The following is a 72,089-nucleotide window of genomic DNA, read 5'->3' on the forward strand; positions in this document are numbered from 1 at the left end:
TGTCTCATGAGCTGAAAAAAACTCGACATTTTTTTGGAATATCAATTCCATCTTTAACCTTGTCCTTGCACAACATTTCACAACCTAAACTGTGTGAAAAAACGGGTCCTATTTTTGGCTTTTTTCAACCTTTTGCAACTATACCACTCTAGAATTCATTTTTGTGAGGTCTATAATGCTAGACAACTATCTTTAGTAGGCCTCAACATGTCCTGATGCTTCTAGGGAGAAATAAATATTAAAGTTGTAAGTTATGACCAAATTACAAAAATTATCAAATCCTATTTTTTAGCCAATTTTAGCCCTTCTATGATTTTTTTGGTGGATTTCATGACATCCAAATGCATTTTTGATTTTCTATGTCGCATATTGTAACATAAAGCTAATATTCCTTGAGTTTTGGGGCACCTAATCCCCTATTTTTCATAGTATACAACGATGGTTGATTTTTTCAATTATAGAAGAAAATGAAACATTCTAGTATATCAAGTATAGCTTTTTCAATATTGTTAGTTTCTTGTGACAAATACATGCATTTTGTAGGTAGTAACCATATCTAGTCATAAGGATCAAATTTGGCTAGATATTGAATAGTTTCTATGGGATTCTACAACTCATAATGTTGAACCAGGTTTTTTCATGTTTGCTGTATTTAGCACTTCATCTTTGTCCCCAAGATTCCCCTTGGTAAGAGATGTATTATTCTTTTGACATGCTCCATGGCTCCTTATGAACATAAAGGACAATAGGGAACTAAGAAAACATGCATATATTATTTGTATTGAGCGTGGCTATAGAAACTTTGATGATAGGTTTCCAGAATGGTAAAAATTAAACTTTTTTGTACCTATTTATTTTGGCAAAACAAAAAATAGTGAGTGAGAAGCAATCATATGTTCTGATCACCAACCCATTGAAGTTAACTAGGGAATTTATCTCAAGTCCTACAAAAATCCCTAATCTTATTTTTATGCAACAAAACGTAAGAAATTACTGTTCTCATGAAAATGCACTGGTCCATCAACTTTGGAGGCTTGGTGTGACCAAAAGATGAGAAATTTTACAAGTTTCTTATTTTTTCCATGTGTAGTAGGCCTTGAACTATAACCTCATGAAAGGATTTTACAAAATGAGTGGATCTACTATGGTTTTGGAGGTTTTTTTAAAACCCTGAAAGGACACTTTTATGTCTTGTTAGGTTACCAACCTAGTGTTAATAGTCTAACAGAAAGAACTTTCTATGTGTGAGGGTGATGTACTTCTCATCTTTGTTCTTTATGTTGGTCATTTGTTGATCATTGAACCGAATGAGACACATATTGTTGAATGTAATGTTCATTTGAATGCTACTTTCAAGATAAAAGATTTGGGGTTGTTGCAACATTACTTGGGCATATAGTGTAATTATTAACACTAGGTTGGTAATGGGACACTTTTATGTTCTCTTAAGTGACCATTTTGCTTGAATTAGTTGAACAGATTGAAAATGAATCTCTAGGTGCTATATATTCACAAATTTTCCTTATGAGCTGAAAAGAAAATGAATCTCTAGGTGCTATATATTCACAAATTATCCTTATGAGCTGAAAAGAACTTGGCATTGTTTTTTTATTGATCTCACCATTAACCTTACTCTTGAACTATATTTGTGAACCTGAACTAAGTGAAAAAAGCGGGTCCTGTTTTGGCCTTTTTGAAATGTTTTGCAACTATACCACTATAAAATTCATATTTGTGAGGTTTAGGTTGCTAGAGGATTATCCTTAGTAGTTCTCAACAGTTTTTTTTAATGCTTCTAGGAAGAATTAAGTGTTAGAGTTGAAATTAAATACCAAGTCACAAGAATTGTCTAATCCTATTTTTGGGCAATTTAGCACTTTTTTGATTTTATTTATGGCTTTCTTGATATCCAAATGCAATTTTGATTGCATTTGGATATCAAGAATTTTGATTGCATTTTGATTGCAATTTTTATTTATGGCTTTCTTGATATCCAAATGCAATTTTGATTGCGTAAGTGGAATATGTAGCTTATAGATAATTTTCCTTGAGTTTGGGAGAACCTAATACCATATATAGCATAGTATACGATGATGGTTGAGGTTTTCAATTGTAGAAGAATACGAGACATTCTAGTGTAGTAAGTATAGCTTTCTCAATTATTGCTAGTTTCTTAAGCGAATTGTGTGCACTTTGTGAGTAGTAACCATATCTAATCATAAACTTCAAATTTGGCTAGATATTGAGTAGTTTCTATGTGATTCTAGAGGTCATAATGCAAAACTCAAATTTTTCACGTTTGTTGTATTTAGCACTTCATCATTCTCCCCAAGGTTCCATTTGGTAAGAGATCTATTATTCTTTTGACATGATCCATGGCTCCTTTCGAGTCCAAACTCCCAAAGGGAACTATAAAAACATGTATATAGTATTTTTATTGAGTGTTACTATAGAAACTTTGATGATAGGTCCGCAGAATGGCAAAAATAGAACTTTATTTGCCAAAAAAAAATTAGTGAGGCAAAAGAAACCATATGTTTTGATCATGAACCCATTGAAGTTATCGGGGAATTTTATGTCATGTCATTTTATGTTATGGCATTGGTAGGCCGCCAAGAGGAGTTTTTGCTACTTGAGTGGCACTTTATATCTTTGGGTTTTTTATCCCAAGAGGGAATCATTGCCGGAAGATTTACATGCTTTTTTGGACTAGGATTGGGCCAGTTGTTATGACACACGAGTGTCCATGAGTGGTTTTTATTCCATGCTTGGAAGTTCATGCATATCATGGTTGACCAAGAAGCAACCTACTGTAGTCACTTTGAGTTGTGAGATTGAGTACACGACAGTCTTCAAAGCTATGGTTGACTGTGTATGGCTCAGATGCTTTATGGCTGATTTTGGTGTTGGACAGGACACTGCCAACATCATCTACACTGATAGGTAGAGCACATGGGCAGTTGCAAGGAACCCCCTTTTTCATGCTTGCACAAAGCACATTTAGGTGCATTACCAGTATGTCATGGAGAGACTCTCAATCGAGGAAATCAGCTTAGTCTATGTGCCAACATAGGACAACCCTACAAATCTATTCACAAAGGCATTACCAGTGTGTGAGCATTCTTAGGGCCTCCATGGAATTTTTTCCCTCACAAGGATCCCCCCCCACCCCCCCCGTGCATTTAATATAGGTCCATCACCCTAGGGCTAACTTATCTCTCCATTGTGCAGTAAGCAATACTACTCTATGTTCTACACCTTGATGTTGCGGGAGCGAATCACACCACCTATAAAGTGCGTGCAACACAACCTAGATCAAAATAATTTCAATCAAGGACACAGATGACACGATAGATGCACGGAGGAAATATCTTTAGTTTGCCAGATTGAGACCATCCCACGTATACAACACTCTTGAAGGCTAACTAAACCACAATCTAGAATCTCACTGGTCTCAACTACATCTGTTACCATATACATGTGGTAGTGATGTGTGATGAACACACTAGGACCGTCGGGGCATTTTTTCCCTCTTTAGGAGGTTTTTTCCCCCGTGCATTGTATATATGCCCATCACTCTAGGGCTATCCATCTTTCCATTGCACACTAAGTAACACACTCTCTATTGTGTGCCTTGAGCTTCCTTCGTCTTCTCCAAGCTGTGTGTGTTTCTCTGCAACCCTAATTCCAACAATTGGTATCAAAGCAGGTCACGTCCTCCCGGGCTTAGTCGCCAACTGCTCCAGCACACGCCTACTCACTTTCTCCGATTTGAGTGAGCTTCGGCGAGCGTTCGCAGGTCGACAAAAATTTTGGGAGAGCTCGAACAGCTCGGTCTGCTCAGAATTTTGATTTGGGCTCATTTCGGCCTCCATTTCCACTACAGGCAGTACTGCACAGGCTATTTCGTCATTTTGTGTAGAATTTCTGTTAGTGTCGTTTTCTGCATAACAGGTGCCTTATAGTCTTCTACGGTTTGTGCTATATAGCACAGGTTGTTCCCACTCCGTTTCTCCTATTTTCGAGCGGTGCAACATTTACCATGGATGACAACAACAACACAGATGTGTTCAAGATGTTTGCTGCTGAGGACAGGTTGGATGGGGACAACTACCCTATGTGGGCTTATATGATGCAACATGTTCTTGTGTCAAACGGTGTCTGGAACATTGTGCAGGGCATTGATGTACGTCCTGGTTCTGAGGATGTAGGCGATGTTGAGGATGTTGCAGGTCTTGCTGCAAGGATTACAGCTGTTAGAGTTGTTTTGCCTACGGTAGAACAAGCTCGTTGGGATGTTAAGGATGCAAAGGCTCATGCATTGATTGCGTTGTCTGTGAAGCTCACCATTGTTCCTCACATCCGTTCAGCAAAATCTGCAAAACAGGCTTGGGATATTCTAGCAGGTCTTTATGCAAGCCGCAATGAGGCTAAAAATGCTTTGTTGCGTAAAGAGCTAGAGTCGAAGATTTTGCATGAGGAAGATGATATGGACACTTTCCTTGCTAGTGTCAAGGATATCAATGAGCAGCTTATTTCTACAGGTGAAGTCATTTTAGACAGTTCCCTTGTGCAGACTGTTCTTGATGCCTTACCAGATTCCTACCAGACTTTTGCTAGTACTTGGAGACTTATGACCCAAGGAAATCCTGATGCATGCACATTGCTGTTGCAAGAGTCACTTTCCAGAAAAAACAGGACTAGGGAGCGTGCAGTTGAACAGGCTTTTATTGCTTCTCAAAGAAAGGGTGGTAACAGTAATGCAGCCACTTCTTATGGTTCTGCTGCTGCGAGTGGCAAAAATTATGTTCCTAATGCTTCTACTGGCAGCACTTCGTTTGGCAATTCTGGTGATAAGGGAAAAAAGAAGATGCGTTGCCATTATTCTAAAGCCAATGATCACTTGATCAAGTCGTGTCCTAAGTTGAAGGCCAAAAAGGCTAAGAAGAAAGAGGGTGGTTCCACTGCAAATGGTGGTTCCACTACAAATGCAGCCATTGTTGAGTCTTCTGTGAAAGGAGACTGTAATGCTGATGTTGATGCAGAATGGGCTTTTAGTGCAGAGTGCACTTACAATCCTGCTATCCATGATGCATGGTTGTCAGTTCCTGCAGATTCACATGTGTGGTATTTTGACAGTGGTGCTACAAAGCACATTACCTCACATCGTGAATTGTTTACCTCTCTCGAGTCAGTCCCTCATGGGAATTCAGTCACTTGTGAAAACAATGCCTCTTATCCAGTTCAAGGAGTTAGAAAGATTGTGCTCACTGCTGCTAATGGTAGTTCCTTCACACTTGTTGATGCACTTTATGTACCTGGGATCAAGAAGAATCTCTTGTCTGTATCCGCACTTGCTAGACTTGGACTTGTAGTCAAATTTGTGGATGACAGATGTACAGTTCATGATCTCAGTTTTGGTGATGAAATTGTTGCATCTGGCCTTTTGTGTTGTGGGCTATATAAGCTCACTTTGTATGACAAGTGTGGACAAAATCTTGCAAATGCTGTTGCAGATTCAAGGGCTATTTCAGATCCAAAACTTTGGCATGCACGTTTTGGTCATCTGAATTTTTCCAGTTTGCTACGTTTGCAGAAATCTGATATGGTTGCTTCTTTGCCGCCTCTTGAAGCACCTGTCAAACATGTTTGTGAAGGCTGTATTTTGGGTAAGATACAGAGTTCTAAATTTCCAAAGGATGGTTCAGTTCGGGGCACATGCAGGTTGCAGCTTGTGCATAGCGATGTTTGTAGGCCCATGCAAACTCCGTCCTTGGGCAATTACCTGTACTTCATGACTTTCATTGATGATTACTCTAGGCATGCATGGGTATTTCCGCTTAAAGCGAAGTCCGAAGTTTTTATGTGCTTCAAAAAAATTCTAGCTATGGCTAAAAATGTCTCAAAATGTACTATGGGCACCCTCCATTCCGATCGAGGGGGGGAGTATATGTCTCATGAATTTAATGCATTTCTGGCTAGTCGTGGGATAAAACACCAATGTACAGTGCCTTATACACCTCAGTAAAATGGTGTTGCTGCGAGGAAAAATAGGTCACTGACAGAAATGGCACGATGTATGGTCAAAAGTCAAGCTTTGTCGCATTGTTTTTGGCTTGGCCATTATGTGTGCCACTTATGTACTTAACAGGTGTCCTACGAAATCTTTGCAGTCTATTACTCCGTATGAAGCATGGCATGATAGAAAACCTTCTATTGAGCACATGCGTGTTTTTGGCTGTTTGGCATATGCTTTGGTGCCACAAGTGCAACGCAAAAAATTGGATGATAAGGCTGTCAAATGTTTTTTTCTTGGTTATAGTGCTGAAAGCAAAGGTTACAGGTTGTATCATCCGCAAACAAAAGGTATTCTGCTTTCTCGGGATGTAGTGTTTGTGGAAGATTTTGTTCAGCCCTTGCTGTCATGTGCTAGAGATAGTAATGTAAGCTCACAGGACATTTATGACACTTTGTTGCCTCTTTTCAGTGGTGGAAATACGAATGTAAGTTCCAATGAGGAAAATGTACAGCCTATGGGGGTTTCTGAAAATGTTTTAGATCAGTCTATTACTGATGCAGATGTACATGATGTACTTGATGAGGAAAGGGCTGCAAATGAGCACGCTAGAGGTATGCCAAAATGGCTGGTGCACACTTTGCGTGACAGTAAATTGGATGCACCTTTGTCTAGTCGTACTCATTCAAGCTCTCACCGTGCATCTTATGCATCAGATTGTTATGCTTTGGCTGTGTCTAGCTTACATGATTTTGAGGAACCTCTATCTTTTGATGAAGCACAAAATTCAAAAAATTGGATGGCTGCCATGCAATCAAAATATGATGCACTTATAAAAAATGACACATGGACTTTATGTGATTTGCATCCTGGCAAAAAGGCCATTGGTACAAAGCGGGTTTACAAGTTGAAACGCAAGCCGGATGGTGAGATCGATCGCCATAAGGCTCGACTTGTTGCAAAAGGTTATGCACAGCAAAAAGGCATAGACTATGAACTTTTGCTCCCACTTGTCGTATGACTACTGTGCATTTTCTATGTGCATTGGCAGCTCATTTTGGTTGGGATGTACATCAATCAGACATTGTTACTGCTTTCTTGAATGGTGACATATTTCAGTAAGTTTATGTAACGCAGCCTCGCGGTTTTGTCATAAAAGGACAAGAGGACAAAGTGTGCAAATGTAACAAGGCTTTGTATGGGTTGAAGCAACCTCCTCGTGCTTGGTATGAGAAAGCTGACACTCATTTGGTCAAACAAGGCTTTCGTAGCAGTCCAACAGTAAGCACATTGTATGTAAAGCGTGAGCATGATGTACTTCTCATTGTGGTTCTTTATGTTGATGATTTGCTGATCACTGGACCAAATGAGAGACATATTGCTGAATTTAAGGCTGATTTGAATGCTACTTTCAAGATGAAAGATTTGGGGCTGTTGCATCATTATTTGGGTATACAGTTTAAGCAGTGTGATGGTGGTATTGCCTTGTGTCAGAAAAGTTACATAGAGACATTGCTATGTAAGTTTGGACTTGAGGATTGCAAACCTATTGCCACTCCCATGGAAACGGGTTTGAAGTTGAGTCTACATGATGCTGGTGATTCTACTGATGTCACTCTTTACCAAACTGCTGTTGGCTGCCTCATTTATGTATGCAACACGAGGCCGGATATTCAGTTTGCAGTCTCACAAGTCAGCAGATTTATGCATAGCCCAGGGTCTAAGCATTGGCAGGCTCTCAAGAGGATGTTCCGCTACCTTAGTGGCACTTACATCTTGGCTTGTTTTATACCAAGGGGGGATCATTGCCGCCAGACTTACATGCTTTTTCGGACTCAGATTGGGCTGGTTGTTTTGACACGCGAGTGTCCACAAGTGGTTTTTGTTTCATCCTTGGTAGTTCATGTATATCATGGTTGATCAAGAAGCAGCCTACTGTGGCCACTTCGAGTTGTGAGGCTGACTACAGGGTAGTCTTCACAGCTACGGTTGAGTGTGTATGGCTCAGACGCCTTATGGCTGATTTGGGTGTTGAATAGGACACTGCGAACACTATCTACACTGACAGTTAGAGCGCATTGGCAGTTGCGAGGAACCCTTTTTCATGCTCGCACAAAGCACATTGAGGTGCATTACCACTATGTCAGGAAGAGGCTCTCAGCAGGAGAGATCAGCTTGGCTTATGTGCCAACACAGGACAACCTTGCAGATCTTTTCACAAAGGCATTGTCTCGTGAGAAGTTTGAAGCTTTCCGCCAAGCTTTCGGCTTACTCCCCTAGTGGATTGATCCTGTCCTCAGGGTATGGCACTTCCCTTTACTCATGTGCCAGCTCTTGTTCACCGCATCACTCCAGGGGGGATTTTTTACCATATACATGTGGTAGTGATGTGTGTGAACACACTAGGACCACTGGGGCATTTTTTCCCTCTTTAGGAGGTTTTTTCCCCCGTGCATTGTATATACACCCATCACTCTAGGGCTATCCATCTTTCCATTGCACACTAAGTAACACACTCTCTATTGTGTGCCTTGAGCTTCCTTCGTCTTCTCCAAGCTGTGTGTGTTTCTCTGCAACCCTAATTCCAACAACACCACTCAACCCACGTATACACAAACAGAAGGAAACCCACTAAATCATACCAAAATTGTACGAAACTTAAGAAACACCATCCCCTCACTAGGGTACACCTCTCCCAAAGCCTCTACACTAAAAACCCTCACTCTAGACCCATCTGCAGAAAACGCGTACTAAGACAGAGCCAAATTTTGGAAGTGCCCGAAACTGAAATCTATGTTATCTATGTGTAGCTTATGTTGTCACGATTCTAATGACTACTTACAAGCAAAAAACACATTTGATACACTTACGACCATGAATAGCTTGAAGATACATCAGCACACGTGCTCCGTTTTTGCGAGGAATGCTTGGCGACGATGCGTAGCTCTTGCCAATTGAGCCTAGCACAATGGTGTTGTTGGTTCTCTAGTGTGTTTAGCGAGTGGGGAGTAGCACCAGGATGAAGCTCATGCTGTCTCTATCTTCCTCTCTCACACACAGTTGACGACAGCTTAAATTATGATAAAAGTTTTTCCTTTACAAAATGACCTAGGTACCTTATATACTAAGGCTACCATAGGTTAAACCTAAAATAGAGTTTAAGGGGTCAAATGGCTTTGTATTTACAATCTGGAAGCGCTATTTCACGCCAGCTTCTGCAACTAGACTAGCTACTTATTACAAATGATGTTTCTAACCATAATTCACATCGTTTCATAACTCTCAAAAAATAAGGCTTTGTTGAGTTATGTCGTGTTGTTGACCCATGGGTCAACACTCCCCCCTTCAAATTCATGTCGTCCCTGACATGACTTAGTTGTCAATGTCGGTGCGGTCTTTATTGTCATGTTGTTGATGTAAAGAAAGTATAGGTTGTAGCCTTTGCACGAGATCATCCTGTTCGTCCAATCCGATGTATATAGTCTTCACATGATTCAGGAAAAACATAATTGATGAGAAACAACTGTCAATTTTGTTTCTTTCTCATTTTCAGAAACAATTTTTAGAATTGAGTGATTGGATTTTAGATCTTGTGAGCCAATGATAGCTTTGTAAGGATTCTGTAGAATTTTTTTGGCTAAACCTTCAACTTCTTTAGGCCAAGCTGCACTCCAATGCAAAGTATGTCTGTCAAGCAGAATCTTGGAGATAATTTTTTCTGGCTTGAGGTGCAAAACCCATGTGTAGCATTCTATTTGCCTCATTAAGGACAATCTTTTGAGATCCTGTGGGTACTTCTGTGTTTGCTCTTCTTCCTTGGTGACTCCTTTGTTCCTACATCAAGGTGACCCAAGTCATATTTGCCACTGTTAGCTTTTGTGTGCTATGTAAACCATTATATTTCTTCTACTTGATACATGATTCAATCAAAGCCTGACAATCCCCAGTTAGTTCCCCAAGTAAGTAATTTGCATCAAAGGGGCTCATCTGACATCATTTGTGATAGATGACCGTTGATGAGCTATCATTGTCCATTTGTCCCCAAAATTCATATACATGATATACAAGGTATGTAGATGGCTATCATGGTTTGAGAAAATTAAATCTCTGGCTAGGGGTTTGACCCTTTTTTTTTTCTTTTTTTAAACCCTTAGCTTGTGTTCTCTATGCATAGCCTTTTGATAAAGCTTGGCTTGATTTGGACTTGTATTTGGTACTTTTTGAATTTCAGTCTCAGAATTGATTGATCGGCATCTGTGACACCATCTGTCAACCAATCACATATAGAACCAATGATGATAACCCGGCTTGATCCGTGGTTTCCCCTGCAGATATTTGCCCCTTTTGTTCTTGTCAATATTCTTAGTCCCTTTTGTTTGTGAGGCTTCATTAACTCACATACAAGATATAAGATTTACAATATAAAGATCTACTTCTTGTATACGGCCTTGTAGTCGCATGAAGTGTCTGATAGGCAACTTTACACTTAATGGGTTCTTTCATGTAGTCTCATCACCTATTTCCTTTGTCCTTGTAGTCCATCCCGGATTTTTATGACGATTCTCAGTCATTTTTGGCCTCATGTTGTTGTGGAAGGTTGATCAGCATTCTTTCTTATCTCTGTCATTCTAGCCTTGTGGAGATTACTTTTGAGGCATACCTTGTGAAGTTTCGTCATTTTCCTATACCTGCTTCTCTTTGTACTGCTCAATATCTCTTCAATCTGTTTGTCACCTCGATTAATGGATTTTTTCCTTTTTTTCTTTTTTCTTTTTTGTTTTCTGTGGAAAATTTGCAAACATAACGAAAGAAAACCAAAAATCAACTCAACCAAAAAAGAAAAATCATTCTAATAGTATTCTAAACGCTATGTACATTGTACACATGTCCTAGGGGCTCATATATGGCTTTTGTCCCCGTACTTCTCTTGTAACGCTATTATGAGGGCTTATGCTGTGAATTTTGTCAATAAATTATCACAATCAAACGCAAAAATTCAATAAAACTCACAAAACATTGCCCTCTATTATTCATAATATTAGGCTTACATTTAGAATGCATCCCCCCTCCTATTTGGAGTCCTCCTTGACGACAGTGTAGCGCCAAGGGTATGTGTTGTGCTTGGGAAATCAAACAATGTGCCTATGCATGCTTTGTAATGTAGCCCTATTATGCATACACAATCAATGCATGCAAAAGATTTATGTTGTGCAAGATGTGGGTATAAGCAATTTGCTTATTGGCATTTTTGTGGAGAGGCTTTCTATTCTAAGCAATGTGATGTTCTTTGAAACTCTTATGTCGTTTTCTTGATTGAATGTTTTAGAGATTTTTTGAAGGCTCGCTTATCTATTGGATGCTTCGTTGGGATCCATTTTAGCCTTGTGGTTGGTTGTTGTGTTTGTCATTGTTCGTCAGTGGTGGGTTCTGGCTTGAAGTGAGCTCTCTTCTAACTATACTGTAATCGTAGGAAGAATTGAAAGAATTCAATCAACAGTGCCGTGAAAGTAGGTTTATTGGTATCCTTTGGGACCCACTTCTTTGTGATTACTGGTTGTTTTGTTGATGATGCTCTTTTGGGAACCCATACTTGTCCTTGCTTTGTTTGTGTTTGAAGAGACTTCCTTTGGATCCACCTTGTCTTTGTGTGAGTCAGTAGCGGTTTTTGCTTCAGCTCTTGTACGCTTGGTTAGGGACAAGATTCATGTGTCGGGAGTTGATACTTCAATTGTATTGGAATCCAAATAAATTCTTGACCTTGGGAATTAAGACTTTAATTGTTTTCAAATCCAAATAAATTCCTGACCTCTTTGTGCTCGAATCAACTTCTTTGGAACCCAAATTTGAGTTGCAAAAGCTTGTGACTTTGTAACTTTTGTAGATGTTCTTGCAAGATTTGATTGTTTTCCTTTTGGTGTTGGATCTTTTGATTTTTTATCAGAGATCTTGGTCTTCTTGATCCATACCTGTTTTTGGTTGAGCTGACTCTTTGGTATCTAGATTTGTTGAACTTTTTCGTTTTGACTTGTTGTTCTTTTCTTTTGGCCTTCTTTGGTTGTTACGAAATCTGCTAGTGATGGTGATGACCTAAGTTTCTAGTAAGGAATGTCATAAGAATCATCACTATTGCTACTATCCTCAACAAGGTTTCATTCTAGCATTTTCCCTTTATGGTTTAGCTTGTTATGGAAAGTTGCTATTGGTTTGCTCTTGGATTGTTGTTTTTGGGATGACTTTGGTATCCACTTGATTACAGCATTGGTAGCTCGTTAACATGCCTGCATTCTTCTTGACTGAGTCTTTTCTTCAAGTATGGGATCCACGTATGAGGGTGCTTGTTGCAGTTGAGTTTCCATCAAAGATTTTGGAATCCATTTTTGATGCACTTTATTTTTGTAGCAATGACATTGGTTCCTAGGTTTTTGATCTGGACAATCATAAATTCGTGCATTTGTTAAAGTTTTGTTTATGTCACATGCTGTGTCGTTCGAATTTCCATTGTCTGCATCTTCTTGAAGCTCCAAGTGTTCTATAGACTCATAGAACTCGTCTTCTTCTTTGTCTTCATTTTCTTGGATCACACTCATTGCAAAATAAGGAACAACATCATAGGCATCTTTATCACAAAGCTTTGTTGTTGGACCGTCTCAAATAGCGAACACATCCAGAGTAGCCAAGATGTCTTCCCATTCAAGTGGCTCTAAAGCTTCCTCAAGAAAGGGTTCTGGGATGTAATCTGTATCTTCAACTGCCCTTTCTAGGATGCATTCCTCTCACTTTAAGCTTCTGCATTGTGAAGCTCCATGTATCCACAGTTCTTTAGGCTTACCCAACCATGTTGGAAGTTCTGATCCTGTTATAGTAGTGGCCTTGTCGTGGTTTGCATATGTCTGAGGTAGATATGGTCATAACCCCAATCTTGGACCATTTTTAGTTGTCTCATGAATGGTCTTCCTAGAATAATATCATAGTTATTCTTCTTGACAAAGTCAACACTAGCAAAGGTTTCCTCACATTCAATTCCATAAGAAGTAACAATTGCTTTTTCTAGAAGTCATATGGGCCTTTCCATGTGCTCATCTGCAAGATGCAGTTTCATCCTAGTAGCCCTCATTGTTGGTTTTCCCCATTTTCTCCAGATCTCTTTCATGGTGTTGGCAACACCAGCTCCACTGTCAAGGATCTCCATGGTTTTTACACCTTGGAATTTCACAGGAAGAGTGGTTTTCCCATCTTTTCCCTCATAGTACTCACGTACCTTGTTTAATGGCACTGGGACCTGAGACATTTCTAACTCTTTGATCCCTTCCTCGATTTAAGGCATTGGTGTTTTAACACCAAATTTCTCTAGGCACTTCCTTTAGTAGCCCACATGTTTGGTCGTATTCTGAGAAACTCAGCTAACGTTATCATACAATCAACTGTGGTTTACTCAATTGCTTATCTCACTTGATTCATTGGCGTTTCTGACTTGTTTCCACAATACCTCAAGACCATCTATTTCTTTACAGCTGTCAGGTATAGGTAGGTTAATTCCCTCGGAAGAGTTATCTGTGGTATTCAACATTATCCTTGGTTCTAATGATGGGTGCTTGAGCTTTGTTCCGTGATCGTGACTGGAACCTGACTCTATTTGTTCCTGGCTTGGTGGGATCACTAGTGTAGGTGGGACAAGGATCACACCCTCAAGTTTTCCAACTGGTGGTTCTAGTAAATCTTGGGTTGTTTGAATCATTTTCTGACACATTTCAAGCCTGCCCTTTCTCTTGGGTTTGTTTGTTTTTGAGCCGCACTTCATAGGCTTTTAGGAGGGCGTCTAATGGCTCATTAACCTTTTCTACCAATACTGATCCTCCCAAATTGGCACTTCTCGATTTCTCTTTTGTTTATGGTTCTTCTGGAGGTTGAGACATCTATGTAAGAGAAGGTGAAACACTCTCCTCATGTTGTCTTATCTTCTCTTTGGCTTGGGTAAGCTCCTTAGCTAGGGATTTCTGCTCTCGTTCCCTATGTGCTTTTATCGTAGCCTTTCTAGCTTTCCAACTATTTTGTTTGCACTTGGTTTTTTGACTAGGTGCATTGGTCTTTGGTTCACCCGTCTCTAGACTCACCTCAGTTTCTGTTTTCTTTGTCTTTTGGTTCTCATTAGCTTCCTTTTGAGCTTGCGCTCTCGTAAATACTTGAACTGGTATGACATTTTTATTTTCCAAGCTACTGGGTAGCTGAATGATTCCTAAGACATTTGTTGTGATCTTGATGACTCGGTTTGGGTTTTTTGGATAGCTGGGGATCAAGTGAGTGATGCCCCTGTCAAGACAATAGGAATTTACTTGAGTGATCTATGTCTGCGGACTTGTTTGACCAACTGGTTGAGGAGCTTCTTCTTGCAACTCCTCTTGGCTATAAACAGGCTCTGACCTAGCTAAACCTCTATTCACAATGAACCGCAATTTCCTTTCGTCCATCTCATACCTTCTTTCTTCAAGTCGAAATGCAGGAGGTAAAGGTTGTACCGGCCTCACCATTCCATGTGTTTCTCTCATCTTGTGTCGCTTTGAAGGGCAGTACATTCTTTGGTTGTTATAATACATTGTAGCTGGTACTAGCTCTTGTTTATTAGATGCTTCCAACATTGGCATGTATCTCATGTCTATAGGCAATCTAGCACCTAGCAGTAGAGGTTGTTGTCCTACTAAAGGCTGTGGCCTTGAAACTCCTACTAGACCTGACACATTCTCCATAGTGTATCTAAAAGGAGGAAGTGCTACTCGAATAGGTTGTACATATCTCTCCCTAGCATATTCCATTCCATAGTAACACTCTTCTTTTGTATGGTTTTTCCATTTTCTCTCAATTTCGCACCACTTAAGCTCCCTCGGGTCAGCATTTACAACTCTCACCATTTTGTCGATAAAATTTTCTTGATCGATAGGTGCCATTGGTTTTGCAATGGACTTACTTATTCGTGAATCACTGTGATGAGAGGACGTGTCATCCTCTTGACTATTACAATTCTTTTCTTTATATTCCTCACAATTATCCACCAGATAAAGAGCTTCTTTGATCAATTCATTAAGCGTCTTGATCCTTATCATATGCAGACCCTTCTGAAGACCTGCATGTCTCATTCCCTAGATAAATATCAGCATGTGTAGGAAGTTCCACTCCCGGAGAGAACTTGACATATCTCTAGAGCCGTAATGCTGCTTTGCATACCAATTCACTCTCTTTTTTCTTGAATCTATGGATTTTGCGAGACTGTATTGTGAGCTATGCCTTTCTGCGAGAATTCTTCGATGAATTCCTCAAAGAGATTGTCTAGAGTCTCAAAATCACATCTTTCCACTAAGTTGAACCATGTAGCCGCGTCATCTTCCAGAGTCAGTCCAAATCCCGCAAACTGTGTTGCACAATCTGAAACTTCCTCTACTCTAATTACTATTCTGAAAGCCGCTACGCGATCTCTTGGATCTTTAAGAAGTCATTGCCTACATTTGATCTTGAGAAGTTTAATATATGCACTAGCTGGATTGGGACCCTTAAAATCAATATTCCAGCGCCATAGACTCTCCCAATCCTTCTTTCGCTTCAAGACTTCTACTATGCCTAGGTTCTTCTTTCAAGGGATTAGTCATTCTGTTGGAGATTCATCCTTGAGAAGGCATGTATGTCATCTCTGAGATCGATCTCTCTCTAGAAGGGAATCCAGGTGGCTCCCCTTTTGGAATTTTCGTGTTTGGTGGAGATATCTGTGGTCCTTCATTGACCAAATGTCCACCCATTTCTAATGCAGTCCATGGATTTTTTCTTTCTACAGCTCTATATTATCGTCCATACTTGTCATTAACTATAGAGTTCCATTGATAATCGACTCCGTATGTATAGACATATAAGATCTTGTAATTTGTCAGCTCTCTTGGGTATGGCTAAAGATTGACCTCACTACCGGGAATGTATCTATACAATCCTTCACTCTCATGATCTGCTATCCAAACTCTCTCAACAAGCTTGGTCTTTATCAACTGCAAGTTTGGAAGATCCATTATAGCTGGATGCTTCTCTATCGCTGGGATTTCGAAGCTTGTATAAGCTGAGATTGACTCTAAAGAGAACATGATCTCTGGGCTTAACAACTCTAGTTTGATGTAAGAAGGCTTATTCCAAATTGTTCAAGTGCTTTGGTTAGGGAAAAGTCAAAACTATGTCCAAAACCGTGATTCTTTTCTCACAATCCTCTCAAATTGTCGGTTTTAGACACCCCTAACTTGCGGATGAATTTTGAGTCCTTAAACGATGTTTTTTTGGACGTTGAACAACAACAAATGATCCAAAGGTCTTTCATTGTTGCTCAAGGGGGTTGTTACCATATACATGTGGTAGTGATATGTGTGAACACACTAGGACCGCTGGGGCATTTTTTCCCTCTTTAGGAGGTTTTTTCCCCCGTGAAGTAATACACTCTCTACTGCGTGCCTTGAGCTTCTTTTGTCTTCTCCAAGCTATGTGGTTTTTCTGCAACCCTAATTCCAACAATTGGTATCAGAGTAGGTTGCGTCCTCTTGGGCTTAGTCACCAGCAGCTCCAACACACGCCTGCTCATTTTCTCCAATTTCAGTGAGCTTTGGTGAGTGTTCACAGGCCTGCTCAGATTTCTGATTCCGGCTCATTTTGGCCTTCGTTTCCACTACAGACAATACTGCACAGGCTATTTTGTCATTTTGTGCAGAATTTTTGTCAATGCCTTTTTCTGCATAAGAGGTGCCTTACAGTCTTCTACGGTTTGTGCTATATAGCATGTGTTGTTCCCGCTTAATTTCTCCTCTTTTCGGGCATTTTTCACATCAGGTGCAACATTTACCATGGCTGACAACAAGAAAAATGTGTTCAAGATGTTTGCTGTTGAGGAAAGATTGGATGGGGACAATTACCCTATGTGGGCTTACATGATGCAACATGTTCTTGTGTCAAAGGGCGTTTGGAATATTGTGCAGGACATTGATGTACGTCCTGGTTTTGAGGATGTAGGCGATGTTTGAGCATGTGGCAGGTCCTGCTGCAGGGATTGCTGCTATCATATTTGTTTTGCCTACGGCAGAACAATATCATTGGGATGTAAAGGATACGCAGGCTCATGCATTGATTGCGTCATCTTTGAAGCACACCATTGTTCCTCACATTCATTCAACAAAATCTCCAAAATAGACTTGGGATATTTTGGCTGTCTTTATGCAAGTCGCAATGAGGCTAAAATTGCTTTGCTGCGTAAAGAGATGGAATGGAAGATTATGCATGAGGAAGATGATATGGACACTTTCCTTGTGTCAAGGATATCAATGAGCAACTTATTTCTGTAGGTGAAGTCATTTCAGAGAGTTCCCTTGTCCAAACTGTTCTTGATGCCTTCCCAGATTCTTACCAGACTTTTGCTAGTACTTGGAGACTTATGACCCAAGGAAATCCTGAAGTTGTCAAGTTTGATGCCTTATGCACATTGTTGTTGCAAGAGTCACTTTCCAAAAAAAACAGGACTAGACAGCGTGCAGTTGAACAGGGTTTTATTGCTTCTCAAAGAAAGGGTGGTAACATCAATGCTGCCACTTCTTATGGTTTTGCTGCGAGTGACAAAACTTTTGTTCCCAATTCTTCTACTGGTAGCACTTCCTCTAGCAATTCTAGTGCTAAGGGTAAAACGAAGATGCCTTGCCATTATTATAAAGCTAATGATCACTTGATGAAGTAGTGTCCTACATTGAAGGCCAAAGAGGCTAAGAAAAAAGAGGGTGGTTCCACTGCAAATGTTGGTTCCACTACGAATGCAGCCATTGTTGAGTCTTTTGTGAAAGGAGACTGTGAAGCTCATGTTGATGCAGAATGGGCTTTTAGTGTAGAGTGCACTTACAATCCTGCTGTCCAAGATGTATGCATGTCAGTTGCTGCAGATTACATGTGGTATTTCGACAGTGGTGCTACAAAGAACATTACCTCACATCGTGAATTGTTTACCTCTCTTGAGTCTGTCCCTCATGGGAATTCAGTCACTTGTACCAACAATGCCTCTTATCCGGTTCAAGGAGTTGGAAAGATTGTGCTTACTACTGCAAATGGTATTTCTTTCACACTTGTTGATGCACTTTATGTCCCTGGGATCAAGAAGAACCTTTTGTCTCTATTTGCACTTGCTAGACTTGGACTTGTAGTCAAATTTGTGGATGACAGATGTACAATTCATGATCTCAGTTTTGGTGATGAAATTGTTGCATTTGGGCTTTTGTGCCGTGGGCTATATAAGATCACTTTTTATGACAAGTGTGGACAAAATTTTGCAAATGCAGTTGATGATTCAAGGGCTATTTTAGATGCAAAACTTTGGCATGCACATTTTGGTCATATGAATTTTGTCGGTTTGCTGCGTGTTGTAGAAATCTTATATGGTTGCTTCTTTGATGCCTCTTGAAGCACCTGTCAAACATGTTTGTGAAGGCTGTATTTTGGGTAAGATGGAGCATTTGAAGTTTCCAAAGGATGTTTCAGTGAGGGCCACATGCAGGTTGCAACTTGTGCATAGTGATGTTTGTGGGGCCATGCAAACTCCGTCCTTGGGAAATTACCTTTACTTTGTGACTTTCATTGATGATTACTCCAGGCATGCATGGGTATTTCCGCTTGAAGCGAAGTCAGAAGTTTTTATGTGCTTCAAACAATTTCTAGCTATGGCTAAAAATGTCTCGAAATGTACTATGAGCACCCTCCGTTCCGATCGAGGGGGGGAGTATATGTCTCATGAATTTAATGCATTTCTGGCTAGTCGTGGGATAAAACACCAATGTACAATGCCTTATAAACCTCAGCAAAATGGTGTTGCTGAGAGGAAAAATAGGCCACTTACGGATATGGCACGATGTATGGTCAAAAGTTAAGCTTTGCCACATTCTTTTTGGCTTGAGGCCATCATGTGTGCCACTTATGTAGTAAACAGGTGTCCTACAAAAGCTTTGTAGTCTATTACTCCATATGAAGCATGGCATGATAGAAAGCCTTCTGTTGAGCACATGCGTGTTTTTGGTTGTTTGCATATGCTTTGGTGCCACAAACACAATGCAAAAATTTGGATGATACGGCTGTCAAATGTATTTTTTGTTGGTTATAGAGCTGAAAGCAAGGTTACAGGTTGTATCATCCACAAACAAAGCGTAGTTTGGTTTCACCGGATGTAGTGTTTGTGGAAGATTCTATTCAGCCCTTGCTGTCATGTACTAGAGATAGTAATGTAAGCTCAGAGGACATTTATGACACTTTGTTGCCTCTTTTGTGTTGAGATGTCGAGCTCTACATCTTGAGCTAGCATCCACTACGGGTCTTGGCCGCTTACGGCATTTACTCACTGGCGCGTTAGGTGACCGACACGGAGGATCTCTGCCAGTGATTCTACAGCTGGACTACACTTATAGTGCCAGCCTAGTACGCTTCTAGCGAGTTCACACTTAGTGACCGCATGTACATATGTGCTACTTTTCAGCTTTAGCACTTAGTCATTTTGTACTCTCTTTTCTGTGAGAAGAAGAAGAAGCTTTCCATCTCTGTAAGGTGTGTGCTTGTCTTGTGTAGCTCTCTTGCATCCTCATTCTTTACATGGTATCAGAGCCTGGTGCAGGCAAGAGAGGCTAAGAGAGCAAGAGCATCACAATCCCTTCGTTCGCAATCCACGACAAGTTTTTGAACAAGTCTCCGAAGTGCAGTACACAGATATTTACTGTACAAGTACAGTGGTTGTATGTACGCTTAATTGTGGACACTCGTTGAGTGTAGAAAGCGTTACAGGTACCACGATAGCAGGTTCAACAGATTTGCAGGTTTTTGCAGATTGCAGCTATTTTGTCTTAGTGCTTCAAGATGTCTGACGGTTTTAGTCAGATTGCACTGAGAAGCTTGAGAAAAATAACTACCCTGTATGGAAGTTCAGAATAACAAATTTCCTAAAAGGAAAAGGTTATTGGAACTATGTAGAAGGAGACAATGAAAAGGAACCAGAGATTCCCGAGGCAAATGCTACAGCAGAACAAAGGAAAGCTTTGAGGGACTGGCAACAAGGCCAGAGCAAAGTGATGTATTGTCTTTCTATGAGAATCACAGATGGCATGATGGGCTATCTACAGGATGTTGAAACCCCCGCCATTGCATGGAAAAACTTAGGCAGAGTGTTCGAGGTAAACACCAAGGCCGGGAAGCTTCAACTAAAGTCGGAGCTAAATCAGGTTAAGAGGAACAACCTCTCCATCTGATTATGCTTTGAAGATTAAGAGTATCATTGAGGCTCTTGGATCTATTAAAGTCTCAGTGGAAGACAATGGCATTGTCCGTGCATGCTTGGATGGTCTAGGAGATGAGTATGTACATTTCAGGTCTTCCATGAATACAAGAGATGACATCCCCGTGTTCCAAGATTTGATTTCTATGGTTATTCTTGAGGAGAAGAACCTTGGTCTTGACACATCTTCTTCTCGTGGAAGAAATAGGTCTGAATAGGCCTTCTATTCTAACTCCAACAGAGGTAGAGGTAGAGGTCATGGTCGAGGCCCAAGTGGTTGCAGGGGCCAATTTCAAGAAGGTCAATCAAATCAAAACAATACAGGTGGCAGGGGAAACAAGTCTCAAGGCACGGGAAGTCAAAGAGGTCGTGGTGCAGGATCAAGCAGGCAGCAACATACTACATATAGCAGAGAATGTTGGACTTGTGGTGAAAGAGGTCACATGTCATGTGACTGTCCAAAGGGAAAAGCAAGTGGAAAGAGAGAACAGGGCAACTATGCATCTACTAGCAGAGATGCAGATGACAGCAAAAACGAGCGCATGTTTGTTATGCAGCATGTAATGAATACAATGACTACAGAGAATTCCACCCAAGATGATGTTTGGTATGTGGATTCAGGTGCCTCTAATCACATGACGTCTCGTGGAGAGTGGTTTAGAGATATGCGCAAACCAGATGTGTCAGGCTATGTGCAGACAGGAGATGACACATCTCACCCCATTGCTCATGTAGGGGACATACCTCTAAATACAAAGAGTGGGAAATCAAAGTACTTAGCAGATGTACTTCATGTCCCAAACATTACAAAGGATCTTGTTTTTGTTGGACAAATGGTTGAGCAGGGTTTGCAGGCTCGCTTCAATCCAAATGGTTGTTATGTAGAAGATTTCCAGAATGGATGTAAGCTGATCACAGAGGACAAATGTGTGGGCAGAATGTTTACGCTGAATGTAGACATGCCTGAGGTAAAAGCTGCATTATTTGCACAGGGCACAGGTGTTGTGGCTGATGTTGACACTTGGGACAAACGCATTGGCCATGTCAATGAGTAGAGATTGCGCAGCATGCAATCAAAACAGATTGTAAAAGGTTTGCCCAAATTCAAGGTGGATGGTATGCATAAAGTGTATGCAGCATGCCAGTTTGGAAAACAGTCAAAGGGCTCATTTCCACATGAGCGCAATGTATGTAAAAATCCACTTGAGGTGGTGCACACAGATGTTTGGGGTCCAACCGATACTGCAAGTATACATGGTTGCAGGTATTATGTCTCTTTCATTGATGACCATACAAGGAAAGTATGGGTCTACTTCATGCGTAACAAAAGTGAAGTGTTTGGTCATTTTCAGGACTTCAAAGTCATGATTGAGAAGGAGACAGATATGCAAATCAACACATTGAGGTCAGATGGAGGGGGAGAGTACTTCTCCAATGATTTTTCAGATTTTCTTCGAATGCATGGTATATGCAGGCAGTTTACATGCAGATATACTCCACAGCAGAATGGGGTCACAGAAAGGAAAAACAGGCACATTGCAGAGGTTACACGTGCATTGATGAATGAGAAGAACATGCCTCATCATTTCTGGGCTGAAGCTGTAAATACAACTGTGTACATTATGAACAGGACACCTACAGCTGCGGTGCATGATGTAACACCTGAGGAAAAGTTTACAGGTACAAAGCCTGATTTGGCACACTTGAAAGTGTTTGGCTGCATAGCTTACGTGCATGTACCAGATGAGTTTCATAGGAAATTGGATCCTAAAGCAGAGAAATGTATTCTTATGGGATATTCCCTTGAACAAAAGGGGTACAGGTGCTACAATCCTACTACACGAGAATTACGAGTGAGCAGAGATGTAGTCTTTGATGAGATGAGCAGCTGGTACAGTAATGCACATGGCACTATTGGGGCTGATGTAAAAGATGATGTGGTTGTACAAAATGTGAGTCCATAGTCACAGGTTTTGAGTGGACCACAAGAGTCGTCTTCTCGTGGCTCTGTTGAGAAGCCATGGAATGGTAGACTACGTACGCAAGTTACTCCACCAGTAGGTACAGGGAATGTATCACGGAAAGGAAAGGAAAAGTTTGATGAACCTTCCTTTATGGATGATGCATCATTAGGTTTTTCACATGTAGACATGGATTCAAATGGTTCTGAACAAAGTCTTGATGAGGAATTTGGAATTCCGGCTGTCAGGACACCTGGTGTAAGGAAAGTACAAGAAGATGCTAGAGGGCAAAGGAGTGACCCAGGACCGCGCACATCTAACAGAGTCAGAAATCTAGTTCAGAAATTGACTTAGGATGGGTATCTAGCGCATCACCAAGCCTACATGGCTAAGGTGATACAGGATGTGGAGCCCACATGTTTTGAGGATGCAGTTGGAAATGTGCATTGGGATGATGCAATGAATGAAGAGATGACTGCATTGGAAGCAAATGACACATGGGAGTTGGTGCCATTGCCAAGTGGCAAGAAAGCTATTGGCTGTAAATGGGTGTATAAAACTAAGCATAAGGCTGATGGTAACATTGAGCGTCACAAGGCAAGGCTGGTCGCAAAGGGTTATGCACAGACATATGGCATAGACTATGAGAAGACCTTTGCTCCAGTGGCAAAGATGATGATTGTGAGAGTTGTCATAGCAGTGGCTACATCTAGAGGATGGATTATGCATCAAATGGATGTAAAGAATGCCTTCTTGAATGGTGAGTTGCAAGAGGAAGTGTATATAGATCAGCCACCTAGTTATGTCGATCCAGGTTACCCAGATTATGTATGCAGGCTTCTCAAAGATTTGTATGGTTTGAAGCAAGGCTCTAGAGCATGGTATGACAGGATTGCCAAGTATCTTGTCAGTATTGGGTTTAGGAGAGCTCATGTTGATCATTCACTCTATGTACGTGAGAGTGATGTGGGGATTGTGGTCATTACCATATATGTAGATGACATTATTATTGTGGGTGACAATGCTATGGAGATTGACCATGTGAAGGGTCTTCTCAAACAGGAGTTTGAAATGAAATATTTAGGCGAGTTGTGCTACTTTCTTGGCATTGAGGTGATCAGGACTCCAGAGGGTGTATGGCTGTCACAGAGACAATATGCTTTGGACATGTTGTCAAAGTATGGTATGCCTGATTGTAAGCCAATTTCTATTCCCTTGGATGTGAATGCAAAGCTGAGTGCAGAGAAGGGTGATGTTGTTGAGGATGTCAAGATGTACAGGAAGATTGTGGGTGGTAGTCTAATCTATTTGACTATCACGAGGGTAAACTTGAGCTACACAGTAGACTTGAGCTACACAGTAGGCTTGGAGAGTCAGTTCATGCAGCTTCCGAGGAAACCACATTTGGATGGAGTACGACGCACACTTCGGTATGTGCAAGGGACTCTTGACTACACATTGTTCTATGCAGCAGATGTGCCATTAGCATTGTATGGGTATACAGATGCAGATTGGGCAGGTAGCATTGTTGATAGGAGATCTACGAGTGGCTTCATGTTCTCTTTTGGGAGTGCTGCTGTTACTTGGAGCAGCAAAAAGCAGCCTACGGTTGCTTTATCGAGCACAGAGGCCGAGTACAGAGGTGCAGCAGTTGCGGCGTGCGAGGTAGCTTGGCTACGCACATTACTTGAGGACTTTGGAGTGCAGGTGGACCAACAGATTTTCATCCATTGTGACAACCTCAGCAGCATGCAGTTGGCTAGGAACCCAGTGTTCCATGCCAGGACCAAGCACATAGAGGTCCATTACCACTACGTTCGAGAGCGAGTGTTGGTGGGCGACATCGACTTGGTCTACGTCAGCACAGAGGAGCAGATAGCGGATATCTTTACCAAGGCCCTCGTAGCTGAGAAGCTTCGACGTTTCCGGACTATGCTTGGACTCTGCGACATGTAGAGCTCGAGGGGGAGTGTTGAGATGTCGAGCTCTACATCTTGAGCTGGCATCCACTACGGGTCTTGGCCGCTTACGGCATTTACTCATTGGCGCATTAGGTGACCGACACGGAGGATCTCTGCCAGTGATTCTACAGCTGGACTACACTTATAGTGCCATCCTAGTACGCTTCTAGCGATTTCACACTTAGTGACCGCATGTACATATGTGCTACTTTTCAGCTTTAGCACTTAGTCCTTTTGTACTCTCTTTTCTGTGAGAAGAAGAAGAAGCTTTCCATCTCTGTAAGGTGTGTGCTTGTCTTGTCTAACTCTCTTGCATCCTCATTCTTTACATTTTCAGTGGTGGAAGTTTGAATGTAAACTCCAATGAGGCAAATGTACAGCTTGTGGGGGTTTCAGAAAATGTTATAGATCAGCCTATTACTGATGTAGATGTACATGATGTACTTGATGAGGAAAGGGCTGAAAATGAGCAGGCTAGAGGTATGCCAAAATGGCTGGTGCATACATTGCATGATAGTAAATTGGATGCACCTTTGTCTAGTCGTACTCATTCAGGCTCTCGGCATGCATCTTATGCATCAGATTGTTATGCTTTGGCTGTGTCTAGCTTACATGATGTTGAGGAACCTCTGTCTTTTGATGAAGCACAAAATTCAAAAAATTGGATGGCTACCATGCAATCAGAATATGATGCACTTATAGAAAATGACACATGGACTTTATGTGATTTGCCTCTTGGCAAAAAGGCCATTGGTACAAAGTGGGTTTACATGTTGAAACACAAGCCGGATGGTGAGATTGATCGCCATAAGGCTCGACTTGTTGCAAAGGGTTATGCACAGCAAAAAGGCATAGATTATGAAGAGACTTCTGCTCCCACTTGTCGTATGACTACTGTGTGTTTTCTATGTGCATTGGCAACTCATTTTGGTTGGGATGTACATCAATTAGACATTGTTCACTGCTTTCTTGAATGGTGACATATTTGAGGAAGTTTATGTAACGCAGCCTTGTGGTTTTGTCAAGAAAGGACAAGAGGACAAAGTGTGCAGATGTAAGAAGGCTTTGTATGGGTTGAAGCAATCTCCTCGTGCTTGGTATGAGAAAGCTGACACTCATTTGGTCAAACAAGAATTTTGTAAACAGTCCAACAGAAAGCACATTGTATGTAAAAGCGTGAGGGTGATGTACTTTTCATTGTGATTCTTTATGTAGATGATTTGCTAATCACTCAACCAAATGAGAGACATATTGTTGAATTTAAGGGTGATTTGAATGCTACTTTCAAGATGAAAGATTTGGGGTTGTTGCATCATTACTTGGGTATACAGTATAAGCAGTGTGATGGTGGTATTGCCTTGACATGTCAGAAAAGTTACATAGAGACATTGCTATGTAAGTTTGGACTTGAGGATTGCAAACCTATTGCCACTCCCATGGAAATAGGTTAAAAGTGGAGTCTACATGATGTTGGTGATCCTACTTGATGTCACTCTTTACCAACTAATGTTGGCTGCCTCCTTTATGTATGCAACACGAGGCCAGATATTCAGTTTGCAGTCTCACAAGTCAACAGATTTATGCATAGCCTAGGGTCTAAGCATTGGCAGGCTGTCAAGAGTATTTTTCGCTACCTTAGTGGCACTTTACATCTTTGCTTGTTTTATCCCAAGGGGGGATCATTGCTGCCACACTTACATGCTTTTTGGACTCAGATTGGGCTGGTTGTTTTGACATGCGAGTGTCCACAATTGGTTTTTGTTTCATGCTTGTAGGCAATTCATGTATATCATGGTTGAGCAGGAAGCAACCTACTATGGACACTTTGAGTTGTGAGGCTGAGTACAGGGCAGCCTTCACAACTACAGTTGAGTGTGTATGGCTCAGACGCCTTATGGTTGATTTGGGTGTTGGGCAAGACACTGCTAACACTATCTACAGTGACAGTAGAGGGCATAGGCAGTTGTGAGGAACCCAATTTTTCATGCTCGCACAAAGCACATTGAGGTGCATCACCACTATGTCAAGGAGAGGCTTTGAGCAGGAGAGATCAGCTTGGCTTATGTACCAACACATGACAACCTTGGAGATCTTTTCACAAAGGCATTGTCTCGTGAGAATCTCAAAGCTTTCCACAAAGCTTTGGGCTTACTTCCCTTTGTGGATTGATCATGTCCTCAGGGCATGGCACTTCCCTTTACTCATGTGCCAGCTCTCGTTCACCGCATCACTCTAGGGGAGACTTGTTACCATATACATGTGGTAGTGATGTGTGTGAACACACTAGGACCGCCGGGGTATTTTTTCCCTCTTTAGGAGGTTTTTTACCCCGTGCATTGTATATACGCCCATCACTCTAGGGCTATCTATCTTTCCATTGCACACTAAGTGATACACTCTCTTTTGTGTGCCTTGAGCTTCCTTCTCCTTCTCCAAGCTGTGTGCGTTTCTCTGCAACCCTAATTCCAACAGGGGTCACACTGAATCTCGTAGAGCTACTCTGGAGCTTCGTTTTGATAAAAAATGTTTTTGAATTCGATACTGGTAGCTCAAGTTATGGCCAAAATAGTCAATCTGTGTCTGGAGACTTTATACGCGTATGATGTCTACTCACTCAAAATTGCTCCAAAATTCAATTGTAGACTCTCCTTGATGTAATCTAACCACTTCAAGTCTTAGTTTGTGAATCTAACACTTTTAGATAGGTCTATCAGCCCTTTTTCTGTTTGTTTCTTGCAACTTCTCGGGTGGGTTTACTAAGCCAAAAGTGATCCAAATGGAATGAAACTTGGTCTCTAGGCTTATTCTATGAAGGCAAACACTTCTGTGAGCTCAAATGTGAGTTTTGACCTCTAATTTGGCACTTGAAACATCATACATGTATAATGTCTTTTATGGAAAAATGATGCGACTTTTGTTTCAGTGACTCTTTATCACTCAAGCAACTCTCAGCAACTTTCAAAATTCAATTTGAACACTTTTTGTTCAAGTTATGGCAAATACAGTATGAACCTTGCCCAATTTTGTCTTTTGGAAGTTTTTAGCCCAAATATGCTCCAAATGCAATGATTTTTTGGCTAGGGACTTCTTTTGTGCTCTAGGACACTAGGGTATACTCAAATGTCTGATTTGACCCAGATTTGGCCTTCAAGATATCATACGCGTATGATGTCTTTTGGCTCAAAATTCACATATTTCTACCCAAGGTACTCCTTGATGCATATGACAAGAATATGTGATCACAACAAATTTTCGATGTCAAAGGGTGTACTAATTAATGGCTTTTCAATCCATTGATTCTTTCAATATCCTCCTTTTGAGTTTCAACAAGAAGTATAACATTTCCCTTATTTGTGATCAATTGCAATCCCTACATTCCATCATTATACATTACAATGATATGCCCACTTGTGACTCGGTGTCATAGTTTATGTATCATTATGTGCTCCATATGATTGACTTCTTTGTGAGGTGTTTTTACATTATTGAGTGGTGCATTAAGGTTCTTTCTCCAGTCCTCATATGCTTTACTATGATATATTTTGTTTCATAAGAATATGACTTTCATACACAAAACATAATGATATATATATAAATATATATATATATATATATATGATCTTATCTTTGATTTTATCAACCATAGAATATACAATGAATCTTTCTTTTTATTCTGGACCTCCCAGGCTACCCATTCTTTGTGCGCCGGTCCTCAATTGCAATTATGAGAGATGCAAGTGTTTAGAACTTCTTTTAAGTTGTATGAAGAATAACAATATTCTCGAAACATCTAAGTTGAAATATTAGTGTTCTCTACCAGATAAAAATAGGTGAGAGAGAGAGAGAGAGAGAGAGAGAGAGAGAGAGATTTATCGTCCACGGAGGTCAGATATGACCCATGGTACCAAAGAAAAAAAACATTACAGCGATCCCTTTGGATGAAGCATAAGTACATATCAATTAAGGACTGAGGGTCCATCAAGAGAGTGACGGAAGAGAAAAGGGAAAGGGATAAAAACTAAGGGGGGATGGGTGAGGGGGAAGCTAATTTGGGAGTTCGAAACTCTTGCATGTCGGCTTTACCACCTCGGTAGACTGCCCATTTACCTTGTTTGAGGACTTCATGCATTTTCTTGAGCTCATTGGCTTTGGCCTTGAGTTGATTCGGGGTCGATTCTTCGGCAATCCAGAAATTTTTTCCCTTGCGAAGATGAGACTGGCGTAGTAACTTCCACCGCTCTTCCTTGTCCTTGAAAGTGAGGATACAATGCTCGGGTGGTACCTTTCTATGCGTGTCATTGATCCAAGAGACGGTCTCTGGCTTGATATTTACTGGTTGGAGAATATCGTTGAGATTGAAAATTGCTTCTTCAAGAGTGTCCTCATCTATGCACCATGGTGAGTGGATCCCCCCAATCTTGACCTTGAGGCCCAAGGATTCTTGTACCGGATTTTCTTGTAGTGCTGCTTGATTTTGTTATCAATCTTTTCGTGTGTTGCCTCCTGGATTCTTTTTGGGCTGCCTTGACAGAATCACTGAGCGAGAGAGAAGAAGAAGAAGAAGAAGAAGAAGAGAATTTTTAACGTCGTAGAAAACTATCCCGAGAGAGAGAGAGAGAGAGAGAGAGAGAGAGAGAGAGAGAGAGAGAGAGAGAGAGCCTACTTACCACTTTGCAATAAATCTACTTGTTGAGCCGTGCGTGTGTGCATGCGGAGAGGTGAGAGGAGAGACATAGAGGAGAGGCTTATGGGTGGAACCACACAATAAAGAGTGTGTACTTAGGGTTCCCTTTATTGGTTATATAAAGGAGAGAAGAATAATAAGTTAGTGTTAGTGTAAGGGATTGATGAGCACCACTATGGTCTCGTTACCCCAACACTACTTATGTTGTTTATATACTAATGGGGTTTTATGAAGCTAAGCATATGTAAATATATATATTTTTATTGAATTCTTTTGTTTTAAAAGTGTATTAGATCTTGGCCAATGGATCCAACACGAATGCCATACATTCTATCATTTATAAAATGAAAACATGTTATTTAGAGATAATATATTTGCTAAAAAACTAAAACATAGAATGTTGTGTCTCGATATTTATGCAATCAAGAAGTAGGAGATTGCATAACATTGCTAGAAGCTCACGCACTGAAAGGTTCCTTTTTTGCTTTTATTTAAGAGAAGCTTGAGAGACAATGCTTTGGTAGGAAAATCCTTGATGATGTTTTCCCTTCATGGCTGAATAGTGTTAATACTATATCCTTTATAAATCGTCCATAGCAAAATTTCAAACTGGGATTGATTTACATGGTATATGCTAGATTAGAGGAAGAAAACCTCAACGTTACCTCAGCGTCAATCCGTATCTTTGCATTGAAAATCTATCAATCCTACAAAATTTGCCTCCTTGTCGGTAATTTCGAAAAGAAAGGTGTTCTATTTATATTCTTTTAGTAGGCAGTAAAAAGGGTTTAGAATTTATAGCTCAACTTTTTTTTTCTCTTATATGTCAATACCCATTAAACATGCAGTATGAACATATGAAGTAGGTTTTTCCCTTAGCCTTAAAGCATTTTATGAAAAATTTGAGGAATTTTTTGAATTTGGGAAAATTTTCAATCAAAAAGGTATCATGAATCTTGAGGCATAGCATTAACTTTGAGAGGTAAAGCATTTGTTTCTCAAAATTTTGTATCTCAGAACTTAAGTGCATCATGTGCAAGGATAGGAAAGATTGTTAGCCTCTATACATTCTTTTACTAGTTCTAAGATTAGACGATGGAACAAATCAATGCATACAAGTTGTGTATTTGTTTGTATGTATATATTGACTTGTCTCATAAAACTAGTTTTGACCTTGCCGATGAGACAAATCAATGTACATTTGTTTGTATGTCATGGTTAAAATCAATTGTAGAAAAGGTGGGAGTCAAATTGTGCTTCAGGTAATCCATGCTATCTACATGTTGGAATAGATGGGAGTCAAGTGATCCCTCTAAGCCTTGTGCCCATGCTATCTCTTGTATACTTTGGGGTACAAGCATGCTCAAGGATGAGAGAGGAGAGGTGCTTTTGTCAATCATGCAAGTCAGGACATCCTCTTAGGAGATTCAAGTTTTTCTTTTCAGATTCATGTATAGCAAGCAACATCATTTGCAAAAACCCCGCGGTATAGTGTATAATAACCGGCAAAAATTGTAAAATTCCGGCTACATTTTAAGCTTGCCTTGAAAAAAAGCGGTAAAATTTTCCTAGTTTTGCTGAAAATACTAGCAAATGCTTCCAAAGCCTGACCAAAAATTTGAAACAGTTTTAAGTGTGCCCTTATTTTCTTCGGTTAGGAAAAATGTTTTTGGCAAACCCTGGCAGGCAATTGCTACTCATTTTTCAATGCAACAAATTTCCCATCATCTGTCTTGTGCGTCTTTGTAAGGTTCACAATCAGAAGTTGAAAAGCTTCTTTATCCTGTGTGCGGTTGAGACATATCAATATGGCAATAAAAAGAGCGGAAATTACATTTAAAAGAATAAAAACAAATTAAGTAAGAAGGAAGTAAATAGATACCTTTTGAGTTTTAAGATGCCTTTTGAATTTTTTGACAAGATCGAGCATCTTGATAGGCCCTTGCTTGAGCACAGCTTTTAAGTCGTCCTCTGTCACGGGTCCAGTACGAGACGGCCCGCCATGAGGCCTTGGAGGCGACCGAGTCCCCACAGGTCCGGTACGAGATGGCCCGTCATTAGGCCTTGGAGGTGACTTAGTCCTTGCTTTTGCTGCAGCCTATAAATCCCACAAAAACCTCACATGATGCTTTTTAACATTAGACTGTTTTTAGACTCAAAGATATAAGCTAGAAAGCATAATCAGTTGATTTTTTCATGTTTTTTATGTTGTGCCAAACAACTTGAGAGTACAACTTGTAAACTTCACTAAGTCTTTAGTCAAGCAAGGTTTTGATTTGGGGGGGTCACTCATCAATCTGTAAATATACCACATGAGTTCAATCGAAGGGGCTATGTAGTCCCATTTTTCCCACATACTTAACAAGCATAGCCTGTCAAAAGTCAGCTTGAAAAAAGTTCTAATTTATCCAAATTTCTTACATTAGAAATGGCTTTTTGATTATTATGCTCACAATGCAGAAGGAGAAGAGAGAGAGAGAGAGAGAGAGAGGGGGGGGGGGGGGGGGGGGGGGGGACAAGAAGAAGAACAAGAAAAGATTCTAGCGTCGTAAGAGAAATTCCAAGAGACCTTGAAGATCTATCCAATGAGTCTCGAAGTGAAGATCTATTACTCAAGAGGGAACTGAGATAACCAACCTACCAAACTTGGGTGAGAGAAAGGTTATGCCAGTTTCCACACTCTTTCTCTCTCTCTCTCTCTCTCTCTCTCTCTCTCTCTCTCTCTCTCTCACACACACACACACACACACGAGAAAATAAAACCCATTAAAAGAAAGTTTCTAATGATGCTGAAAACAAGCCTCTAGCCATCTTATTGCTAAGCACACTTAATACAGAGGTGGCCAATGGAAAATAATAAATTATGAAAAGCACGTTTTTGACGATGCTGGAAACTAACCTCTTGTGAAGAGTCCATCTTGACCTTTCTTGAACTGGCTGATAGACTTGGCTTCTTTGAAGCATCACTTGATTCCACTGGCTTGGATACTAGAGGTTCTTCTTTGGAGCGCTCCTCCTTACGCTTAGGTGCGAGAACATCGCAAATTCATGTCAAAGAAAGCCATGTAGAAAGTAGAGACATTCATGTAAAAACCACAAGTGCTTCTTACATCATTTTCTGCTGCATCATCCAACGTTCTTTTCCGGAGTAGTTCCTGTAGCTCCAAACCTGACTTACTTAAGCGACGCTTTTTCCGTCGACCTTCCATTTCCTCCTCCTGTACCAAACACCTTTCACTACACATACTAAACTGATGCCACTCGACAAGCCTGAGGTATCTTTTATCAACAATGTGAATGGTGTTAATAGGTCTCTTAAACCTAAATGGCCCATGACATCAGAGCAAGCTACAATTGATGATAATATCTCACCATAAAGTGTCACAAAACATGAAGCACACTAGTACCTAACTAAATCCCTGTGGCTAGAACAAAGCAACAGTAGTGGGGGGTTTTGTTTAGAGTTATGCATCTAAATTGAATCGTCGAATTTGAGGTGAATTCTTCATATTGTCATGTTTTGCTATTTTTTATTCATTTGACATGTTAAAATTGTGTCAGGCAAATTCATGTGGGGTGTACATAAATAAGTCCAGCCCTCGTTGTAAGTTCATTTGATTCATTGATAGAGTTGGTCTGTTCAAGCAGGAAGGGCAAGGTGTGCACTAGAGTGCGTGCACTCACACATACATGCATAGCTCATGATCGAGACGCCAGATACATGTGAATTAGCTTAAGCCTGCGCATGACTGAATCATCTACATAGCCCTATGTTACTTCTCATCATATGGATCCTCCTATGCTATTGCAAAGGAGGGACCACAAAATACTCACTCGTTGTAAAAGGAGGGCTCGCAGAGGCCCTGCAGGCAGAGGCATTTCACTTCTTCATGAGTAAAGATAGACCCATCTCGTGAAAGCACTTCGGAGAGCCCCGGATATCGACACCCATCGCCGAGCTAGAGAGCTAGAGACCAATTGGCGCACATATGCCAAGGGCCTATACCACATCCCGTAGCAGCCACCTACACCACGGCCACATGAGCCTTGGCCTGCTATCGCTAGCTTCTTTACTTACTCGATGGTAGAGAAAACTATCAGCCACCTCCAGCATGGATGGGCAGCTGACCACATGGTCCTACACGGTGAGCATCTCATATATGCAACTATTTGACTAGGTCCCTGTCTTGCGCACCCGCTCAACACGACACTACTAGAGCATCAATGCATGATGGACACCATTGTGCCAATTCACAAAGCACATGATATGCTCAATCCAAGCAACTACAGGACGATCATGATAGGCCATATTTTGGTCAAGCTCTATGGTGTACTGATTCAGCAGGAGATCGCTTCTTATACTGAGCACTAGGACACACGCTTCATGAGAGCTTTCTCTACCATTGACCATGTATCTACTTCGAGGTGTATGATTCATCAGGCTACAGTGAGAAAGAGGAAGTTCTACTACCACTCTGAGGACTTCCTATCACGTGCACACTTAACTGTATGTGCATGTGAACAAGTTGTAACTCCTATTTCTAGGGTTTAGGACAGCCTAGGAAGTATTACCTGTACGCAGGACCTGCATATCCATGCACTTTAGAGTAGTTGCATACCCTCAGCACCATACAACACCCTCAGTACCAAGCCTAGGATATAACTACATATGAAGCACCTCTTATTAACAGGTTTCCAACTTATTAATAATTGACATTTTAGAGCATCATTTTATAAAGTTGTGGGGTGTTGCGTGACACATCCAACCCTATGTGTCCATGGACAAGCTATAGCATGACCAGGGTTCAGTTCAGTCAAGTCAGTCTTGAACAGAAAGTGATCTAGCACTTTTGCGAGTCTATTCGCAGATCATGCATGTCCAGACACTTAGATTAGATGCATATCCTCTGGTTGCACACAGCATGATCATCAGCATTACCATCAGAATCCATCAAGGGAATTTTCCAGCGCGCAAAACCTATTTTCCTTATTTTTGACACTTTTCACTCATTATTTTAAGTGACTTTTGTTGGGAACTGGGTGAGGAAATTTTGCTAATAAAATATATAAGCAACCTAACGCTAGCACTATCTGGCAGAAGAGGAGAAAGTGCATTAGGCAATTCATTTGCAGTAGGCTTCTCTCTCCCCCTCTCAGCAAGAACAACCCCCCGTCAGCCTGGCGTTTTTCACCACCTAAACTCCTACAATTTCAGCCATACACCTGGCGTTTTCCCAGCATCATCACCAGCGTTTGTGAAGTTGCAGATTCAGCGTTTTGCAGTCTGCTGTCCCAATGATTTCAGCCTCCATTAGCAGCGTTTTTGGACCTGGACAGCCAGCTTTATTCAGCAAGAAGGACCAGCAATTAGAGACAGCAAAATCAGCGATCTATCCACCATCAGATCCAGCGTTTTCCATGACCAGCAGCAGCGTTTTTCATGAGCAGTAAGCCAGCGTTTCAAGCATTCAGTTTTCAGCATTAAGCTTCATCGGCGTCCACTCCGTCGACTTCGACATCGGAGCCTTTAGACTCGTTGCATCAGCCCCTTGTATCAGATTGTGCAATCAATAGCGTAGACCTCTCTCGCCATTGAGAGAGGGGCCCTTGGAGGAGGGTTTTAGAACTTTCCGGTGTCGTATTCTCTTCTCTCTCTATCTCTCAGTCTCAGCACCTTCACGCACAGTGTCTATTCACTTTGTTTGTGATCACTTGCACTCTCTCATTAAGGGTACGAAAGGCTCTCCCTTCCATAAGTAAAAGGAACCTTGAGCACGATCGGATCACTCATCTTGAGCAAAGTTCAACATTCATTCCGCTGCACCTTACATGGGGGCTCAATTTGACACTGCTAGACCCAGGCTTTATACCTATATAGAAGACCCTAGGGGTCTCCTTTCCAAGCAGAGAAGCCGTGCTTGCAAGCTACGATAGAAGCACCAATAGCACAAGCACCCACGAGTGTTTTCCCTATCCATCTTGGCCTTGGCGTTTTCAGCAACCTCTTGCAAATCAGCACATTGCCAACTTCAGCAAGAGAATAGGCACTTCAAAACAACTGAACTGACACACACACACAGAATCCACACGAGACACAGAATGGGAGGAGTTCCACTCCCAAACTGCAATGGCCTCAAACTGTGAGCCCCTTTTGGTATTCCTTTATATTGCTCCAACAAGGTACAACTAGCTGTCTCTTCTCTATTTCTCCACGCGGTAGAGAGAGAGAGAGAGAGAGAGAGAGAGAGAGAGAGAGAGAGAGAGAGAGAGAGAGAGAGAGAGAGAGAAATGAAATGAAATGAAATGTTATATTAACGTCTTCAAAAGGCCAAAATGACCTATGAGACCAATCAGTTACAAAATAGTGAATCTAATACCATGTCTGGGTACAAAAGAACTAGAAAAGAACTAGAAGTGGAACAAAATACTACTACTACTACTACAATCTAAAACTACGTGGGTGTAGCAGCTGATACAATAGGTACCCGGTAAACTGGATGTAACAGTGTGTGAAACAAAGATGGAAGAAATGGTGAGGATCCATCCTCATCTGCACTCTGGATGTCGAGAGAGTATGGCTCGAATCTTCTGTTGTAGTCTCCGTCGATGCTGTGTAGCTCCTCTCCTCAGTCGCGGTTGTCTGTATCTCTGTAGCTCCAATGCTCGGTCGATGAGAGTGCCAGTAGTGGTCGAATGAGTGTGGGACGAGCTCTGCAGTGGTGGCTGCTCCTCTGGCTGTCCCATATCTAGTGAAAAGAAATCTGTAATGTGTCTCTGGGACTGCCTCTCTCTAGCTCTCCCCAGTAAAGTGTCTCTATACCTGTGTAACTCAAGTAGATATAGTCCAAGACATCTCTGATCCTCATAACTCATGACCCTAGATAGAGGACCAAAACCCTCTCTGAATAAGCAGTGGAAACGCCCCCGTATCTCATAGAACACTGTGCAATGACATATGTAGTGCAACTCTGTCTCTGGCTCTCTCTGGCATAATCGGCATATCCTGCTGTCTACTGGTATCCCTCTGAATCTACCAGTCTCAATCTCGAGCTGATGTGAGGATGTGCGTATCTGACCAATGGCACAACGCAAACCATGAGACATATGTGTGTCCATGTAGCTGGGTCGAATCACAAACCCATCTCCTGTGAGGTGGAGAAGATGCTCTCTATAGAAAGCCACCTTCGTGCTCAACTCCTGAGGCGGCTCTATCCATGTCCTCCTGGTGTCGAGCTGGATCAGGTCCTGACGAATGAGTCTAGTGATCTCCACCCGTGTAAGAGACAGCGAGGGTGCCTGAAGAGAATACTGGAAAGGGCGCAACCTGTCCATGGTGAAGCCATGCGTCTGAAACCATGAAGTCATCTGTGCATACCAGCATGAAGTGTCCCCCTGTAGAGCTAACTGTCTGGAAGACTCAAGGGCCAATCTGTCTCTAGTAGTATCCCATAGGCTGTGCACAAAGGACACTGATCTGGTAAGCGCCTCAATCTCCATGGGGGGGGCAGCTAGCTCTGCTCGAATGTCGCGTGAGGTACGGAGGCCTTGGCTCTAATCAATCGGGAGATCATAGATACCAAGGGCCTCTCCATACGTCTCCAACCATCCTGGCCTACAGAAGGTCCCCATACCTGTACCCCATACATCATAGCTGAGGCTACTAAAGTATCAAAGAGCCATAACTTTGTCCGAGGTTCCTGGAACTGAACCTGCGAACACATCCTCTCCAAGCCTCCCAAGGCCGCATAAGCTCTGGTCAGTCTAGTCTCTGCTGCTCTCCCCAAAGAAAACCTCGGCCCAGTGAAGACTATCCCAAGGTAAGTGTATGCATCTGTATACTCCACAATCTCTTGACCATACGTGAAGGTCGGTGCCGATCTCCTGATCCACTGCGGTGTGGTGTTAAACACCATGACCTTGGTTTTACCAAGGTTTACAGACAATCCACTATCCTCTGCAAAACTGTGTAATGCATCCAACTGTCGCTGCATACCCTCTGGTGAGTCAAAGATCAAGACAATATCATCAGCATATAACAACAATGGGATCCACATCCCTGCCAGCTGGGCACCTCTATCACCCTCTCTGTCAATGTAATCAGACACCTCATCAACATACATACCAAATAGAGTAGGAGACAATGGGCAACCCTGTTTCACCCCGATAGTGGAGTGAACTAAGTCAGATATCCCCTCTGGGGTGCGTACATGTCCCATCACTGATCTGTATAAAGCCATAATCCCCCAAATCAACACTGTGGGCACCCCCATCTCCTGCAGTCTGCGCATCAGTCGAGCTCTCGGTACCATGTCAAATGCTTTGCGGAAATCCACAAAGCTACAATAAATCCGTCTCCCATGTGACCTGCCCTCCTCAATGATAGCTCTGAGTGTCAGAATATGGTCAAGAGTGGAGAAACCCCTCCTGAAACCTGCCTGTCCCTTTGCCCGTACACCCTCACCCTCTGCCCAGTTACTCAACTGCTGCTCAATAATGGATGCATACAATCGTGCCAGTGTGTGTCCAACCATAATAGTGCGGTAATTTCCAGGCTCTGTAGGATCACCTGCCTTGAATATAGGCACAATAGTAGACAACCTCCAAGTCTCAGGTAATCCCTCACACATGGCACGATTGAACAACACTGCAAGAACCTCCATCAGCATATCCCTAGCATATATAAAGTGCTCCGCTACTAGACCGTCATGATCGTAAGCCCTCCTGGTCCTCATCCTGTCAATGGATCTCTTTACCATCTCAGTGGTAAAGAAGGTGCTCGTAGGTGGACATGGCTCTATAGGATCTGGAAGGGGATCCTGCCCAGGAACCGTATATAACGATGTCGCATACTGGCCCCACACATCAGGAGAAGTAATCACTGGGGGAGGGGAGTGCTCATGGAAGAGTCGCCATGCCTCGCCTTAGTCTCTACTCAAGAACAACTGATACAAGTCTCGCTCCACCTGGGCCAAGTAAGCTCGTTTCTTCTTTCGCACAAGGCGCCGGAAAGCAATCCGCGACTGTCTGTAGGTGATGACTCCTAAATGAAGATCCCTCTGAAGCTGGGCTCTCATCTCTCTGCACTCCTCATCATACCAACTATTCTGGGGCATGCTCCCAGAATGTCGCCTCCGATCCGGTTGAGTGTGTGGGTATGCCTCTGATGCTGCATCATGTAGTGTCTCAGTCAGTAAAGTAGTGCACTCCTCTACTGAGAGGCCTGGAGCAACTGTGCATAGACGATCCCAGATCGCCTCTGTATAAACCGAGTCAGTCTCTGGTGTAAATGTATAACGGGTGTGTGACCTGCCTCCTGATTTCTGGGCTGTACTAAACTGAAAAGATACGGACAGTGTCAAGAGAGTATGATCCACTGCTACGCCCACTGGTCTGGCTCCCACTGTGAAATCCTGAATACAAGGAATAAAGCTCGGCTGTGTCATAACATAGTCCACTGTACTGGCCCCATGTCTGTGTGGAAAGCATGTGAAGCCTGCTGCTCCAGGAAACCGCTGTAAGCCATTAAGTATAGCTAGCCCATGTGTAGTCGTCATCTCCGTGAGGTATCTCCCATACTCAGTCTGCTCTCTGTCATGTGAGCATCTGTCAAACCCCAGCTCACCCACATCCAACTCTCTAAGCATCTCATCTGAAGTGTCGTAGAAGACTGTCTGACAGTTGCCCGTTCGAGCATTGAAGTCTCCTAGGAGGATGATATCACCATCCCTAGAAAACTCCCATATATCATCATCTAGAATTGAGAAAGGCGACTGCCCTCTGGATACAGCATATACTGACGTACTGGGGGGGAAGTAACATATAGCAATATATAGAAATCGACCTGTGTCAGCTCTCAGCCTCACCCACATGTATCTAGCTTGATCATCTCTCTGTACAATATGTAGTAGTGGCTGTAGCTCCTCCCTAAACAACACCGCTACTCCTCCTGAACCTCTACTCCCATGCTCAGATCTCGTGACTGTTCTGTGGGCTATCTCCCATTTGTATCCCACCACATGTGGCAACAGTTGGCCAGGGGCCTGGTGAGTCTCTGAAAAGAAAACAATGTCCTTGTCTCTGAAAATCGGGCAGGGTTAGGATTATCAAGTCCTAAATAATGCAGAGCATTATTTAGGGTTTAGGCCCCTCGGCCAATTCCTGTTAGTTGGGCAGGGTTAGGATTATCAAGTCCCTCAGGCGGCTTCAGTAAGTTGGTAAGTCTTCTTCTTCTTCTTCTGCTAAGGTTCTAGGCCCCTCAACCGAGATTTGCAAGTTGGCTAGGGTTAGAATAAGGGAGTCCTAACCCCCTTGGACTTCGGTGGTTGACTTGTCAGCAGTTTGTGACATAGCCCCCTCTTGAAAGGAGAGTTATCTTCCACGATTATATCTCCAAAACAATTACCTTGGCTCAAAAAATCCCATCCTCCCAATCCAGTCTGAATTCTGTCAGCTTAGTCTGCTCTCTGTCATCCTATCATGTGTCCATCTTTGGTCACCAAGAATTCTTCTCCTTGCCTTCCTCTATTAACAACTGTAACCGAGTGTTCTCCTTTGTAAACTCTTGTATTTCCCTGGTTGATTTTGGCAATAGTACATATTCATTTCCACTACTTTGTTGATAATTTCAATTGATTTTCTAGGATCTTGTGTTTCTTTTGTTTACCTCACTCTTTTTTGTGCACGACCTTTCTCAAACCTAAAATTCCATATCTAACTTCGGCCAACTATACGACTTCCTCTTTCATGTGTCCCTTCTGTTTAGTCGTCCTCGTGTTTTATTCTTTACACATTCATCCACCACCTTCTTGCAGTTTCCATCTATATGACTAAAATCAATTTTCTGACTAAATTCAATTTTCTAGCTCAGTTTACCCTCCCTATGAGTTAAGAACCACCCATTTCGAAGTGTCAACGGACAGAGTCCAGCATACAATTTGCAAAAGTTTGGTTGTGGTCAAATCTGCATCTGGAGTTTCTTGCAAGGGCAACAGTTGGTCATCACAAAGAGGCTCTGTCTCGGACTTTTTCAAAAGAGCAAGGCAAGAAAGCCTATTTAGTTCAGTCTTTAAGTTGGTCATCACGGAGACTCTCTCTATCTCTATCTCTACCTCTCGCCCCTACCCTACCTTCTCACACCCTCGTCCTACCCTCTCTACACTCTGACCCCTACCCGCTCCCCCTCACCCCTACCCACCCCTTGCCTCTCGCCCCTTCCCACCCCAACCCCTCGTCCCTACCCACTCACCTCTCGCCCCTTCCCACCCCACCCCCTCGTTCCTATCCCTCACCTCTCGCCCCGATCCACCTCCTCTCGCCCCACCCCTCACCCCTACCCAATACGCCCTCGCCCCTCACTATTCAACGCTCGCCCCTACCCACCCCCTCTCACCCTCGCCCCTATACACTACCCTTGTCCCTACCCTCTCACGCTCGCCCCTAACCACTTATCCCTCGGTCCTACCCACAAACCCCCCGGCCCTACTTAAACATTACATCGCGCCCTCTCTACCCGTACCCTCGCTCTAATCACCCTACCTTGCAGCAATTGTCTCCAGCATGCAGTACTCTATTGTGCAACTACCCTTATCCACTGAAATTTCTAATGAACGCTTCCTGCACTCGCCAAACTGCGCCCTTCTGCTTTGAAGAGAATTTGGCGCAAGACAAGATGGGCTCAGTTGTGGTTGATGGTACCAATAGACTCAAATACATGTATGTGTTGTGGGGTTTTGACAGCATTTGAGTGTGCTGTTTTGTATGCTTTTGTGGTCTTGTGAGGTCTTCACATTCCTCCAGTTCATTCTTCACATTCAGTGTAGCAGTGTGCCATATGGTTGGAAGCCACAAGCAATCGCGTAGGGCGTCCTTAAGGAAGAGGCATGGTCTTCCAGAATAGAAGAATGGTTCTCGAGATGAAGAGCAATCCGACATTAGTAGCCATGGCGTTCCAAGCATTACTTCAAGTGCACCTGGTGACAAAAGTTACAGGGTGCCTTTACACAATTCCGACTCGGATTCAAGCTCAGAGCATTAGGGAAAATTTGGACTCTCAAAGGGGCCCTATAAGGAGGTTTGACTTTGCCTCTCTTATCCAAAGTGGGCAACCCGGTCAAGTACATAAACGCTTTGTCAAAACCCTATCGACCAACATATCATTGGAAAGATCTTAGAAAGTAAGTTCTAAATCCCCAAACTCCGACAAATTTGGAGTTTATTTGTAGAAGTTATGACCTCCCCATTGAAGCTGAAATATGGGGAGAGATTCCATTTATAAGACTGTTAGGTGCAGCGGAATGAATGTTTGCACTTTGCTCAAGATGAGTGCTCCGAACTGTGCTCAAGGTTCCTTTTTGCTCTTATGGAAGGGAGAGCCTTCCGTTCTTAATGGAAAGTGCTATGATCACAAACAAAGTGAATGGACATTGTGCGTGCAAGTGTATGAGACCGAGAGATAGAGAGAAGAGAGATACGACACCCAAGATGTTGTAAAACCCTCCTCTGAAGGCCCCACTCTCGTCGGCCAGAGTGGTCTACTTATTGATTGCACAAAGTGGTACAATGACGATGCAATGGACTGATGCAACCTGGGACTATGTCGGTGACGACGACGGGGATGACAACAAGGACTTTAGGGCTGAAATCTGTGGTCTTCTATCTGCTGTCCATAAACACACTATGGCTGAAAATCTAGGACTGTTTTCAGTGGCTGAAAATGACTGTTTTGGCTGCGTTTTTGATGGCTGAAAATGACAATACTCTACAAGTCTTTATGGCTGAATCTGCTGCTATTCATGCATGCTGAAAACGCTGCCTACCTGCGGCCAAATGGGCTGAAAATAGAAAACGCTGGGGGCTTCCTGTAGCGTTAGTGAAAACGCTGGTTGGCTGGGGCAGTTGGCGATGATCAAGGCTGAAAACGCCAGGGCTAGGGTGAGGTGTGGCGATGATAGAAAAAACGCTAGGCTTAGGGAGGTTCTGGGCTCGCCAAGGAAGGCTTAGAGAGGTCTTGCTGAGAGAGAAGGGGTACCTGCTGCCTGAGGGCCTATTGTGCTCCTTGCTCATCTGCCAAAGAATGCTAGCTTTGGTTTGCTTATATATTTTCTTAGCAAAATTGCCCTACCTACTTTTGTTGGAAAGTCACTTAAAAGTAATAAGTGAAAAATGTCAAAAATAGGGAAAATAGGCTAAATGCACTCGAAAATTTCCCTAACTGATTCTAATGGATTCTGATGGGAATACTGATGATCATGTTGTGTGCAACCAGAGGATTTGCATCTATTCCAAGTGACTGGGCACGCACGGTCTACGAATAGACTCACAAAAGTGCCAGATCACTTCTAATCTAGACTTGACTGGACTGACTGAACCCTGATCATGCTGTAGTTTGTCCACGGACACATAGGGTTGGATGTGTCACGTGACATCCCCTCCTTTTCAAAGTGAGGGACTGGTACCGAGCTGTATGGCGTCGAGGGAGATTGCCAATACCATCCGGAATCCTGGAAGGGACTCTTCGCCAACCCACTCTGATGTGTGGGTCGTGCGGTACTTGAACTTCATAAAGGTCTGCAAGGCTTGCTTCTTTGGGCCGCGCCGAAAGCGACACCAAGTCTTCTGTGGCTCCTTCGATGCTTCAACTTCGTTTAGAGTCATGCTTCTTTCTTCAAGAATCTCCATGGCTGAAAATTCTTGAAACCACTTCCAACACAAAAACATGAGCATACCTATTCCATGTAAAGTGAGTGGAAAAAACCTTGTCTTCCTCAAAGACTGTGCATGCAATGTAGATGAACCAATAGACGGAGTGCTAACCCATTCACCACATACACGCAAACAATGAGATCGAATCTTTCTCTTATGATCTAGAGCAATCAACTGTGGCAATTCACAACGGAAATGCCCATGCTTGGTGCTCATACTTTCATGTGCTCGTTCGGAAATTGTGTCATGCCAAGGAAGAGACATGGAATGTGACTTCCTTACATACATACTTTTCAGCTTTTCATGAAAAATCCACATACATTCGTGCTCATCCATGAGAGAAACGTGCTCAATGTACAATATGTCATGTCTAGGAAAAGGGATCATATAACGTTGCTGACTAAAAAACAAGAAACGATCACGAATGAAACATTCGAACAATGAGTGCGTATCAATCATGCGAACACATAATACTTCCTGTGAGGGTTCGTTGGACCAAGGCTCGAGAGCCAAGATCGGTTCTTTCTGAATGATCGAATCGTCCTGTGGGGGTTCTTTGGACCTCGACTCGAAAGCCAAGATCGGTTCTTCGTGATTGATTGAATCTACAACGAGGTTAGCTTCACTAGAAAAAGCATCCACTAACACATCATCATTCTTGTGAACAATCACATCTTCTTCATGCAACTCATCATATCACATCTTGATCATGCAAATCATCATGCTTGTCATTGTCATCCAAATCATTATGCAAATCATTGGCATCCAAATCATCATGCTTATCATTGTCATTCAAATCATCATGCTTCTCATAATCATGCAAATCCCGTGTATCATGCTTTGGAGAAGAAGAGACTGAGAGAGTCTCCTTTCCCCAAATCTCTTGCATCTGTGCCTGAACTTGAGAATAGAGTCGCCAGAACTCTTTGTTCTGTTGTAGCACGGCTACAGTGTCACTTTATAGGACATAGAGTTGGACAGTGGGTTACATTGGGACTGGTTCACACTAGACGGACCCTCTGGACGGACGTCTGGTCTGGGAGTGACACGTGGCAGGGTACCTACCGACGACCGACGGTGGCCTAGTGGACCTCGTGGCCAGGTCACCACATGGCTGACATTTGTGAGCCGTTGGTGGCTCTTTACGGTGGTACATATGAGTAGTCGTTTGGGGCAGTTCTATTATCTTGTACGTAGTCGTCTAGAGCGGGTCTTACACATAGCACATTAGCACCATCCCTGCACATCTGAGCCTCGACAACCCCATTGTACCTGTGAGTCCTGGGCTGGAGCTGTGAGTGCTGCCACGCCAGAGTCTGTACACGGTTCTTTGAGCTAGTCGAGTCCACATGTTCTGGTCCACTGTTGTTATCCATTGTTTCTGTGTTTCATTCTGTTTGAGAGATTTTCCATTTGTTTTGAGTGAGATTGTCTCGCACATTGCACTGAGGGGCACCCACACTGTAGAGAGCACGACATATTATCCGCGCTACAGGTGCTCTCATTTTGGCGATCACGGTGGGACCTCAACTGAAGTCTCACTCTGTTGAGTAGCTGGTTTCTTCGCTTCGCCTGTGCAGCCTGTTGGTTTGGTTCAGTTTCACCCTTGACAGCTTAATCTAGCTGGTCTAGTCTCTCGCCTTGTGGGTCTGGTCCTCTCTCGCCCTGGTCCACCCAGTGCTCGTCCTGGTCTAGTCCTTCTCGTCCCTGGTCTAGTCCTTCCTCGTCCTGGTCCAGGCCAGGTGGTCTAGTCACTCGCCCTGGTCTAGTAGAGTCTAGACCAATGTTCAGCCAAGTGAAGGTTGTCTTGCCCAAGTGAAGGTCTTCTTGCCCAAAGCTTGGTGGGGTTGGCGGTTCCTGCATGACACATACAAGGAGGTCTTTGGAGCGTCAAAGTGCACTACTGAGTCCTCTGAAGTACTACCACAGAAGGCGTCAACCCTTGGTGCCCAGTAGAAGCATATTAACCCCATCACCCATACCTACTCATACGGCTACCTCCATTCCTTCGACCGGTTCTACATCCTCCAGGTCACCTTCTCCGGTAAGGCTCTCCCCCATTTTGTTACAGCAAGCTAGGGAGCAACAGACTCAGGAGCAAGAGGCCATGGAGGAGCTCACAAGTGTTCTGGCAAAGGTGAACATCAAGTTCCCTACCTTTAAAGGTCTCTCCGCAGAAGATGCAGACGACCATGCTCGGAGGTTTGTCTCTCTTTGCAGAGGTCGTGGCCTCAACAGAGAAGACGCATACCTGGTGCTCTTCCCGTCCACCTTGGATGGTCTTGCAGATAAATGGTACAGTCAGTTTGCTGAGAACCACTTTACTACTTGGACCATGTTAAGACAGCAGTTCTGTGAAGCTTTCCGACCAGGGGATTATCAAGAGAAGATTCTAGATGAGTTGGCCAACCTGTTGCTCCAGCCCAAGGAGACATTTGCAGAGCTCATGACCAGAACAAAGTCCCTGGTCGCCAAGCTACCTCAGCAACCAGGGGAATTCATGGTGAAGAAGTGGGTAGAGAAGGCTCTGCCTAAGACTTCTCAACAAAAGCTCAGAGAAAGTCTCCGTCCTGAAGCCAGTCTGGAGGACTTTGTTGCTACTGCTACTAGAATAGAGGGAGCAAGAAGGCAATTCACTGACTCTCCTCAGTTAGATACTGCCCCTGTACTCATGGACAGTCCATCAGACCCCTTGACTTCTTTAAGAAGGGAACTGGAAGCCCTAAAGTTACAGCGGGCCCTTCACGAAGAGAGATCCTTCTCTCTCAGACAGGAGAAGCCTCCACATCAAGAGGCTTATGATCAACTTAAAAGAGAGTTAGAAGAGCTCAGGTCTCAGCAGGAGACTAAGGCTATGGTATGGTGTAGTTCCTGCCGCTCTCCAGGACACCCTCCACAGGACTGTCCCCTTCGCTCTTATTGCCACTTCTGCGAAAAATCGGGTCATGAAGATAAGGATTGCTACTATATAAAGGGATTGCACAAAATACAGCAAAGTCTTGGTCCTACTCTCCAACAAGGGTTAGCACCAGCATCCAACATGGTTTCCCACTACAGCCATCCCAACTACATGCCACCTTTGCTCAATATCCCTGCTGTCCAAGGTATGTCAAGTACTTTCCCGACTCAAAGTTTTTATAATGCTAATGCCACCTCAACCCCTCAGAGCTTCTACACTTCAGCCTCCAACTCCATGCAGCAACCACCTCGTCCCCCGTTTCGTCCTTCCAATCGGCCCATACTCTGCTACAGATGCGGAGAATATGGGCATTATCAGAGCAAGTGTCCTTTACCTGAGGGGTCCCCTCCTTGTCGTCATTGCCCTGATTCGAAGGATCACTACAGTAAGGATTGTCCCACACAAAGGGCATCCACGTCTTCAAGCTCGACTCAGAACCAGCAAGAATTCACCTTCCCAAAGATAAACTTGATTACTGTGAACACCGTGCCTCAACCATCACCTGCTACTCATGTGGTTAAGCCACTGCAAGTGGAGGAGCCTGCTAGTGTCCTTACTCGGACACAAAGAGCAGCTCTTGGTCTCAGTCTGCCCACAGGTCCACCTCGCCAGTCCCCACTTCTTGAAGCTGGTCTATTTGACCCAAAGGACGAGTCCTTCAAAATTGCTCAGAGCCAACCAACTTCCCTGTTATCTGACATTGATGGAGCCTTCTTGGAAGCAGTGGCTGACTTGGAACAGATTGAGGTCCCAAAGGGAGCCCAGTTCGAAGGCGCCAAGCCCACAGCAGAAGCCATCTTGAAAAATACTTTTCAGCAGGTGTCACTATACGACATGCTAAGGCTCTACGCAACACTTAGAAGTGACACCCTGTCAGTCATTCAGTCTCTGTACTCGGGGGCTGGGCCTAGTGGCGGGCACCTCCTCGTACAGCCCTCAGAGTCTTATTTGATTTCCTATCCATCTGCTCCCCTCACCGATTATAAAAGTCCGCGCCTCACTGTATCTATTCTTGGGCACCAGCTATCCGGCGTCATCGTTGATGGAGGATCTGGAATCAATTTGATGCCTGAATTCATGGCCTTAGGTCTAAAGCCTACCCGACTTGCTCCTTTCACTGTTACATTGGCCGATCAGAGAATAGTCTACCCAGTGGGCATAGTCGACAAGGTGCCTCTGAAGGTACAAGATTTCACTTTCAACTTGGATTTTGTGGTAGTTAATCTTCCCCAAGTAGAGGGAGGTTATCCCTTGCTGATTGGTAGGCCATGGTTGCGACATACGAAAGCACTTCACGACTGGGGAAACGACGCCATGTGGATACATAATTCTGGCTCCTCGATGCAACCCATTCTCTTAGAAGGTGGTATGGATCCCGTGGTGCAGCAAGTTTCTTTGTCAATGGAAACCAAACCTAAACAAGAACAGCCTATTACACCTGAAGGGTCAGATGAAGATCTGCTCGAGTGGTTGGAGGCCACAAAATCTATGCCTTGTTATGGAGTCTCTATTCACTCTTCGCCTGAAAGAACACCCTCTTCAAATGATTCCACAGTAACTAAATCTAATGTGCCACCTGAGCCTATGAAGAAGCATAGCAGCAGTAAGAAACCTCCTCTACAGGAGTTCACCCCCCCTAAAACATCAACCCTTTTGGTGTCTGCTTCTTTGACCAGAAGAAAGCTCTCCTCTGTGTCTAGCAAACTCCCTTCTCAGAGCCCGTCCTGCAAGATGAATTCCAAGATCTTGATAGTTGTATTGCTCCTGATAGCTGGGTGCTCTTTGTTTTCCACTATCTACCCTCTGTCCCTCACCCTCCCTCCCCCTCTCCCCCTCGCCCTCGCCCTACTCTCCCCCTCGCCTAGTCCCCATCACTACCCTCGCCCTCGCCCTAAGTCCCTCCCCCTTGCCCACTCGCCCCTACCCAACCTTTATTCACCCTACCCCTCCTCTCTCGTCCCTTCCCAATCCACCTCCAATTGGCCCCTACCCAATCCCCCTCGCCCCTACCCTCTCCAATTGGTCCATACCCAATCCCAATCCCCTCGCCCCTACCCTCTCCAATTGGTCATACCCAATCCCAATCCCCGGCCCCTACCCAATCCAATCGGTCCCTACCCTCTCCAATCGGCCCCTACCCAATCCAATCGGTCCCTACCCTCTCCCATTGGTCCATACCCAATCCCAATCCCCTCGCCCCTACCCTCTCCAATCGGCCCCTACCCAATCCAATTGGTCCCTACCCTCTCGAATTGGTCCCTCCCCAATCCAATCGGCCCCTACCGCCTCGAGTTGGTCCCTATCACCCCTACCCTCTCCAATTGGTCCATACCCAATCCCAATCCCCTCGCCCCTACCCTATCCAATCGGCCCCTACCCAATCCAATCGGTCCCTACCCTCTCGAATTGGTCCCTACCCTCTCCAATCGGTCCCTACCCTCTCGAATTGGTCCCTACCCTCTCCAATCGGCCCCTACCCAATCCAATCGGTCCCTACCCCCTCGAGTTGGTCCCTATCGCCCCTACCCTCTCCAATTGGTCCATACCCAATTCCAATCCCCTCACCCCTACCCTCTCCAATCGGCCCCTACCCAATCCAATCGGTCCCTACCCTCTCCAATTGGTCCATACCCAATTCCAATCCCCTCGCCCCTACCCTCTCCAATCGGCCCCTACCCAATCCAATCGGTCCCTACCCTCTCGAGTTGGTCCCTACCCTCTCCCATTGGCCCCTACCCAATCCAATTGGCTCCCACCCCCTTAAGCCCTCGCCCCTACCCTCCCCTCACCCCTCGCCCCTACCCCCCCCCCCCCCCCCCCCCCCCTCTCGTCCCTACCCACCCCCTTAAGTCCTCGCCCCTACCTACCCCCTCTCGCCCCTACCCTCCCCTCCCTTGCCCTCGCCCCTACCCTCCCCCTCACCTCCCCTCGTCCCTACCCACCCCCCCTTCCCCCTCACCCCTATCTAGCCCTCCCTCCCCACCCTCGCCCCTACCTACCCCCCCTCGCCCTAACAAGCCCTAACAAGCCCTACCCACCCCCTCCCTTGCCTCAGCCCTAACAAGCCCCCCTCGCCCCTGGTCAGACTGGCATCCAGGTCAAAATGCTTGCTGGGAGCTCTATCCAGATGGACAGATGCCCAGTAACAAGACTGTTGGTGGCGGTGATGATGCCTTTAACACCTTCTTAAGTGAGACGAGATGGGAGCGGGAAAGCATGTTCCTCGAGCTGTGTTTGTTGATTTAGAGCCCACTGTGATTGATGAACCAACCTGGTTACTTACCCCAGAATTCACTTCATGCTTTCATCATATGCCCCAATGATTTCGGCAGCTAAGGCCTATCATGAGCAGTTGTCCGTTGCAGAGATAACCAACACATTTGAGCCATCGTCAATGATGGCAAAATGTGATCCTCGGCATGGTAAATACATGGCATGCTGCACAAAGGGGCAGAGAAATTTTGTGTAATCCTATCACAGTAGCAAGTTTATGAACCTTTTTGGCTGTTTCCTTGGGGCTTTCAAGCATTCACCTGGTTGCCATCACAATGCCGTTAATGCTTTTCGTTTTGCCATTAAGATGGAGCTTAACCGCATCGCGTTATTACTCGAGCTTCTGACCATCCCTCTTTTCGACAATTTCATCTGCAAGTGCGGACCAGGTCATTTTCTTCTCACTATAGTTATGGAGGATAAAGATGCGTTGGATCCAAACCGAGCATATCTCTTTGCTGAGGAGCCTCAGTCTGTTTTGCGGATTGGGATTCTTGGACTATGCAATCATATTGGGTTCTTGCCTATTCAAAGGCTTAAGGCGTTGCAAGCAGGACAGTGTTTTACTCCACTTTTGAGGCATGTAAGGTCATGGTTGGGCCTAGCACCTGCTTCAAGAAATGTACGGATGCAGCACCTAGTGGTTTTCTTTCACAGTTTTTTCAGTATTCCTCTCATCGAGACGGTGAGCGGTCTTGTGGCGGGCAACCTGTAGCAGGGCTACAGTGTCACTTTATAGGACATAGAGTTGGACAGTGGGTTACATTGGGACTGGTTCACACTAGACGGACCCTCTGGACGGACGTCTGGTCTGGGAGTGATACGTGGCAGGGTACCTACCGACGACCGACGGTGGCCTAGTGGACCTCGTGGCCAGGTCACCACATGGCTGACATTTATGAGCCGTTGGTGGCTCTTTACGGTGGTACATATGAGTAGTCGTTTGGGGTAGTTCTATTATCTTGTACGTAGTCGTCTAGAGCGGGTCTTACACAGAGCACATTAGCACCATCCCTGCACATCTGAGCCTCGACAACCCCATTGTACCTGTGAGTCCTGGGCTGGAGCTGTGAGTGCTGCCACGCCAGAGTCTGTACACGGTTCTTTGAGCTAGTCGAGTCCACATGTTCTGGTCCACTGTTGTTATCCATTGTTTCTGTGTTTCATTCTGTTTGAGAGAGTTTCCATTTGTTTGAGTGAGATTGTCTCGCACATTGCACTGAGGGGCACCCACACTGTAGAGAGCACGACATATTATCCGCGCTACATTTGTCGGTCGCTCTGATCCTGTATTGCTTTGGCTTCCTTCATTGCTGCTTCTCTTTCTGCTCTTCTTTCTGTGTGTCTGCGTTCCATTTCTGCCATTCTTTCTGCATGTCTGCGATCCATTTCTGCATTTCTTACTTCGCGTTCTAACTTCCTTTCCAGAAACATCTGGTCTAAAGCCTCCATAGGAGTCAGTGCAATCCTTGACGTAGATGGGGGAGAGTCGGAAAAACCTCATGGTGGGGAAAATTCTTCTTCGCTTCTCTCATGCTCATCACCTCCAGGCGAAGTAACCATTCCTCTTTGAGTGATGACCTTTCTGAAGTCGTGGGTTCTTGTGGTCTTGGGTTCTTAAGTTCACGAGGAACTTGGGTTCTTGGGGGTCTTGGTTCTTGGGGTTCTTGAGGGTCTTGAGGTTCTTCTTTTGCTTGCAAACCGTGTTTGAGAAGGATCTTCTCTTTATCCGAGTTCTACACTTTTCCGCGGGCGCACCCCTTGGCGGCCTTGCGCTCACACCAAGGTTTCTTTTTCCCACCTCACGTCGATTGGCCGGCCGCTAAGTGCACGGTCTGCTCTCAATGAGTGAAAAGAGGCACAAGGGAAGGCTAGACAAGCATTTCTTTCCTGGGATTCCTGTCACTCTTCAAAACAACGATTAGGAATCGACATGCCCAAGCGAACATGGGTTCGTGCAACCGCAACAAGCAAAAAAAATTCTTGTGGTTCTTTCCTTGAGTGATACAGAACACTGCCAAAGCTCTGATACCAATTTTAGGTGTAGCGGAATGAATGTTTGCACTTTGCTCAAGATGAGTGCTCCGAACTGTGCTCAAGGTTCCTTTTTGCTCTTATGGAAGGGAGAGCCTTCCGTTCTTAATGGAAAGTGCTATGATCACAAACAAAGTGAATGGACATTGTGCGTGCAAGTGTATGAGACCGAGAGATAGAGAGAAGAGAGATACGACACCCAAGATGTTGTAAAACCCTCCTCTGAAGGCCCCACTCTCGTCGGCCAGAGTGGTCTACTTATTGATTGCACAAAGTGGTACAATGACGATGCAATGGACTGATGCAACCTGGGACTATGTCGGTGACGACGACGGGGATGACAACAAGGACTTTAGGGCTGAAATCTGTGGTCTTCTATCTGCTGTCCATAAACACACTATGGCTGAAAATCTAGGACTGTTTTCAGTGGCTGAAAATGACTGTTTTGGCTGCGTTTTTGATGGCTGAAAATGACAATACTCTACAAGTCTTTATGGCTGAATCTGCTGCTATTCATGCATGCTGAAAACGCTGCCTACCTGCGGCCAAATGGGCTGAAAATAGAAAACGCTGGGGGCTTCCTGTAGCGTTAGTGAAAACGCTGGTTGGCTGGGGCAGTTGGCGATGATCAAGGCTGAAAACGCCAGGGCTAGGGTGAGGTGTGGCGATGATAGAAAAAACGCTAGGCTTAGGGAGGTTCTGGGCTCGCCAAGGAAGGCTTGGAGAGGTCTTGCTGAGAGAGAAGGGGTACCTGCTGCCTGAGGGCCTGTTGTGCTCCTTGCTCATCTGCCAAAGAATGCTAGCTTTGGTTTGCTTATATATTTTCTTAGCAAAATTGCCCTACCTACTTTTGTTGGAAAGTCACTCAAAAATAATAAGTGAAAAATGTCAAAAATAGGGAAAATACGCTAAATGCACTCGAAAATTCCCCTAACTGATTCTAATGGATTCTGATGGGAATACTGATGATCATGCTGTGTGCAACTAGAGCATATGCATCTATACCAAGTGATTGGACATGCACAGTCTACGAATAGACTCACAAAAGTGCCAGATCACTTCTAATCTAAACTTGACTGGACTGACTGAACCCTGATCATGTTGTAGCTTGTCCACGGACACATAGGGTTGGATGTGTCACGTGACAAAGACAAAGTTGTCACATAAAAAAATGGAATCTTTTAGAATATAAGGAATTTGATGGCATGTTATATATCAATGGATAGATTTCGATGAGTACATTCTAAATCCAAAAGGTCCGACAAGTTTTTGTTTCATTTGTAAAAATTTTAACGTGCGCCCGTTTTGGACAAGAGAGAGAAAGTCGAAGTCCTTTAGGACCCATTTGAGAGTCCAAAATTTCCCTAATGTCAGGCTCCTCCAGTGCCCAAGAAGAAGATTCAAAAGGTAAAAAAGGAGAGCAGCATTGGTGCCTATTTTATTCTGGTTTTGATGCTGGTTTCAATGAGTGTGATCTACTCATGGCTCGGGCTTTCCAGAGAGGAGTATTAAAGAGAACTTGGTGCTTACTGACGTGAATATCTTAGGCTCGGGCTTTCCTGAGGGAGTATTCATGTTAGTTGTAGCTCCTATGAATGTTATAGGCTACAGTCTTGGGAATGATTAGTTGTACTCTTGGAGCCTCCAAGTGATGTAGGCTGCAGTCTAGGAAGCGTTTGATTGTAGAAGGCCTCTATATCTCATTGCCCGGACCTTTTGAGGTTATGTGCAGGAAGAGTGATGACGGAATCATTGGATATCTCATGGCCCGTACCTTCGTGGATATTTTGGGAGGGAGTGTTTATCGGTGACTTTATGTTTTTATGTTATGTAACATGCATCTGTAATCATTTGTGTTGCATTGTGATTTGTCAACCACTGTATATATATTTCTAACTGGGTAAGATTGTCTGGGTATAAAGCTTTAGTGCATGAAGACACATTCACATTTAAAGATCAGCACGGTCTGGGTGTGATGGGTAATTTTGCTATGCTAGAATATCACGAGCTCCGATATGAAATAAGAAAACTGAATGATCCTCCGAATCACCCTCGGATAATTTTTATCTAGTTTGAGTTGTTTTGCAGACATAATTGCGAACGATTACTTTTCTTTCAAGAGGGGGGTATGTCACAATCTGCCGACGTGGAGATCCCAAGGAGCGAGCCACCCTACAGATCCCAGAACGAGGGACCTAAACCCTAGCAGGAGCAGAAGAAGAAGTAGGACTTATCAACTTACAGGTTCTTGCCGAGTAGCCTAAAAGTACAAGGGGCCCAACCCAACTAACAAGACTCTAGCCGATGGGGCCTTAAAGTAAAATAAAGCAACACACACACAAGACAAACTGCGTGTAGGATGATGGTGTGGCTTGCTCTACACAAATCCGTGAAATGCGCTAGCAACTGATGACGTGGCATGCTATACAGAAATCCACGAAATGCTTGGGAGCTAAGGACGTGGCATGTTGGATGGACATCCCCAAACAGCCTAACAGCGCTAACTTTTGGGATCTTGTAGTTTTCATGTAACTACTTTCAAATAGACCTACAGCCTTTAAATAAGTGCTAGGGGCTCATTTTCTGGCATCCAAAGGAAAAGGAGCAGAGTTGGGACCCTCGGATATTGTAACCTCTTGGAGCAATATAAAGAAATACCTAAAGGGGTGCCATGTTATGGAGCCATTGCAATCTGGGAGTGGAGCTCCACCACTCTGTATCTCGTATGAATTTTCTTTTACAGTTATTCGAATTATTTTGAATAACTATAAAAGAGAATTTTCTCTTTTACAATTATTCAAATTTTATAGTTATTAAAAAAAAAAATTAAGTGCATGAAGTCTGTTTAGTCTGTTTTTTGCCGCTTGCACGTGGTGACGTCCCTTTACACCCATTACACTAGTATAATTAGCAAGTAGATTAGAGGCTAAGCTAAATGCAAATGCAAAGAAAATTGTTCAATTTGGTGAGCAACGAGACTCAAAAAATCTAGCATAGAGGGTATAATTAGCAAGTAGATTAGCACTAAGATAAATGCAAATGCAAAGAAAATCGTTCAATTTGTGAGCAAGGAGACCCTAACTTTTCAACTCGCTCTGATACCAGTTGAAAGGTTAGGGTAGATAGATTGATGTAGCATTCATCATGTAATCATAATGTTTATAAAGAGAGATTAACTCAATACTCAAGAAACTAAAGTGTAGACAAATAAAACTTGATTATTCAACACACAAGATTGATTACAAGGCTTCTTATATAGGCATAGAATGTAGTGCTTTCACCTCTCCAATGGTCAATTGACTCTGCTTGAAAGGGCAAGATGCTAGCTTGGCCCTTGACCCTTCTACTTGGCTCTTGGCTCTTCGCATGACTCTTAAGGAATCACATGACAACACATGGTTTGTCACATGGCTCTAAAGACATGGCATCCTACATGGCAGTCTAGATGGCCAAAGGGAGTTGTTGTGCAAAAAACAGAGTAACAGGGAATGGGCAGAACAGGGCCCTCCCATTCCCCGGATGCCTTTCGAGGCAAGTCTTAACACTCAGAATGGAGAGGGGAACGGAACAGTGTTCGGTCCCCGAGCCAAACCGGAGCGGCAGGCAAAACGCTACCCAGAACGGGCGGAACAGAGATCGGAACACAAAACGTCCAGAACAAGAGTTTTTGAAATTTAAAAAAACGACCTTAAAAAAAAAAAAATTTGATTGTTTGGGCAGCATCTTATTGAATGTTGAACCAACCTACTGGGCAATGAGTTAGTGATTTACAATGGGGGCCTAGCTTCTCCTTGTATATAAGCTTTGGAAGCCTTAAGTATCCCCCTCAACAAATTACCCTACCCGAAACTTTGACAAATAATTAAAATACATAACTAAAGCCAAAATAAATATTGAGACCCGTGAGGTCCACCTTTCAAGAATACCTATATCACGTGCATTCAAGAGGTATTTATAAAAACCCCTCTACATACACACATCACCATGAATTAAAAGACCTCTTCCTTTATGAACCTATAACTTTTTTGCAATTTTTTAATTTTGTACCCCTCTTGTAGATGTAATTTTGTAACTCTTTGATGTAGTAAAAACCCCTCCCAGTGAGCTCACATGCTATACTTAAATATTTTGAGGTGGAACCCCAAGTATTGAGATCACATTGAGCTATTCACTTGAGATGCTATAAATTCAATACCCTCTCTACAACTCATAGTGGACATATGTAAGAAGACCAAGTTGATGAAGAAGCTACCATGGACACTCTAGCAACATAGAAGGTGTTTAAGCTATAGCATCTCAAGACAATTGTCCAATGTGATCCCAACATTTATTTTGGGATCACATTGGGCTATTCACTTGAGATGCTATAGCTTCAACAGGTTGATGTAGGACCGCTTCGCTCATCAGAACGGAAAATGAGGTAGGAACTATAAAGCTTTCCTTCCATCTCTCTGCTGAAAAGGGGAAAGGCATTTCTGTAGAATCTAGAAGTGTCATCTTTCTTTGTCTGCTCTTAAAGAGACCAGTATGCTTTCAAAAAAGCACACGCCTAAAGCTATGATAACACTGTAATGGCATGGCATGACGTGCCAATGGAAAAGAATAGACTAAACAAACTTTCAGCACTTCAAAACAATTGAACTCAGAGGAAGGGAAAATCAACACAAGCACGGAGTGGCGGGAGTTTCACTTCCCTACAGCAATGGCCCCAAACTATTGCTGAATTAGCTTTATTTGAAGGAAATATAAGTCTATGAGTTATTGGATTTATAAGTGAGAGGGTTTTCTCGCTTGAGACATACGAGTACAGATATTTCTAGTGTGTCATTCAAAGCAATGACGGGAGCACAAAGAACAGGATGGGTGACAGAGCATCGAGAAGTATTCGACAATCCACAACGGGCATCTCTAATGCGCCATGGGATTGGTGACATAGGCCATCGCGAAGGAGCTTATCCGTAAGTTCTGTAAGAAAGGACTAAGTGATGGGTATTCCTGATGCGTCGCAAAGTGGGTAATGGGAGCATCGGAAAGGAAATATTCCATGGTCGGGAGGAATTCCGAACTGGGATAGAATTATGCACAAGTAATGAGACAAGCACTTGAATGAAGATGGGTTTAATGTAAGCTTTGAGGAAAAGCGGTCGCTTTCTGAAAACGCGACTTGCTTTCTAAAAAAACGAGTTGCTTTTTGCGAAAGCATCTTTGTTAGCATTGCATCTGTGCATGAGACTGCATCAAGGGACACCTGGTTTGTGATCGCGTAAGCATGGTTTTCAACCTATAAGTTTTATTGAGTTTTTAGCAGGTTCATATCCTTTTTAAAGTTGGCCAGCCATCCACTTAATGAGTGGGCAGCCCATTTGCAATCACCTACCCATCGTTTCCTCTTTTTCTGCCAGGTACTTGCACTTACAAAAGCAAGCTAGCACCCTCAATTTGGGGGATTGGCTGGAAGGTCGCAGGATCAAAAAAGCCAGGCGCAAGAGTTCAGCCCATGCTGCTGCAGATTTCAGCCAAGACGATGAGGTTGCAGGATCAGAAAAGCAAGGCGCCAACCCTTCCCCCATGCTGCAGATTTCAGCCTAGGGGCTCAGAATGTACAACTGTATACAAAGGGAATACAAGTATGTATGCACTCTAGCTAACTCCATGCTATTATTATACTAGGGGTGTAGTATGGTATACATCAAAGAGGGGGTTATAAGCAACACCCTTAAAGAAATTCATGGGAGTCATCGGCTAACGGTAGAGCTCCATCCTCCTGCCATCCACCATGGTCACCACTCATTCTACACCCCTTATCACAATTTAATTAGTTAGGTTTACCTGTACTCTTTATTCTCATTTTCAGCTTTTGCTTTTTTGGGATGACAGAGGATACATCACATATGTACATTACTTTGTCGCATAGGCCGAGTTCGGCCTTTCAAAGACGTCAATAAAGTCTTTCTTTCCCTCTAAATGTAGCTTTAGATAGGTAGCTCATTTCACCAGTAGCTTTAGGCCTACTTTTTTGTTTCTCTTCGATTAGAAATTTCCTTTTGGTCTCATAGGCCACATTGGCTGTCAAATGTTTGGAGATGTTAATTTACTCCTCTCTGTCTCTCACTTTCATTAAGTTTTTCGATGAGGATGGGCACAAGTGCTTGAAAGAACAAAAAAGATTTGAGCTTTAACCTCGTTCTGAGGAGCAGACTGTAGCTCTGAATCATCTTCTTCTTCTGTCATCTCTTCTGTGTCATTCCCAACAGCATCATCATCATCATCATCGGTGAAAGTCTTTTTATGTTCCCAGTCTTCATCACCTGTGTTAATGTGTAACATAAGTGAGACATACCAGAGCCTATTTGTTTTCATGTCACAAAGTCATTGCACAACTTTTAAAAGTATGATTTTAGCAGCTCTTGCAAAGACAGGACTACCTCTTTTAGGCTTTTCATCATCAAATTCGTGATCATAGCCTCTTGCCAGTTCCTGTCCATCTTCATCTTCATCACCACTTTTCTTATTCATGTCAAGTCTTCTTTTCCTGTCCTCCTCTTCATCTGCATCCTCTTCCCCTTTGTCAGAAGATGCAAGATCATCATCATCATCACAAACCCTCAGCGTAAACCCACCACGACCACTGCCTAGAGTGAGATTCTCTGCTTCATCAAAAGCAGTCGCCCCTGCATTCGCAGCTTTCATCAACCAGCGTGGATAGCCATCTTCAGTTTTACGTCGATTCTGCATCTTCTCCTCTGCTTCCTCAAGGGTTAACCGCTTGTAGTCGGTAACTTTGTGGAACTTGTACCTGTAGAAGAAGCACCCAATGCCTTCTGCATTAACTATGCCCAAGAAATTTAGCCATAAAAGTAACTTATCTTTGGAATTTGAAAAAGAACTCTCAAATTTCTCAACGATGGCACAAATAGAGAACTCAAGAAGAATCTAAGCAGGATTGTCAGTAAGCTTCTCATGTTACACTCATAACTTTATTCCTCCTAGTGAAATTCCTAGTTGCCACTATTCTGACAGATGAAGTATACATATCCTACTGCAGATCAAATGAAAGCTCCCTTTTCACATATGTTTTACACCCCTGAACAGACAAATGCTGAAGACTTTCGGTGGCATTCCAGGACTTCAACCTGCAACTAAGAATTGCACAAGTTTGTTTGTTTGTTTGAGTATTAATTTGCTCATAATTCATATGCCCGAGATGTAGTTTTAAAACCGGAGTTTTGTTAACAACCAAAATGCGAACAATTCCATAAACAAAAATACCATGGACCTACAGGCATGGCAAGAGAGTTAGAACTACAAAATTTTTGACCAACATACCATGCACCTGCAGGAATGGCAAGCATGTCCCCTTTATGCTTCGACAGAATATAATATGAAGACTGCTGTCCACCTTCCAATGCTCCTCGAAATGATTGTTTCCTGTGACCATTTAGAAGCCAAGACTTTACTAATTGGTTCTCCTGTTGAATGGGCAAAGACTTCACTTTGCCCTTCTGTTGCTTCTCCTGTTGAATGGGCCAATACAAGGTATGAACATTGAATGCTTCATGGACGAAACTCCTGTATAGCATAGCTATTCACCTTACCTGCCCAGGCTGTACTACATCAAAATTAAATCAAGCACAGAGGACATACCCGTGGCGCCTCTGAAACTCGCCGACTTTGTAAACCCTCACGCACCATGCTCCAGTTTGGCTCATTGCCTTTTTTCTTTGTGAAGAACGGGACACCATGCAAAAATCTACCAACAAAGAATGGCTTGGTGGTTGGATAGGCATTAATATTGCATTCCTGAAAAGGCCACAAGTCATGGAAAAGTGAAGTACACAGTGAAAGCTCTTGAAATTTACAGGAAAACTGCCATTAGCAGGATCAAAATAAGGGGCAAACTCAGGATGTCAAAGCAAAGGGTGTCAAGAAGGTGAAAACACAAGTGATGTTGAATTCGATATGCAGATGCTAATAAGCCTGCTCCAATCAACTTGGGCTATGGTGTCCTGTGAGAAAGGCACAATGGGAACAGCGCCTAAATAAATAAAGAAGAAGGATTTTTGGCAAGGTCTTCTAGAGCCCAAAATCGATCTATGAAACAAATCAATGTTAGATGGTGGTATCCCATCTCATATCCCAAAAAGTAAAATGAACAAAAACTTGAGTTAACACTGAAACTAGAACAATAGGAGTACACAATAACCCAGAGAGGTAATGAGGATGGAGCTCTAAGGCTGTGGGCTCAGATTGCAAGAGTATATGCATGGGGTGTACAAGCACGACATGCTAGCTCCATGTATCCTGTCCCAATTTTCAAGTCTCTCTTGGTCGACTGCATGTAATTGTATATGGTCTTAAAGAACCAAAAGACGAGCGCAGCAGCTGCCACATGTCTTGCTTTAAAAGCCCAATGACAAGTATCACCTCCATGATTAAAGGTGAGGAGGAAGATGAAGCCCAACTAAAAATACTCTCTGACAAGTATCATCTCCATGACCTGCCAATCTCTCTCTCTCTCTCTCTCTCTCTCTCTCTCTCTCTCTCTCTCTCTCTCTCTCTCTCTCTCTCTCTCTCTCTCTCTCTCTCTCTCTCTGTGTGTGTGTGTGTGTGTGTGTGTGTGCCTGAAATAACTTACACGAATGAGGCGAGAGAAGGGAACTTCACAAGTGGGGCAAGGGGTGGCGCATTCTATCATACGTTTTCCGCAGGGAACGCAGAGATTAATGTGGTGACAAGGGCTCATGAAAAGGTTATTGGTGCAGCCACAAGACACACACCCAGGCTGTTCCTGTGTTGCCATTGCTTCTGCGAGTCTTTCGCTCTGTCGTCGATCCGTATGCCGGTCGCGCTAGTAAGCTGACATTTGCTAGCAGCAACTATATTAACAGAACTTCACAAGTGTTTTTCAGTAGGCCATCCGACCATGCAGTGCTGCCAAAAAATGGAAAATTATAGTGTGATTATAGCTCAATCAAAAAACGATTTAACTTTTTTTGGTGGGTCAATTGTAGGTAGGAGGTACCCAATTGTAGAAAATCAAAAAATCGATCATTAGTGGAAAGTGGGAAAAATAAAATATTTGTGAAAGGGTGCTAAGTAGAGTTGGTTTAAGAAATTAATCTGCATAAAATTATCGTGGTAGCGCAGTTCAAGAGTGTCGCTCTATGTGTGTGCGTGAGATGATGGTCTACAGATGGAAACACAGTGTCAATCTTTGTACTGCTTGCATGCAGGGCAAGTGCGCATGAGGGGTGCAGTGCAGAGGAAAGAGGGCGACTCAGCTTTGTAGGGTGTGAAGGAGGCAGAAGAGGGCGAGGAGAGCAGGGGAAACCAAGACCATGGTAGGAGGCGGGAGCCATGGAGGAGATTGCCATGGGAAGGGCCGTGGAGATAAGGGCGACGACAAGGCAGCTGTAGCCATAGGCGTAGACCTAGGTGGAGCGTAGGTTGTAGAGGGCGAGGGAGCTTGGACAAAAAGGGAGGGGGATCTTTTGAGTATCTCGTATGTTTTATTTGTTAGGAACCAGTAGGACCCAGTAGAGTAATATACCAGCTGGTGGAAAATGAAAAAATCTCTCATTAAACAAGATTATTGGCTTCAGAGCGCACAAAGTGTGAGAGAAGGTCACATGGGGGGGGGGGGGGTGCAAGGTCGCTCAAAGAGGGGGTAGAGGCATGGTGAAGGAGGGGAGCTGGGCAGTGCAAAACTCCCGCAAGAGAAAGGAGGAGACCTTAGCAAGGGCGGCAACGGCCACGCGCAAGGGAGCCGGTAGCAGTGGGCGCATTAATATGGAGTCGCTCCTACCTTGTCTTATTTATAAGTATGGGATGCTGGCTTTGATAGCATCAAGTCGATGTTGGGTTGGCTACGTTAGCATCTCCCAAAATTGTTACGTGCAGCTGCTTGTGTTTGAATCCTCCGCTTCCTACCTTTTGTAGGGATGGGACCCACGAGAGAGATCTCAGGTCGAAGCATTAGCATTCGGAGCGGATCTCGAGGAGGTGTCACATGAATGAATGAATAAAATATCGAGAGAGCCAGTAGGAGAGTTTTGGTGTGTCAATTGTATAATGTGTCCCACAATAAAAAAAATTAACAAATATGGAGAATGTGTTGGCGCGTTATTTATCACTGTTATTACCGCATGAATTATCGTTGTTATACCTAGCAGCCAAATTTAGCGCTTGAACTTTCAAATTCTGGCCTTCTTCGAGTTCGTCATCCTCCATCTCATCATCTTCATCATCATGACAATCATCCTCGCTAAGACTTGCTGCCGCCAGACTTGATTCATCGACCTCCCTCTCCTCTGTTTCCGCCTCATCCAAAGTCGGAGGTGGAAGAGGGTCAAAGATAGTCTCCACTTCATTAGTGGAAAAAATGGTTCTCCCCCGAGGTGTTACGGGAACTACGAACTAAAGTTTTGGTTGGTGGATTGTTGGGATATAGATGACCTATAAAATAGAAGCTCAAAGTGAGTAACATTGGTATAACTAACGCTACAAGAAAATGAGAATAAAAAAGGTACATGTCACTCACCTGCGCACAATTGCGCGGTAAAACTAAATTGTCATACCTCCCTATGTGTTGCACACTAGAGTCCACCATGTAGAGGCCATTCTCATGTCGTCTAGACACATTTGCAAACCACTTGCACTCGAAGATGAAGGTATGAAAGGTTCTAAAATTAACCTTTAGTATCCTTTCAATAGTTCCGCAGTACCTGGCTTCATCACCATCTGTGTCAAAGTTGCCCATGATGGCACAATCCATGGTGGTTCTACGCTCGTCAATGTGGCGCATACGAAAGTGACGACCCTTTGACCACATAGAGTTAAAGGAAAGGCACTACAAAATATAAAAATATGTTAATTTATCAAATACATATTAAAGATAATTTCAAGAAATAGCGTTACAATATGGTTTAGGTATATGAGTACTCTACCTTTGGTACGCAGCCTCGTGCATACTCCCATTCTTTGCAGGTGATGTCTTCTCCGTGCACTTTTGCCTCGGTCATTCTCTCATGAATCCACTATGCACTAATGAGATCTCGAAAACATGCAAGGTGTATAGGCACTGGTTTAGGTAATTTCATATTAAAGATAATTTCAAGAAATAGCGTTATCAAATACATATTAAAGATAATTTCAAGAAATAGCGTTACAATATGGTTTAGGTATATGAGTACTCTACCTTTGGTACGCAGCCTCGTGCATACTCCCATTCTTTGCAGGTGATGTCTTCTCCGTGCACTTTTGCCTCGGTCATTCTCTCATGAATCCACTATGCACTAATGAGATCTCGGAAACATGCAAGGTGTATAGGCACTGGGGGTGCCCTCCTTCCTCCATGTGCTTGTTTCCATGCTTCCCTCTCTTACAAACGCCTTGCCTTTGCCGCTGTCCACAAGTCCACCCACTTTGGTCATAATCTTTGCATTGAGAATACAAAATTTATTGACCACTGGGGATAGATTCATATCCATGTTAAGTATTTTTCCCTTTCCACTTGGCAAGTGTGAAGTCATCCTTGCATCTTCTTGGTCTGACCACATGCGAGGCATTGAAGGATCAACTTGTACCAAATGCTCTGATATATAAACCAATGTCTCTTGAACGATCCACCCTTCGGCCATACATGCCTCTAGTTGAGACCGTAGCCGCACAAAATCTTTGAGTCTTTAAAAACCTCTCTAAGAAGAACATCCATCGTGCGTGCACTACTCCACATATAGCGATCTCCTCCACCACGTGAACCAAGAGGTGAATTTGACTAAGAAGGACCGATCGAGGACATGCATCTCCAATGGCACACACAGTTTCTGTTGCAAGTGTTTGAGCAGCAGGGATAGCATCTATTTCGATTTCCTTGGAGCTCACAAATTTGCAAGAAAACACACAAGGATACACTAAGTGCCTGTTGAAATTATTGTGTACATAAAAAAGGTGTAGTTGAGCGGAGTCTTGTGGTGTACCTTACTAGCTCTCCTAGGTTGAAAATAGCATCCCTGACTTTCTTGTCCCGACATATACACATACTCATCGGAAAAATGAACTACAATGTAAATCAGGGGAAGGGAAAGTGAGTGATATCATACACACAAACTATAGATAGAATAGGGAGTATGAAGATTACCTGAAGCATCTTGTGCCAATCATGGGACTTCAACCCATACAATTGAATGCTTCCACCCTTCTTCGCTTTTGTGAAAACTCCCTTTAGCAACCTCATGTATCCTGTTGGTGTGCAAATAGAGGCAATGGTACCCTTCACCTTGTCTAATTCTTCTTTGGCTAGCATCCATGGTGCTTTAGGAAGCACAATCTTTCCATTTGGGGCACGACGTGGAGTACTAGAGCCGGGGAGACATTTTAAAAGCCTCAAATCCTCCCTCACACCCAAAGAGTCCTTCTTGCCAATAATGTGGTCCCATAGTGTTTGGGCTACATTCTTGAGTATGTCCATGGGATCCAAAAGGTGGTGTATTTTTAAGTCCTTCCAATATGGAAGCCTTAAAAATATGGAATACCTTGACATACCTTTTGGTGAAGGACATGGAGCCGGATTGTTTTTGTGGTGTTCTTCCCAAATGGTTGCCCAATCTGTCATCGTGAGCTTTAGAGGGGTCTTCCCATTTGTTGGAGCCTTGTGCTTGTTATGCCCTTGGGGTAAGAAACGATGGTTGTTTGAATAGATTACCTTGCGCAAGGAATCGGGCCTCTCTGTCACCAACGATGGCCCGCAAGTAGGACATGCATTGTGACCCGATGTGGACAACCCTGCATACATATCATATGGTTAGAGAGATGAGTGAACTAAAGTGAACTAAAGGGAGAGAGGGAAAGAGGGAGAGAGAGATAGAGGAAAGGGGGTTACCAGAAATATCTCCAAGCCCAGGATAGTCGTGCATAGTCCACATAAGGATTCCTTCACAATGGCCTCTCTCCCCCCCTTTCCAAGTGAGACATCGACAATAGGAATGCCTCTCCATAACTCCTCCAAATCCTCGATGAGGGGCTCGAGGTAGACGTCAATATTTGACACTTTGTACTTCCCTGGCACAAGCAAGGAAAGAAGTATATTTCCCTTCTTGGTTGTCTCCCATGGTGGAATATTGTAGTTGACGATCACCATAAGCCAAGTGCTCCATGAAGTAGACTTAGTGTCGAAGGGGTGGACACCATCACTTGCTAACCCAAGCCTCAAGTGTCGAGGCTCCAACCCAAACTTTGGCCATTGAGTTTCGATGTGCCTCCATGCAGGTGAATCGACAGGGACACGTATCATTCCATCATTTGAGCAATGGTTCGCGTGTCACACGAGAAGCTCCACGGTAGGCTTGCTTTTAAACATGTGTTGGATGCGAGGAATTAATGAAAAATGTCTCAATACCTTGTGGGGTAGGTGCACCCCACTCACTCCTGTCTTGTATCGTGGGACATGAGGTAGCATGTGCATGCTCATTGCGACATAGCATGCAATCGTTGAGGCACGCATAGATGCGCTCATACTCCATTCCAAGTGTAGTGACATACAATCTAGCTGTCGAAGATCTGGATGCATGGTGATCTTCTGGCAACATGCTTCCCATCAAACTACAACAAACATGCGTATTAGTATAATTGCTAGAAGACAACACCATAAAGCGAGTGGAGAGTATATAAAAGCCACATTTCATACTTACAGAAGTACTGCATCGACACTTGCATTACTCCAACCAAATTTCGCTTGCAAGTTGAGGACTTCCAATGATGCTCGGAGCACCGAGTACCGTGCACCGTCGTAAAGAGGTGTTCAGGTACTCGTCATCAATCTATCCTCCATTTTGGCAGCCTGTTTAGTGCAGGGCTGACAATCCTCCTCGCACACGTCACGCTCATGAGCTAGTGACTCATCACACATGTCGAACATGTGTTCATCCTCTACCTCAAAGTGCGACGGAGACGTCATAGGAGCTCCCAAAGTACCGCACACGGGAGGATCACCATGCAGGTGCACCCAAATCACCCAGTCGCTCTTGCCTCTGCCGTTTGGCCTTGCGCGCTGGTGCACCACCACCGAACACAGACCAATGGGGCACCTCCTCAAGCGATGGGTGAGTCACGCTCTCATCTCTTTGAGCGCTTTTTCGAGGATGCCAAAGCCCTTCGTTCTCCACGTGCTCCAAGGCAATGCGCCTCAAGCGAGGGATTGCCCTTTTGCACTTGGCACAAGGACAAGGGAGTTTTTCCTTGAGCCAACGATCATGCTCAGGACGTCTAAGGGGACCACAATCATCCCAATCGATATCTTGCACACGTAAAATGTTGTTTATTTAGTCATGTGTCCTAAAAAATAAATAATTAGAAAAGCCCTAAATAGAATTACAAAAATTATATAAAGTTAAGGTCAAAGGAATAAATGACAATGAGTGCTAAAATTACTTTTAATTAAAAGAGAACTTAAAAAATGCAATTAATAAATATTTAAAAGTACTACAAAATAAAGTATCCATAAAAAAATTAAAATCTTCATTAAAAAACTCAAAAGACTAAAAAATGAAATAATTGATAGCTAAGGGTAGAGAGGGTGGTTTGTACCCCCCCCTGCAACCTCGGATTCGCATGTATCTGTTTGAAATGACCGACCACAGTAATATACACGGCAATGGACGCAGTAATGGGCGCGATAATGTCCGCGGTAATGCCTGGCGCCTAGAATAGGCAAGAAGGCAGAGTATGCCGCATTTTTTGCTGCATACTTTGCGTTCTTGCTCTCCACCATCGCTCCCAAGCTCCTGTAGGGGTTAAGGCCTATGTGCCTTGACCGATCGCCCAGGTCATGGGCGCCCGCCCACTGTTACCCTATACTTATAGTGAGTATACTGTATAGGGGGAGCTGCCACTTCACAGTCTCCCCACCCACATTGTGTGTGTGTCTCCTTCTCTCTCTCTCTCACTCTCCATCTGTGGCGCTCCCCGATCCCCTTCAATTGGTATCAGAGCTATGGTGACCGCGGAGAGCACGACGGCTTCGAGAGCTTCGAGGCGATAGCTCGCTCGCTCTCGATGGTAGAGAGATTAAGAAAGCTTGGAAGCTTTGTGAGAATTCAATGGGAGCTTGTGAGGTCAGTTGAGAGTGATGTATGCTCTTGTGGAAGCTCAGAAAGGAGTGTGGAAGATTGTGTGTAAGTGAAGGTGCTTCCCTAAAATTGTGTGCGCAGCAGCATTGTTTTTAGATTCATTTTTCTCCTTATAGAATGAAGATCTGAGAATTTTGTCAGCGTAGCCCATCCGTTTCGACGTGGTCTACAACTTTGCAGAAGAAACTTTTTGCAAATTCCTCACCGTTTTGCTGATATTCAGCTCAGACTGACTGTATACAGAAATTCCAGATTTTCTGTTGTCGCATTGTGTGCGAGTTTGATGCACTTTTGGAAGCACGGGAGATGCTTGAATTTGAGTGCATAAATTCTGAGCTGAAGATGCAATTTCAGCTTGTGTTAAGCTTGTGGTTTGAGGGTTTTTTAGTAGACTTGGGCAACGAAGTACGGAGGCGTTTACACACCACCGAGGCGGTCTCTTGAGAGACACAGTTTTTTGGAGCACACAGGTGGAGCTTCTTTCACTGGTTTTCACAGGATACTTTGGCAGTGATTTTGTGCTTGGATTCATGGTCTTTGCGGATGGTTTGCATATGGTTATGGCGCATGGTTGATGCCCATTATACATGCATTTTGGCGAGCACTTTCAAGTGCCGGTGAGCTCTCTTGAGAGCATTGTTTTCGCATTGATCAAGTTTCCGGATTGCAAATCTTTTGGCGCTTGCTTATGCGCGGTCACTCCGTTGATGTACGTTGAGTGCGGATTGTCATTGTATGTGACAATGTGGAGCCATTTTGGCATTTCTACTCATTGGCATTGAGTAGCGTTATGGTTTATGGTAGAGATTGTACTTGAGTTTTTTGCTCAGTTTTCAGGGGAAATTCTGTCGGATTTTTCCTAGATTCTCGCCTGATCAAGTGTTTACTCTCACTTTGACAGGTTTTGTCAGTTTGGACACAGTTTTGTGTTTTTGTATCCACTCTCGCAAGAGTGAGGAGTTGTGTATCTTTCTTTGCTTGAGACAGTGGTTTGCTCTCGGGTGGGAGAGTCTTGTGATCTCGAGCATTGTTTGCCATAGTTTTGTAGAGCTTATGCATGTATGTTGAGTGTAGTTTGATGCGCATTGATTGCTCATTGTATTGAGCTTGCAGGACAATGGTTATTTTGTGTTGATAGCCATTGTGTGTCGAAACTCTGGTGAAATTTTCCCAGGAGTTTTATGCGTATCATTTATGCAATCTAGGTAGAGATTGCGGGTTGCACTCAGCATTTGCGTGTGGTGTTCTTTGCAGGTGGGAGATTTGTGCATGTGTATGCATCGATACCACATAGAGTGGGCTTGGTGATTAGCTCACAGATTGCAGTGTGATACTAGAGCAGGCGAGGCTTGTATTGACATTGCGGGAGCTCTATTTTGGAGTGTGTCTCACAGGTTTTACATTGTGTTTCTAGCCATATTTGTAGACAGTTTCCAGGTGTTGTTGGTGAGGTGGTTTTGCTATCTAGCTTGCTACTTGTGCTCATGGCAGAGACAGGTGATCGATCAGATTGTGACCTCTCACAGATGCGCGTGTTTGATGGGTCAGACTTTGCGGCATGTAGAGATTGTATGCTTGATGCATTGACACAGCGAGGGTTGCATCGACCATTGAGTGGTGATGCAGGTAGAGCTTCAAACATGTCTGACGATCAGTGGCAGGAGCTAGAGGAGATGGCACTATCTACACTCTCTTTGCACCTTGCGAAATCTATATATGCTCTTGTTATGTATGAGACTACTTCGAGAGCACTTTGGCGCACATTACATGAGATGTATGATAGATCTGCGTCATCAAGGACTCGTGTGAGACATGTACATTCACGAGTACGCCGACAGGTGACATGTTGGTATTGTGGTCATTCTGGACACATTAGACGGCGCTGTTTTTGTCGTATGCGACATCGTAGGAGACATGGCAGTATCAGAGATGTATGTAGTGATGCCATTGACTCAGTTGCTTTGACAGTTGAGGTAGATGTAGTGTTGGAGTATACTAGTGACGGGGATGTCACTTTTACCTCGAGCTATGCACGAGATGCTATACATGTGGATAGTGCACTCCCTTTGCAGTGGTTGCTAGACGCAGATGCTATGTTTCATGTCACGTCGCATCGTGAATGGTTTTGTAGCTATTCTAGCGGGATGCTTGGCAGTGTACGTTTGACCGATGGATCGGTGCATGTGATAGCAGGTGCAGGAGATGTGAGACTGTCATTACCGAGTGGTGCATCTTACTTGTTACGACATGTGCGCTTTGTACCAGATTTAACAGTGAGTTTGATCTTGATTGGTTAGCTTAGAGATTGTGGATGTCAGATTTTGCTACGAGAGCGAGATTTTGTGATGCATTTGGGTTCGCTAGCGATTGCGAGAGGTGCCAGGAGTGGTACAGGTTACCCATTGCATGTGGATCACGGGAGAGACGGTGTTGTCTCTGTGATCATGCAGCCAGGTAGAGAGCGAGAGAGAGCAGGCGAGTCTCTTTTGCTTGTGGGTTGTAGGATGCTTTGCATGGAGTGCAGAGCAGTGACCTTGTTGTGCAGGTTGCGTCTACGGATGTACAGGTAGAGCGGGACAGCTCTAGTGAGTCACAGTAGGATGAGTCATCAGAGGTGATGACAGAGATGACTCACATGGATGTTGAGATGTCGGCTATTGTGGAGTCATTTCTGGATATGCTTATGCCAGAGCTTGATGCAAATTTAGGACAGATGGATACTCTTGGTACACATGTGATATGTGGTGGGCACAAGGAGTCACTCCAGAGCTCGGAGTCAGCATGCCATGGTCTCTATGATAGGGGACAGGATTGCCATGAGTTGAGTTCTGAGTTGGAGGTGGCAGAGGTTGCCAGGGTTGCATCAACATTCGGTGTCCTCATGTACGAGATGCTGATCTCGAGGCCCGACATAGCAGCTGCAGTGGGAGCATTTGCAGCAGGGTTGATTAGTTGTTCGATGACTGATCTTGGCATAGAGCATAGGGGAGGTTTGCAGGTATTGGGCCGATACTTGCAGGAGTGCATGAGCTCTTGTAGACTCTTTGCAGAGCTTGGAGCTAGCTCTGTGTGGCTTCCGCAGCGGGATGTTTGTCTATCAGTAGAGCCGGATGCACTAGCTCATCGAGAGTCAATGGGCATAGGTTGAGAGAATATCTCACCTTCTATTAGTTGTACACTAGTAGATCTTGCTTAAAGGCACATTGGCCTTTAAGTGGGAGGTTGTTGGGGTTAAGGCCTGTGTGCCTTGACCTGTCGCCCAGGTCATGGGCGCCCGCCCTCTATTACCCTATACTTATAGTGAGTACACTGTATAGGGGGAGCTACCACTTCATAGTCTCCCCACCCACATTGTGTGTGTGTCTCCTTCTCTCTCTCTCACTCTCCGTCTCTGGTGCTCCCCGATCCCCTTCAGCTCCCCCCCCCCCCCCTCTCCCTTCCCTCTTTGTCCTTCTCCAAGCTTCCCAAGTTTCCTCGAATGGGGTTTCTCGAAGGAGGTTTCCGCCATCGTCTTTGAAAACTCAACCTAGCCGAAGCTCAACCGCGCTACTAAGAAAGAGGTAAACACAAAACAAAGCACCTCTCCCCTCCTTCCCTTTTGTTTTCTACTACTACATACACACACACACACACACACACACACACACAAACGCATAAATCTAAAAAGAATTAAAAAAACTAGTGAATCCATAACATACCTCGTTCATTTGGAAATGGTTGCTTTGCTCGACTTGTTTGGAAATGGTTGCTTTTGTTGGAATTAGGGTTGCAGAGAAACACACACATCTTGGAGAAGACGAAGGAAGCTCAAGGCACACAATAGAGAGTGTGTTACTTAGTGTGCAATGGAAACATAGATAGCCTTAGAGTGATGGGCGTATATACAATGCACGGGGGGAAAAACCTCCTAAAGAGGGAAAAAATGCCCCGGCGGTCCTAGTGTGTTCACACACATCACTACCACATGTATATGGTAACAAATCCCCCCTGGAGTGATGCGGTGAACGAGAGCTGGCACATGAGTAAAGGGAAGTGCCATGCCCTAAGGACATGATCAGTACACAAAAGGGAGTAAGCCCAAAGCTTTGCGGAAAGCTTCAAGCTTCTCACGAGACAATGCCTTTGTGAAAAGATCTGCAAGGTTGTCATGTGTTGGCACATAAGCCAAGCTGATCTCTGCTGCTGAGAGCCTCTCCTTGGCATGGTGGTAATGCACCTCAATGTTCTTTGTGCGAGCATGAAAAATTGGGTTCCTTGCAACTACCAATGCGCTCTGACTATCAGTGTATATAGTGTTGGCAGTGTCCTGTCCAACACCCAAATCAGCCATAAGGCGTCTGAGCCATACACACTCAACCGTAGCTGTGAAGACTGCCCTGTACTCAGCCTCACAACTCGAAGTGGCCATAGTAGGTTGATTCTTGCTCAACCATGATATACATGAACTGCCAAGCATGAAACAAAAACCACCTGTGGACACTCGCGTGTCAAAACAACCAGCCCAATCTGAGTCCGAAAAAGCATGTAAGTCTAGCGGCAATGAACCCCCCTTGGGATAAAACAAGCCAAGGTGTAAAGTGCCACTAAGGTAGCAGAAAATCCTCTTGACAGCCTGCCAATGCTTAGACCCTGGGCTATGCATAAATCTGCTGACCTATGAGACTGCAAACTGAATATCTGGCCTCGTGTTACATACATAAATGAGGCAGCCAACAACAGTTTGGTAAAAAGTGACATCAACAGGATCGCCAGCATCATGTAGACTCAACTTCAAACCTGTTTCCATGGGAGTGGAAATAGGTTTTCAATCATCAAGTCCAAACTTACATAGCAATGTCTCTCTGTAACTTTTCTGACACAAGGCAATACCACCATCACACTGCTTAAACTGTATACCCAAGTAATGATGCAACATCCCCACATCTATCATCTTTAAAGTAGCATTCAAATCAGCCTTAAATTCAGCAATATATCTCTCATTTGGTCCAGTGATCAGCAAATCATCAACATAAAGAACCGCAATGAGAAGTACATCACCCTCATGCTTTACATACAATGTGCTTTCTGTTGGACTGTTACGAAAGCCTTGTTTGACCAAATGAGTGTCAGCCTTCTCATACCAAGCATGAGGAGATTGCTTCAACCCATACAAAGCCTTGTTACATTTGCACGCTTTATCCTCTTGTCCTTTTATGACAAAACCGCGAGGCTGCGTTACATAAACTTCCTCAAATATGTCACCATTCAAGAGAGCGGTAACAATGTCTGATTGATGTACATCCCAACCAAAATGAGATGCCAATGCACATAGAAAATGCACAGTAGTCATACGACAAGTGGAAGCAAAAGTCTCTTCATAATCAATGCCTTTTTGTTGTGCATAACCCTTTGCAATAAGTCGAGCCTTATGGTGATCAATCTCACCATCCGGCTTGCGTTTTAACTTGTAAACCCACTTCGTACCAATGGCCTTTTTGCCAGGAGGCAAATCACATAAAGTCCACGTGTCATTTTCTATAAGTGCTTCATATTCTGATTGCATGGCAGCCATCCAATTTTTTGAATTCTGTGCTTCATCAAAAGATAGAGGCTCCTCAACATCATGTAAGCTAGACACAGCCAAAGCATAACAATCTAATGCATAAGATGAATGGCGAGAGCCTAAACGAGTACGACTAGACAAAGGTGCATCCAATTTACTGTCACGCAAAGTGTGCACCAGCCATTTTGGCATACCTCTAGCCTGCTCATTTTCAGCCCTTTCCTCATCAAGTACATCATGTACACCTGCATCAATAATAGGCTGATCTAGAACATTTTCAGAAACCCCCATAGACTGTACATTTGCCTCATTGGAACTTACATTCGTATTTCCACCACTGAAAAGGGGCAACAAAGTGTCATAAATGTCCTGTGAGCTTACATTACTGTTTGTAGTACATGACAGCAAGGGCTGAACAGAATCTTCCACAAACACTACATATCGTGAAACCAGAATACGTTTTGTTTGCGGATGATACAACCTGCAACCTTTAATTTTAGCACTATAACCAACAAAAATACATTTGAC

The 72,089-nt window shown here is 43.6% G+C and overlaps 1 protein-coding gene across 1 annotated transcript; it reads right to left on the minus strand.

Moving 5' to 3' along the window:
* Positions 1-30,440: 30,440 nt before the first annotated feature.
* Positions 30,441-59,697, minus strand: LOC147460130 (transcription initiation factor IIF subunit alpha-like). The gene is made up of 9 exons (XM_086509965.1): positions 59,530-59,697; positions 58,539-58,694; positions 58,221-58,408; positions 57,320-57,690; positions 57,075-57,202; positions 32,038-32,145; positions 31,827-31,949; positions 30,810-31,025; positions 30,441-30,710 (listed from the first exon to the last, which is right to left on the minus strand). The coding sequence occupies exons 1-9, from the start codon at positions 59,692-59,694 to the stop codon at positions 30,621-30,623; spliced, it is 1,545 nt and encodes a 514-aa protein (XP_086366091.1). The 5' UTR covers positions 59,695-59,697; the 3' UTR covers positions 30,441-30,620.
* Positions 59,698-72,089: the final 12,392 nt, after the last annotated feature.

This window comes from Adiantum capillus-veneris, chromosome 4 (genome assembly GCF_014529385.1).
Source record: "Adiantum capillus-veneris isolate H3 chromosome 4, ASM1452938v2, whole genome shotgun sequence".
Lineage (NCBI taxonomy): Eukaryota > Viridiplantae > Streptophyta > Polypodiopsida > Polypodiales > Pteridaceae > Adiantum > Adiantum capillus-veneris.

What these genes read in the sequence shown, in the direction of transcription:
- LOC147460130 (XM_086509965.1), bottom strand. Translation starts at nt 59,694, where the DNA reads ATGGCAACACAGGAACAGCCTGGGTGTGTGTCTTGTGGCTGCACCAAT. An exon ending in CCTTCTCTCGCCTCATTCGT is followed by an intron (nt 58,695 to 59,529) that starts GTAAGTTATTTC and finishes TGGCCTTTTCAG; the next exon opens with GAATGCAATATTAATGCCTA. An exon ending in AGTCTGCTCCTCAGAACGAG is followed by an intron (nt 32,146 to 57,074) that starts GTTAAAGCTCAA and finishes TGTTTGGTACAG; the next exon opens with GAGGAGGAAATGGAAGGTCG.